General features: G+C 35.7%; 3 protein-coding genes across 4 annotated transcripts in view; 1 reads left to right on the forward strand and 2 right to left on the reverse strand.

The window, feature by feature from the left end:
• Positions 1-30,991: 30,991 nt before the first annotated feature.
• On the reverse strand, positions 30,992-32,615 carry LOC125683725 (uncharacterized). The gene is made up of 2 exons (XM_048925168.2): positions 32,538-32,615; positions 30,992-31,961 (listed from the first exon to the last, which is right to left on the reverse strand). Exon 2 carries the CDS (start codon positions 31,943-31,945, stop codon positions 31,340-31,342), a length of 606 nt encoding a protein of 201 aa, XP_048781125.1. The 5' UTR covers positions 31,946-31,961; positions 32,538-32,615; the 3' UTR covers positions 30,992-31,339.
• An 18,558-nt stretch (positions 32,616-51,173) lies between these two features.
• LOC125683730 (protein NCBP2AS2 homolog) lies at positions 51,174-59,621 on the forward strand. The gene is made up of 4 exons (XM_048925173.2): positions 51,174-51,307; positions 51,477-51,507; positions 51,589-51,661; positions 59,347-59,621. Exons 1-4 carry the CDS (start codon positions 51,285-51,287, stop codon positions 59,502-59,504), a joined length of 285 nt encoding a protein of 94 aa, XP_048781130.1. The 5' UTR covers positions 51,174-51,284; the 3' UTR covers positions 59,505-59,621.
• A 3,679-nt stretch (positions 59,622-63,300) lies between these two features.
• The window catches only part of LOC125683724 (uncharacterized), a 10,667-nt gene continuing 7,822 nt past the window's right edge, over positions 63,301-66,145 (reverse strand). For both annotated transcript variants that reach the window (XM_056140721.1, XM_048925165.2), the window contains one exon: positions 63,301-63,800. In XM_056140721.1, coding sequence (XP_055996696.1) covers positions 63,629-63,800 — 172 coding nt within the window. In that variant the 3' untranslated portion in view covers positions 63,301-63,628. The remainder of the gene's footprint in view (positions 63,801-66,145) is intronic.

Raw genomic sequence — 66,145 nt, forward strand, 5'->3', positions numbered from 1 at the left:
CTGTATGTATCTGTGACCTAGATATATAGTATACCAGTTACCTTAACCTTAGCCAAATCACCTTGGTTCAGGGTCATGACGTATTGCCTGCTGGCAACCTTTGTGCCAAATGCCCGTGTCTAATTATTAATGTCTTGGGGGGGGGGGGGTTACTAATTTATGATTTGGAATAAATACTTCTATTATTTACAGATAAATCTGGACGTAATCAAATAACCATATATAGTTCAATATCTTGATAAGCTGTGTAGTCATGACAAAATTTTGTCCTAAATGTCTTCCCTTTACAAAATAGTACATTCAATTATTTTCCAAAAATGATTTCAATGACCCACAGGGTTTTGACACAATGTGAGCAAACTGGTATATACATGTATAGTTAAATAAGGTTCCGTGGCAAGTAAGAATTTTACACATTTTCACAATGAAAAGGGTGAAGATAACGAACAGTGATCAATCTCGTAAATCTTATAAAGAAGCAGGGCAAATACGGATCCTTAAAAACTCCAGAGGTGGAATCAGGTGTCTAGGAGGAGTAAGCATCCCCTGATGACTGGTTACACTTGTTGTATATCTTGATCTAACAAACGGAGTAATCCGTAGTCAAAATCAGGATATAAAGAACGGCCTAACAATTGGTTTGTAATTGGTTTGAAATCATCTAAATGAGTTGTTAGTTTACGTCTACTTTCAGCAAGACGTCCAAATATGAATCAGATTTGGAAGACTCTGCGGTGTCTTTTATTTCGAGATCATCGGGATATATCGAATCGGCATATGATAAAACGTCGTCGATGTATCTAAAAGTTCAGTTGAAGGTCATAGCAAAAGATTTCATCTCTCCATGTTGAAGGGTTTGTTTGGGGTTTTTTGTTTTTGTTTTTATTTTATTTTATTATTATTATTTTTTGTGATAAATTCTGCTTCATGGAAATACAAAAGCCGGTCAGCTAATTAAGAAGCACAATTTGTACCCATGAGAATTTCAAGAGACTGTTGGAAGATCCAGGACCCTTATTAACAAAATATCTTACGATTATGCTGGGGAAAAAATAATATTGTCTGATAATCAAATACCGATCACAAGGTCATAAATATATATTCAAGTTTTATAAACCATGGATGTACTTAAAATATCAATTTAGAAAGTCTACAAGGAATAAAAAATAAGAAAATTACCGTGTTTGTAAATTTGTAAATTTTGATCTTAGTCATAAGATATTTTGTGAATCTCCAAAGACTACATATTGTCAATGAGAATCTCCAGCATATTTAATATCAATTCCATAGTACTTGCGCATGGAATCAGAATGGTGGTGAATAAAGTATTATTGGGGGGGGGATGACAGATCGCAAGATATGAATATTTCGGAGTTTCGTTTATATTGAAGAAACAGATGTCTATGATGTCAAATAGCCTAGTCCTCAAAACATATATTGTAAGGAATTGTGGTGTAAAGTATAGAAACGTTTTGATGCTGTTGATTTTTGGAAATGTATTGTGATTTCAAATTTAGAATTTTCGAGAATCCACACCTAATTTACATTGATTACTTCTCGCATATGTTGTGACACAATCCGTCTAAAGTTGCCTCTTCATTTCAATTAACATTTTCGCGAGGAATAAAGATAAGGGCTTGATCTAACAATTACTGGATCCTGCAATGTATCTTTGTTTGCCGGGTTTTTGTGAAGTTTAGGAATCCAGTATGGGTACGGTATACTCCTATTGACGGGTGGGGGGGGGGTATTGATTGTGTTTAAAACTAAAGGGCTATTTTGAAGATTTTCATCTATTGAAAGGAAACAAGTTCAATTGCCAAATTTGTAATTAAAGCCTAGTTCTCCTAGATATGCATCTTCGTTAGCCAAGGGTGACGTTGAAACACCGTGGAGCTTCACTCTCGGCTAGCGAAGATGCTAGATATGTAGTTGTAATAATGAATCGATGGCAGTGTTATCATAAGGTTTGTCACCTGGAATCAATATTCCTCATACATGTATAACTTATGTAATTCTTTCATCACTTCTAGTTTACTAAACACAGAAGGATAGATGATGTGCATTTTTAACATGTCTATTACGATATTTTACTATTCCTTTTATACCCGTAATCTATTCTGATAATTCCTCTTCATATTAAGTCCAGTCGACAGAATTCATAATAGAGTTCTGTCGCTAAACGAAAGACAGGGGATCCAGTAATTTTGGATCTTTTATAATGAGTGATTTTAGGTAGTTATTTTCAATTATATTTATATCACCAGTAATGACGTGTCCAGCTGGGCTATAGTTGAAGGAAGAACCCGAAGGAGGTGTTTAAGGTGATCTAGATCTACATCTAATCTAGACGCTCTAAAGTTTTTTTTAATTAGAAAATGTAGGTTTATTTGTAAGGACCCCGAACTTGAAATATGTGATGGAATGCAAGACTGACCTTTTTAATGACCAAGAATGTATATGATCCATTAAGCCACGACATGGGACCCGAATGCCTAAGCCTGGGGCCATGAATTTTACAGTTTTGGTACAGGCTACCGTGCTCATTACAATCAGGCAGCCCACCAGTCTTCCAACGGGGTCGGAAACCACTAGACGCACAATCGTCCTTAACCGATTTAGTTTTTAATAAAGACCAAGTATTATCCGAGAGGTTGAATTTTTTTTTTTAGATCTTAATGCACAACAACGGACAGATCACAACAGGCTAAATCATAAATAAAACAGCAATCATTCATAAATAAAACAGCAATCATTCTGTGTAAAAACTACATGTATATACATGTACGACGACATTAAACGATTTTCCCTGCTGAAAATAAATACGCGCACCTGATTAATTGATAGAGCATGGGTGCCTCAGTCTGCAACGAGTCGGCAATGGCGGATCTAGACCTTACTGTGTGATGGGGGGGGGGGGGGGTGAGGCCGAAGGGGGAGGGCATGTGGCGGGGTTAACCCCCTCCCATTGGATGGGTTGGTTCCGGGGGGCCTCCCCCGAGAATATTTTTAAAAGATTGATTTAAAATAGTGCATTTTCGACTGAAAATCTTGTTCCTTCTTCCTTTCATTTATAGTCACCACATCCTTTATTGGTTCGGGTGTGGTAAAAAAAAAAAAAGAGGGGCGGGGGGGGGTGTCCGAACCCAACCCCCCTAAATCCACCACTGGTCGGCAATATTTTAGCTTAGATTCAACAATTCATACATACTACATGTGGTATATACAGTTTATATGCTAATTCATCCTATACCAATTGAAATTTGTTTTAGTAGCAGTTAATAATTTAAGGATTGAATACGAGTTGTGTAGTATTGATTGCAACAGGTATTAGTTAAGACTAGTTCTTGAGTCATAATAAACCGACAGTTTTTGTCTCTCATTATCCGATTTTAAAAATCATTTCGATAACGCATTTTACGAAAAGCCTTCTGGCATTTTATTTTGAATCAAGAACTAGTGCACTCTTAATTAATACCTGTTGCAATACTAGAATTTGTGATCTCAATGTTTGTGCAAAGAAGATAAATGGGCATGAAATTAAACACAGTAGTATGCCGATGGTTATTTTAATATGCTTGAGGATATTACCCTATAGTTCGCTGCCTCTACTGCTGATATAGACAAAATTAATGAAAGATTTGTATCACTTAGCAAAACCTGACTGAGTAATATCCATAATCAAAAAATATATCTCCAAATAATGTCTAAATAAACAGGTTAGTCCATAAAAAATGAACCCTACTCTTCCCCCTTAATATTGTTATCCGAGGACTCTACAATATATGATTTGGACAATGAAAACCGTCACTGTGTGTAAGCATCCCGAAACGTGAACAAAGAGAGCACTTTAAGCAGCCATGACATGCCTTAATGAATATAAAGTAGCTGGCACTTTTAAGAAAATAGATTGATTTATTAACCACAAACAATCGTTTTTGTCTCTCATTATCCGATTTTAAAAATCATTTCGATAACGCATTTTACGAAAATACTTCTAGCATTTTATATTGATCCAAGAACTAATGTAGAGAGTGTAATATTGGTAAAGAGTATAATTGGTTTGTTATAGGTAACTGTAACTGAATGAATATAGGGAAACATGCAAGCCCATGGTCATTGCTTGCTGGAACGGACCGGCCTTGCGCGAGGTTCTTCCGCTCAACGACCAAGGGGAGGTATAATCCCCGATAACGTTTTTATTACATATGTTTCAAAGTTTATACATTTCTAATTCTTGAAGCAAACATTAGTTTATATTTGCGGATGCTGTTGAAGTAATGCGGCTCAACTATCGAGTTCTGTAAGCGGAGGTGGTGACATCACAACCGAGTTATATCTAATAAACTTTTCACAATGCCATATGATTTTTAAAAGGAAAAATTGGATCCTAAATGGACCTACGTAGGGTAAATGTTAAACAAGGGCAGACAAGGCAAATGGTATCATTACGTGAGTAACATTGTCAAACATGACCTTTAGATTCATATATTATTTTCATCATCAATAGGCATTTTGTCCCGCCTACCTACAATGTAGCAAGTATACTGATGAAAGATTTAAACAGGTCCCTATCTATTGTATCCACAATGTCTGCAATATCCAGTTACTGTTTGTAACCTTCATCCCGAAATCAATTGGCAGCTTCCTCTCCCCTCCTGTCACGATGAGAAAAAAAATTAGTACAAGGGCCACTGTAAAGTACCGATTCTCTAACCAGTTCCAGTTTGAATTAAACAGATATTCTGTACATATTGTCAACAAAACTTAAATTCAATCATTGTTTCTGAATTCCGACAACGGTTTAAATTCATGGAGATCTTTCTCTTCTATCTGATATCGTGATACAGAATACTGAAATAGTACTGATTCAATAACCTACTGTGCGACTTTTACTTGAGACCTTTTGACACAGAAAACAATAGGGATACTGATACATATATATTCTTTTCCCCATTGTGAGTGTTGTAGAAAGTATGAAACCAATACCTTTACATGTTTCCGGCCGCTTGCACACATGCATTCACACGATGAAATTTCTATGTTGCGAGGCTATAAAAATATCAAGTCCCGCTGTGTCTCGGAAAAGAGACTCAAATGACTTCCACGATTGTTGATGCATGTAGTATTAAAGAGATTTAAAATCTTAACTGCATGCATACAGCAAATCAATTAGACAAGCATTATCAGCCATACTTTACCTCATATTTCCCTTTTGAGTGTTTGCTGCCAGCAGATTTGAATGTCTGATGATATATGGAAAGTGATCTAATTAATTCCCAGAAATTAAATATTTCTTTCAATATGTAACCTATTCATCACAAAGAAAAACCCCAAATGATTGATTGCTGGTATATTGATCTGTTTGAACTTTTCCTCCATCGTATATCCCAGTTAACCTTACGATTGAGATTACTTTTAATTAATCTACTGTTACAAATCTCCGCCGGGATTGACACTGAAAGTAGAGCACATTCAACCGATGTCACCAATTTTCAAAGCTATTTTTAAAGCAGAGCTTTTTTTTTTATTAAACGACATTCAAACGACAAAAACGCATGCATGAACTTTGCTATTTAAGATAGACATGATATTTTGATTAATTTTTCATGAATACGTCGAGCTGGCAAGCTAGCTGTTGAGGATGTAACCTCATTTTATCGTTTGAATAGTCTACACATAAATACACATTATGAAATTGTGAGACTAACTTGTGATGGTAGTAAAATGTTGCACAATTGTATAGCCATTTTCTTTATAAACCTTCAATGCATCCTTAATGTGGCCCCTGTGCCTGGGGCGAGAAAAAAAATAATCTAGACTAGACGTAGGCACACATATCGTAAACTTGACGTCGTTCATCGATCTTCAGGCTGAACCTTCCTGCACCCCGCTCCACTTCCAATGGTCAAACCAGAATTGAACAAACTGAACACCACACACAACACGAGTATGCTTGCATATGGTTTTTATTAATTGCACTCTTTTAAGATCCTTGCGCAGAACTATGTTAAACATCTTTCTATCAAACATCTATCCGAGGTCGTGATTTTAACAAACCTAAATATGCACTGAATGAATATGCATGCATTTTGTTTTACTCTGACAAATCGCAGTTTTAAGTTTGATGCAGACGAGCTTTTTTTATCCATAGAGACATGAATACCTAGAATGATTTCATGCTGACTTCAAGGCCTTGAGTTGATTTGCTTGTCTGTTTTTCGACCCTATAAGATTTTTTTCACTTACATCTTGACGTCACCAGCTGTAGGTGAAGATGTAAAATTTTAGATCTGTGCATGGCATTCCGAGCCTAAACAGTGAGAGTTCTTTCACATACCAACACGAAACAGTGGTTTACATAAAGACGATTAAGGTATCATCTGGAAAACTCGCGACTGTCACTTCTAAATACCAAATAGTTGGCGAGGGAGCAGACACAACTTATTTTACTAACAGGTTTGACGAGGCCAAGGTACAAATGGCGCTCGGACCCTCACTCTCCCGGTCACGAAGCGAACGTTCTAACCACTGTGACACCACTACCGGTCGAAAAAAGCTATCCCACAAGTCTTCCCATATCTGACCCACTGGTTCTTAAGATTTTTAGGTCATCTGAGTCACTCAAGTGACCTACTGCTCTTGGTCGCCCTACGTTAACAATTGAACATTTCTAACTTCTTGATGGCATGATGCATCTGTGTGACAAGGAGGACATAAATTATAAATTCTAGGACTCCTACACCCCGCGACCTAAGGGGCGGAGGAAAAATTGACCAATTTTCAAAATTCTTTTCCACAACCGGACATCTGTAAAAATAATAATAATAATAATAATGATAATTAAATACATAGCCATGTAGAGCAGGAAAACCTTTACCACAATCATAGATTTCATGATCCCCGGGCCAGAGGTTTTGACCCTAGAGCGGGGCCAAACTTGGCAAATAGTATGTGTGAAACATCTAAATAACATCTTTAATGCTATTGAAACTAAGTAGATATTTAGAAAGACCAGGTAGTCTTTTACCAAAATTGTGAATTTCATGATCCCAGGGGTAGGGTTTGGTGCCAGGTTGGGACCAAATGGTAGTAGTGATTAAATGAGTGCGTTTACAATTGAAGATTTTTAACTTTTTGTTGATATCTCTCTTCCAATTCTTTGAATATTGGAATGAAGTATCTTGAGGACAAGGGTGTCATAAATTAAAATTTCAGGAGTCCTGCACCCCCGGGGCCTTAGGGGTGGGGTAAAATTGACAATTTTCAAATCTTTCTTACAATCGCACATCTTTAAGAAAAAGGAAATACTTAGTCAAGTAAAGTAGGAAGGCCTCTACCAAATTGTAAATTTCATGATCCCTCGGTATAGGTTGTGACTTGGCATATAGTGTTCACTTTAGACTTGCTCAAGTCTCTATGTTTGATAATCATTGCTCTCTTTAATACTTTTTAATAATGCCAAACATATGTTTGGTGACATTAAGTATGGTAGAGAGCAGATATTTAGACTTCTGAAACACAAAAAAATTTGAACGAAATGATAAAGTAATAAAAACAACATAGAGACTTGAGCAAGTCTATGTTCACTTATACAGTGTATTTTCGGGCGATTGGCAAAGACACAGTTACTACCGATATCATATGTCCTAGGTTTGACACTTTGCTGAGATCGAGAATCGCGCCCGAGACCTCTTTGTCTCGAAGCGAACCCCACTAGCCTACCGCGACCGGTAACCATCACAAGTAAACAGATGTACATCTCTCTGTGAATTTATCACTCATCTTGAGACATCAGGTGTAAGGAGGTGTCACATAGTTAGACGTATGCATGGTGCTCTTTGAACCAATGCAATGCCTATCGCGACACGAAACCTCAGTTTTTCTCACCCGAACGAAAGACTCGCGCTTCTAAATTTCTAAGCATTTGGCGAACGAACATCACTACCTATTTTTATGGCCCGTTATCGGAGATTCTGGGGGCATATCGTTTTTAGACTGTCTGTTTGTCCGCAAAAAACGTTCACCTTGGTCATACCCTTTCATTGGATGATAGGGCTTTCGTATTTCACATGTGTATTCCTTGTGACAAGACCTTTCTTTTGGTATCAACCCTTTGGACCTCATGACCTACACCTTGGAGTTTGACCATATCAGTGTTTCACAAATACACAGGTTGGGGACAGAAAAGGCAAGAGCCTTTAACTCACAACCTTCTGTTTACGAAGCGAACGCTCTTGCCACTGAGAAACTGTAGCAGGTGATACATGCATGGTTATCAAAGGCATACCGGTATAAGTAAAGCATAATACAATACGTGATTTTAAATTCCATCACAGAAAAAAATCACAATAATTAAATGACAAAACAAATGTCTAGGTAATAGGGCTCAAGGCAGATGTGATCGGTCAACAAGAGATGCTTACTGCTTTTAGATATTTGATCCCACTTCCGATATGTCCAAGGGTCTGTATTTGCCCTCCTCTTTATTTAAATACATGTAGTCTTTATAGAATTTAAAGGATTGCGGGTGTGACCGGTTGACAGGGGATGCTTACTCCTCCTAGGCACCTGATCGCACCTCTCGTATATCCAGAAGTCCGTGTTTGTCCCACTCTTTTTTTATATTCCTTACAGGAGTTATGAGATTGATCACTGTTCATTATCTTCATTTGTTCATCTACACAGTTTTGTGTTTAATAGTGACAATCTAGTTTCACAAATATGTATAAGACACCTGGTCTTCGTTTATTCATGGAGCTGTCAGACTGCTTCATATGGTTTTTATACTCTTGTATTCATTGTCTTTGTTATAATATGTAGATGTTGTCAAATTGAGGCAAATGGCCACACAACATGCAAGGTCACTGAATACACGCGTGGTATTATAAGTCGTGGGTCTTCCGGGTGATACTTTAAAACCGATGGTGTCCTGTTCCATGGTAGGCTTTGTCTAGTTTGAATAATCACTAGGATATGTATTTTTTTCTGCTATGAGATATTGAGAAGTATCGTAGTTCTAACACTGCAATGTATTTTGTTCATCGAAGTATGAAGAAGATAATCAAATAAAAACCTTATGACACCTTCGCAAGCCAAGGATTTTCATTCCACTCCGCTCCCCAAAAAACCCTTGGCAGAGTGTGCCACTTAAATTGTGGTTCAATTTTGATTGGTTGCAAGGTTTGACCTTACAACCGATGAAAAGAATTAGTTTTTATCCTGAAGAAATATGGATGACAACACGTGTGTTTATCGGCTGTTTATGTTATTATTCCCTATGATTGACCTATGTGAGGGTGAATTACGACCGAAAGATCGCAGGGTAATATTTTCACCTTCGTTCAAAGTTTCTAAACAACTGTCAGAAGTGCTGAATTACAGTCTAACCGGTATGTGTCTGTTATATGTGCTTTAACAAGTAATCAATACTATGGAACATAATAACATTTATGTGTCATTTACCCTATTGGGGACCTCGCAGAACGTTACCCCATTGGGGGCCTCAAGTTTTGGTAGCCAATCACTGGCTTGGTTGAGCACGCGATATCTTGTGTTTTGCACGCGTTAGCCTTTCCATATACATGGGATTTTATGACCACAATTTGTAGATTGGATCTAAGTTCTTTCAATTTGTTCAAAATTAACATCGACATATGCAATATGAAATGGAATACGTTTACATTTAAAAACTAATAGTATTACAAAAACTTAATCCAATTAGCTAGATTCAGAACATCCGCTAGGCGTGTCTACTGCAGAACATGGTTTTAGTGTCGTAATCTGACAAGGCTATGGTGGGGAGCGGAGTTATCAAAAAACCTTTGGTTTGCGAAAATTACTGTTTGAGAGCCGAATATAATTTATAGTACCAATGCTTATAATTCTAAACCATACACGTCATGATTGTATTGTAAACACATCATCACCCGATGTCCATCTTAAAATATACTAGGCAATTTCAAAATTCATTTAATCAGACGTCAGATAAAGTTAAGCGCGGGAGAAGTTATAGTATATTTGGATATATACGATATGAACTCATAACAACCTAGAGGTTGACCTTTCTACCAGTGAACATACCACAATAGAAGGATCGTCCACTGCAAACTTGACCCGCATTGAGACGAAGAAGTCGATCACAGAGCTATTTCATAAAAACTGTAATGAGATGGATATTAAACATTTCACTCTTAGTCTGGTCAGGCTTTAGCAGTCCTATTTAACAAAACTTATCTCCCTTATACAAAATACCCGGATGTTAAAGCAATTAGCAATTAAAATACATGTGCATTGCCAACAAATTTAATTAGCTTGTTTTGAGAAGTGTGTAGACTGACAGCTCATATGTGTAAATATTGAAAACTCAAAAAATTACGACACGTAGTAATTGACTTTATACAGTTTGTATACGTAATATATATGTGATTGGCGAAATGGATAAAGTAATACATACACTGAGGTAGTCAGGGGAAACTAACCGCCTATGAACATCATTTTGATTTGGAAGTAACTATATATAGTGAGAAAAGAGAAGAAAGAGAGGAAAACTGAATTTCATTATGACTTAAATCTTTCAATAGACATCACTGTACACAGTGGAAGCTCTAGACTTTGGCATACATCTTTCAAAATTAATACCTATCTTATTTTTTCCTGGACGGTTATATCGAACGGTACACGTGCGGACAGACGGGCGGACATGAGGATGAGGAATTTTCTGAAGAACGACACGTCTACAATACTTTACAAACTTCTTCAGACAAGCGTCCATGTAGTGTTGATCAATTTGTGTTTAAATCATGACCAGAGTGGTTCAAATAATAAGGTTTAAGTTTAATATAGAAATATATTAATGTGAGCATCTATTTAAAAAATAATATATAATATGCCCAAACAGTCTCCTTTAAAGCGACATGATTACGGTACTATTTGTCAAATTTTAAAATGTACGTCCACGGTTTTTTAAACATTGTCCTCAGCCCAGTGTGACGGCCTAGGGTTTTGCAGATTACCTTTTGTTAGGGGAATAGCCATGCATCCTCGGATAGTCTAAGTTCATTTTTCACATCACAGTCCTTACCTCAGATAGGGCTGACAACAACTGTTGATATAGTTTTATTTAAATCTCATTAAAAACTTGCACCTAATGTTTTGCGAAATGGTTGTATATAATTTAGTACAGCAAATTAAATTAATGAAATGATAGTATCGTAAACATTGCACTTTACTCACTTGTGACTAACTTGAATCTTAATACATTGAATTTTTTGTATCCATGATAACGGAATGATCAAAAGAGAAAGAAAAAGGGCAAAATATTAATTCATTCGAAGTAAACAAGATTATTTACAACCTAATTAATGCAGGGCAAATATCGTGGGAAGAAAACAATTAATTTTGTAAGTTTTAACATCATTACATATATTATGAATTTACATTCTTATGACTTTGAATTATAATTAGCATATATTAAATCACATTATAATCCTTGACACTAAGAGGGCGCAAAAGTATTGATAAACATGGGATTACACCTGTTCCATTCAGATGGTTAATTAGGGACTGTATTATAGAAAAATTAATTCATAAATTAATTATTCAAGGTTCTGACTTTCTTTATTAGGTACTTAAATGTCGTTAATTAGTTTTAAATCAACACGACAAGAATTGATAATTAAAGATCGACGTATTTTTATTTTTTTTATCATTTGAAATTTTTTTTTTTTTTTTTTTTTTTTTTTGATTTTCATAAAATTGACATTCTGACGGGATAAAAATACCCTAATTATGTATTGAGGTCAAGAAAAAGTGGAGACATTGTGCGGAGTTATCACATCGTGATTATATTAACCGTATACCACAGGATTACGAAATCCTGTCTGAAATTCATTCGTAAAAATCTGACCAATAATTTTGTCTTGTAAACATTCTTTAAAATGAGCAGCATACATGAACAGGCATTGCGAGACCTTGTGTTCATTGAGAAATGCATAAGAAATTCTCAGTTTTTAAGGCCGGTTTGGTTAGTAAATATTTTTAAAACCGTTTTGTTATCTCTTCATTTCACGTGGGGATCCGGGTTAGAATAGGTCCTCAGTACCCCTTGCTTGTAGCAAGAGGCGACTAAATGCGGCGGTCCTTCGGACAAGACAGCTAAAACCGAGGCCCCGTGTCACAGCAGGTGTGGCACGATAGATATCCTTCCCTGCTCAAAGGCTGTACGCGCAGAACATAGGCCTAACTTTTACAGCCCTTCACCGGCAATGGTGACGTTTCCATAAGAGTGAAAGATTCTCGAGAGGGACGTTTAAACAATAATCAATCATTTCTGGTAAGACTGTCACTCAATGTACCCTCCCCGACTTCATTAGGAAAGTATCGGTGGAATACAAATGCATCTGGAAAAATTTGGGACATTTTATTGCAAGATCGGCAAGCGCTGTTCATTCATACGCGAGAAGAAACATTTGCGTTCGATTTACGTAGTTTTATATGCAACAGAACACATTGCAAGACAATTTTCGCGATACTTATGCAAAATGGTAAAAAAAAAATGAATACATCGCGAATCTAAACTGATCTACAATATTCGCTACACAAAGTAGTGTCACAGTGTATATTTCGTCATGTGGTCATCGTATTAAACACGCGAATAATTCGGACCTTTTTGATTGGCTGAAATCAAACATTAGAAAACATAGAACGTGATGTGCACGTGCCTTCGAGGTGAATCAGAATGCAACACTTGATTTCTCCAACATTGGACCAAAATCAAATCGGGAATCTCAAAATTGATTCGGTTGCTTTTTTCCCCCCACAGACATAGCACTGTAATGTTAAGAAAGAGTTATTTCTATAACGAACTAGAAACAATTATTGAATTATAATAACATCGAACCCGATCTAAATTTGACTGATTAGGTATTGTTCTGTATGTTCTAGTAGCAAGTTTCGATGTTTTAAATTATCTAGTCATATGATAAACAAAACTCGCGTCTCTAATCACTTTTGATCATGTTTTACATTGTATCTACATACAAATCGCCTACCATGTATCTACATACAAATCGCCTACCATGTATCTACATACAAATCGCCTACCATGTACAATGTATCTACATACAAATCGCCTACCATGTATCTACATACAACATGTATCTACATACAAATCGCCTACCATGTATCTACATACAACATGTATCTACATACAAATCGCCTACCATGTATCTACATACAACATGTATCTACATACAAATCGCCTACCATGTATCGTTTCGTAGGCACCAGTTAACATACAGTACTTTCCATGTTTTAAAATTTTCAATCCTATGATAAAACAATCATTGACATTTTCTTGGTCATTGACCTCAAAAATATCAATTGTATAAGATAAACCGAAAATGATTCGGGAGAGAATCATTGCATAGACTTATTCCATTTAGTGAGCTTTGATTCTCATAATAACCAATCGCATTGCAAAGTGGTTTATCCTATTGCACTTCAACAAAGAAATATTTAAAGAATACCGTTTTAAAGCATCGATTTCTATTGTATTCGACTACTATAAATTTTACTAACATCTCTGTATTGTAACTTATCCATTGAATATACAAATGTTATGATTTTTATACGCCCGTCATTACGTCCCGTATTATGTTATGACGCTGTCCGTGCGTCTGTCCGTCCGTCGTCCCGGGTCATGTTTTCCTGACTTTTTTCCGTAACGGATGCATGTACAACTTTGAAAGGTCACACTATCTCCCTCAAGAATTGTAAGAGTGAGTTTCAGCTGGTTTGGTCCATCCTTGACCTATTTTAGGGCTATAAGTAGGTAAAACAGTTTTCCGGACTTTGTTTCGTTACAGATACAGATATTGCCCTGAAATTTACACATAAGCTTCCTTTCAGAGCAATACAAGTTCAGTTTGCATTTCAGCTGGATTGCTCCGTCCCTCCCTGACCTACATTAGGACTAAAAGTAGATCAAACAGTTTTCAGAGCTTTTTTTCATTATGGATGCAGATATTGCCCTGATATTAGTCCAAGGCTTCCTCTCAGAGGAATACAAGTTCAGTTTGCATTTCAGATGGTTTGGTCCATCCATGACCTACTTTTTAGAAAAATTAGGTCAAACAGTTTTTCGGGCTTTTTTTCATTATGGATACAGATATTGCCTGATATTTAGTCAAAGGCTTCCTCTTAGAGGTTCCTCTTAGAGGAATACAAGTTCAGTTAACATTTCAGCTGGATTGGTTCATCCTTGACCTACTTTTGGACTAAAAATAGGTCAAATAGTTTTCCGGGCTTTTTTTTCATTACGGATACAGATATTGCCCTTATATTTAGTCAAAGGCTTCCTCTCGGAGGAAGACAAGTGCAGTTAACATTTCAGCTGGATTGGCGCACAATGACCTACAGCACTTTAGGGGTTGAAGTAGGTCAAACAGTTTTCCAGATTTGTTTTTGGTATGGTCACAGGTATTGCTCTGAAATTTAGTCACAACCTTCCTTTTAAAAAATACATAATCAGTTCACATTTCAAACATTTCAACTTAATTGGTGCACCATGGCCTACTTTATGGCTAAAAGTAGATCAAATGGTTTCCTGGACTTTTTATCATCATAGATAGATATTGCACGAACATTTTTTTTCAACCTCACTCTCGGAGAAATAAACAATCAGTTCACATGTCAGATGGATTGGTGTACCATGACCCACTGTAAGGCTTTTCTATTCAGAATGTGTGTTGTATCAATTCAAAGTGCACAATATGCTTCCAGGTTGAATTTCACTGTCCGACGGGCGTATATTGTACCGTTTGCGGTACTCTTGTTCACTGGTGTTAGTATCACAATGTGGAAAAAATAAGAGCATCAGAACTACTTTTTATAAATCACTGCGATGCATGCAATCAGTTAGTAATGAACTTCAGTAGCTGTTTCATATTCAGTGTTTTGTTAATTGTTGCTTGATGATGTGTGGTTTTCGAGTCAAATAACAAACACGCATGGGAAACAATAGAACATGTAATGAAAAGGAAATGTAATAAATAGGAAATATAATAAATAGGAAATGCCAAGTTCTGCTATTGGATATGGAATTTATTTCATATGCGAGACTTTAAAAAAAACACCACACACCTTTTTTTAATATAACAAGCATCTTGTCCTACTTTGAAATAAATTTGACGTTGGATATCCTCTGTGCATTTAATCCCCCAAAGTTCCGACACGGTAGCGATAAGTAGTATTTACAATGTACTTTGTTTATAATAATTATTCTATACGTTTGTTTTTTGACCAATGCATCGTACTTTTTGCCCCCGCTACCTATAGGTCAATATACATGGATAACCTGTCCACACAATGGCACGTTATTGTACTTAATATTCGTACGGAAAACCAATAATATGGTCGGAACAAACACTGACAAGGGACAGCCCCCTCTGCAGCTGTGGCACGTGCCGTCACGTTTGAAAGGCGTTACACTGGACATGAATATTGGATGAGAACCAATCCAATTTGTCTTGGCTAGCTTTGACGTCATATAATAATGGACGGGCTCAAAGCAACTTCTGCGTTCTACACCGAAACATCATCGTGTTGTTGTTTTTTGCGCACGTGCTATCACTAGTGGTGAGAAAACAGTTACTCATGACTTGTACTTGAGAGTATAAACACCCTCAGGGTATCGGTAAATAACCAAAGATATAGATAGATAAATAAAAGAGAGGAGTGGATTTTCGCTATATTTGAGAGTGATATATCAAGTAACAACACTCCAAGGGGAAATGCCACTAAAAGAAATTTTAAAAGCAGTGTTGTATTTTTGCTAATTTGATAATCTATTGGAGCTGTCATAATGCATGTCACTTGAGACTCGTCTTCGATTATATGTATTGACTGTCTACTTCAGACAAAAATCATTTCAATCACTTTCGATATGAAGATTCTTTGATCGTCTGTATTTTACTTTTTGCTCGTTGAATTAATTTAAATTCCGTATACATGTATATCAATCCGGAGAAATAATTCATCAAATAATACAAACGAATATAACTTTTTTTTCTTTTTTAAACTATCGAGTCATGTGCAAATTATACAATTTTTTTTACACACATCCTGAAAAGTATTTATAGTATATTTTGAAAATTCAAAATAATTTTATTACTGAAAAGAGCAAGAAACCTTTCATGATATTATGTTGGTTTGGGGGTTGGTTGGGTTAAAATGTTCCAGACATGTTCTCGTTTGTTTGAAGGCTATATATTTTGGCCCGACGCATTCAGTGTGGTTTGGCCTGGCCATAGTAAGACATAATTGTCCAATATTTAATATGACATTGGTGTCGACTTGTCGTTAATCACTCCAAACTAAGGTAACTACTTTCATCCTAATATGTGTTGTACAATGCCATGAACCCTTTAAAGAGATTCCCAACCTGCCAAAGTACATGTAAATGCCCTCATCCAATATTTACATGTAGGCGGGCGGTACATCATACAAGTGACGGTTCTCTTTGAAGATTTGAGCAATAAATAAACTTATGGCCTATTCCAGATTACACATCCACATAAAATCAGCATAAAGAGGTTTTTTGTACTTATTCGTGCATCTCCATAGAAAAAAAGAGGCTATGACCTTATAAATAACCCGTGAACAGAGATGAACCAGAATATCGAACCCTATGTACACTTGTAGCCCCCCAGAAGCTATCGACATTTTAACAACGTAAAAGATGTTGTTTTTTTTTTTTACCGAGGCAGCTGCCTCGGTTGCCTCAATGGAAGCTACGCCACTGGACTGTTCCTTTACTAAGCGCCCGGCGTTAGAATGAAAGTCACGGCAGAACCTCACTGTTACGGTCGTGAACATCACTGATAGCTAGCATTTGTGGCATTTTCACTCAATGCTGCTGGTGATGTCTCTAAAGGACTCTAACATGAGTGGGGTTTTTTTTTCGAATGGGAAGAAACACAATATAGAAACGCTCTAGTGTCAAAGCTGCGTCTCTGACCTACGCAAACTGATTTTAGAATGTCTAAAAGCCGGATCGTAAATTTTCAATTTTAAAGCTTAATTTAAGAATATAATTTAGGTTAGATTAATTTTGTACCATGTCCATTTGTGGATCAAGGTAGTATATAATCGTTGACAGTTTTAAATGACTGACGATTTGGTTAACCCACTGTGGACCCGATGCGAGTTAGTTTCCCCGCAATGACGAGACTAATTCGGATTGACTTTGTACTGTGAACTAGTCCTAAATTGTATTGGTTTAGGTCATGATAAAAAGATCTTAGGAAGTGAGCTTTTGGGCACAACTGCGCAGGATGCTACAACTAAGTATCTACTAGTTCAATACTGATCCCATTGGTGCAAACATATAACACACTTATTGCTGAACCCTATCCAGTTGAACAAGTTGGTGTCAGTTCAAATTTTGAAAGGGTTTGACAGGGACTAAATTTTGAGGCGGAAGGATTCATTAATCAAAAAGTTCTAAATCTGCATGATATTACAGTTTCTGTTTCATCCAATGTATCGTCTCTTTTTATACTCCTATACGTGTATTTAAGTTTTATAATTTATGATACAGGTAGCTGAGACTTGGAACTAGTTCAAATGCTGTAATTTATTAACTTGGTTGATAAATTTTTCCAAACAGAATACCGATTCTTAAAAACGTTTTAATTTATTTAATCGAAATTTTGTATAAACATTCAGTATTTTCGCCAATAATTCAAACATTTAATCTCCAACCCCAACTTTTTTATTTCCATTTTGAATTTTAAGACCGGACCTTGAAAATTATGTGAAATTTTAGAAATTGACATTACTCTTAATATGTCCTTTTAAAACTCTCAATTTTGATATGAAGTTTTTCGTATATCAAGTGCAAGAAGGTCATTATTTATTTCCATTACTAGTATTAAATTTTTTTAACTGTAGTATTAGAAGACATGATTATGTATCTAATTTATGTAATGATTGATTTGTGCTGCTTATGTTGTGTTGACACCAACAGACATAGAGTTTAATTGAATAAATTTTAAGTGCGAAAAGGTCATGTTTAGGACACTATAGCTCAATAACAAACGTTGCGACCCCAGGTTTGTTTGTTTATATATATATATATATATATATATATATATATATATATATATATATATATATCCTAATTCTTCTTCAATATAGATATCAAAAATACACTTCTCAAGAAATTGACATTTCTCCAAATCTTAGTTATGAACCAGATGAAATGTTTTTCAAACAGTAACACTTAATTCAAATATCTCAATAAACTATGGTATCTTTTAAAGTGGAGGAACATTTTTCTCATTTATTTTTTCAGACAAATATAACATTTCCATTCTGCTTGCGTCATTTCAATCGCAACGATGTTTAAGGGATTTTTAAAAAATTGTAACAAACACGTTACAAGTCACACCTCTGTGTAATGGCTGAGCTTCAAAATGTTTTACACTTTCCAACCTAATCACCAAAATACCTGATAGAATTCCTAAGGAAGACTTGTGAAATAGGACAGAAGTTTTCTTATTTTCTTTTCAATCTGACCTCGATAATATTTGCTGTAATTCATTAAATTAGATAACGCTATTTATTCGATTATTATTGGACTAATCATAGTTATAGGTAACATTTTATGAATGTAGATAAGTAATTAATATTCCTGGATGTCCAAATAAAGATCACAGATATGTTGTTGTTTGGTTTGTCTTTTTATCTTCCGATCTGCAACTTTCATCTTTGTCATAATTTTGAATCACAGGTGTTACCGCTCGACTTGGGATGATTACTCCTCCTAGGCATCTGATCCCACCTCTGATGTGTCCGAGGAGTCCGCGTTTGTCCAACTCTTCATTTTGTATTGCTTATAGGAGTTATGAGATTGATCACTGGTCGTTATTCTCGCCTTTCATGTTAAAGACTACACACTTGGTGAACCTTTATCAAGGTCAAAGTCACTGACTGATAAATGTCGAATTTATTCATGAAGAGTATGGTCAAATGCCGCAATTAAATGTGGTCACACACGAAGGTATGATTTACACGTCTTGTTTGGGGTTGTGTTTGGCTATATCGTAAACTATAATCTGGGAAATACTCACTTTGCACAGAATACTCTTAAGTGACCGTGTAACTTTACAATCATTGAAATACTACACAAAAATTTATATGTATATGATATTTCAACAAATGAAATTTTTTTCCAAGTTAAAGAGATTTGCACCTGCGTTTTGTAATTTTGTCAATTTTTTTAGAAGTACATTACATTTTGAATTCTACATTGAAGAGGAATTGGGAAATCAAAAAGAAAAACTTATCACAATGCTTGCTATTAAACTATAGCGTTTTTAAGCATGGCCTTTCTCCACATAGAATATTTACTCAAGATTTATTCGTTCAATCTTGATTTGTCTGTTGATGTCAACACATCATAAGCAACACTAATGATGTTATGATCGGTGATATGACATTTTTAAAAACGGTTTCTATGCGAGATTTGTGTATTCCAATGAAATAGATAAACTCTGAAGTTACATATTTTATCAAAAATACGTCCGAAATACCCAAGGAATTGAACATTTAAAAATAAAAGAAGGGGGTACCGGAAGTCCTGTCCACAAGCAGGCTACTTGCCCATATTCGGACGACACAAAAATGTTGTTGTTGGGGATGAGCCCTGTTGTTCGGCGGCCCCACCGTTGTTGGTTGTAAATGTTGTTTCTGACCACTGGGGCCATTATCTGCCAAACAATAAATTGTTAAACGCTTATATATTGCGTTTCATCTCAAGAATCTATGAGGAAGTATATCGTATAAACAATTCCCAACATAAGCTTATGTTTTGGGAAAGCTGAACTTATGATTTAACGCAGTCTTAGATAATACTTGTGTCATAAATTACAAAAATTGAAATGCAAGTATAGGGGTGTAAATATTGACGATATATTGGATAAAACAGAAACTGTAAAATCATGCAGATAATAGAACTGCCGCCTCAACATGTAGTTCTTGTTAAACTTTTTCAACATTTGAATTTACGCAAATATTTTCCACTGGATAGGGTTAAGGGATATACACGTTTATATAATATGTTTGGACCAATGAAATCAGTACTGAAATAATATTTACAGTTATAGCATCCTGTGCAGTTGTGTTCATAAGCCGAGGAGCTAACTTCATTAAGGATTCTCTATGTTTTATGAGAAACTTGCATAGATACGAAATCTAAATTGAACAAGAGATGATTGTAAAACACATATGTCCCCCATGGTGCAAACTTGAAAAGGGTTATACACACGCATCATTTAATTGATAACAGTATCATCTATTCAAAATATTGAGCAGACAGTATAATCCTATGTCCAGTTTGACCCTTGACCAGGTTACCTCAAAATCAATAGGGGTTATCTTCTCCTGAAGATGTACCAAGTTTGATGTCTGTCAAGCAAAGGGTTCTCTAGACATTGAGTGGTCGGTATATTCCTATGTCCAGTTTGACCATGTGACCTCAAAATCAATAAGGGTTATCTACTCCTTGGGATGTACCAGTGTGCCAAGTTTGATGTCTGTCAAGCAAAGGGTTCTCAAGATATTGAGCGGACAAGGTCTTCTTATGTCCAGAGTAGTTTGTCCTGAAAAATAATAGGGGTCCTCTTCCTCTCATAACAAACCCACATATGAAATATCATTACGATCAAGTGATTGGTTCTTGAGATATTGAGCGGACAACATGTGGTCGACCGACCGACAGGTGCAAACCAATATGCCATTCTTCTTCGAAGGGGGGCATAGAAATGAGGAATGGCGAAAACCTGAGTGCGAGATCCTGAAAACATGTTAGTTGTTGCCGACTCAGACTGCATCAAAATGTCATAAGTTGTACTCCCATGTAATAAGAATCATAATTACTAATCAAGCGTATCCAGAAAATAGTTGGCGAACAATGTGGGGACTGTTACCAGAAACTTATGAAATTTTTCCTGAAAGTGTTACTATAAACCCTGATATAACAATATTCGATTCTGGTTAGTTACATCAAAAGTATCAATCAATCTGGAAAGAGTTGATTTTATAGTTCATTGTTCTGCGATGTTAGGTAACTGGAGAAACAAACATAAGTATGCTTAGCACTTTGCAAATATCGCTGTTCTTGTCTCTTAACTAATGTATAGGAACAAGTAGATATCGTAGACCCATCAGTCCTAGAGAATAATACATGTAGTTGATTTTGTTATCATTAATATTCTTGAAGATGGAATGTATTTTTATTTGAATGTCCTGTATACGATTAAGACCACATTAGTCAAATGTACGGGTATTTTCTTTACAATGAACAAGTGAAGATAACGAACAGTGACCAATCAAAAAAGACCTATAAAAAAGAGTGAGAAAAACACGGATTTCGTAACATACCAGGGGTGGGGTGGATGCCTAGGAGGAGTAAGCTACCCCTGTTGACCGGTCATACCCGCCGTGAGTCCTATATCTTGATCTGGTAAACGGAGTAATCCGTAGCCAAAATTAGAATGTAAAGTGGTATGAAACACCTCAGACAGCATTTGACCCAGTGATAGCTTGTATTAGCAAATTATATCATTATAACGACCATAGAATTTTGCGAAATGCTGACTTTAAACGAGACTGTTGAAACCCCTGTAACATCAACTTACTTGTCAGTAGCCTGCTTCGATTGTTTTTAAAAATTATCATACGCAGAACATGCCCTAGCGTATTGAATCATTTGAGACATAAACATCATGTCCAGGTAATGATGGAATATTGCAACACAAGTGTGGGAAGTTAACAATGGAGAAGCTGAATTCATCTAGTTCCTAAGATTAGATGCTTTAAAAATGCACTTGGAACTTAAATGGGTCCCAAGTGTATCTTAAAACGTTTCTTAGACCTAAGAAAGCTTCATAAACATTCCTGCTGGATTTCAAATTAGCACTGCATTTTGCTGTAACTATATTGCAGCAGTGACTTCCCTTGTCTGTTTCTTTGCTTCATGTGCTAAAGTTGTTTTATTCTAATCAAATTCCAAATAGGAGATAATGGTTTATTTACATGAGTACCAAAACATCCATCATTTTCTAAGGATATGTTAATTCATTTCCCATATAAGGAAAACATTCCAAACAACGACCTTGACATTCGACAGAAAGTTTAATCAGACTGAAAAATATGTTTTTCACTAGCGTATTGAGCACCAGTAATCTTTCACATTTGACAAATACACTGCAAACCACAAGACTGTTACGTAAGTTCTGAACTATTTCTTTTACATTCAAAAAACGTTTGTTCGACTTTTAACTCCTTTCAATAACTCAAATATTGATTTTGGACCGATTTCGTAAAATACACTTTAAATAATCAAAGTATAGCAGGTTTAGAAAGTCTTGCTGTTTGAATACAGATGCACAATCACAAAGAAATTTATAACCTGAGTCATATTTTGTGAAGAAACTATGTTATAACTATATCGGATACTAGATGATCTTTAATATTTTTATGTGTATCCCCTTCTTTGATTTACACGTCATTTGAAGCAAATTGAATTCCGTGACTTTTACTTTATCATAAAAGACAACAATAAGCGGTAATTGTTACATTAGATCCAGTCAAAACTTATATTCAACCCAAACTATATATATTTCATCTACATTTTCACATCCGGGTCTTTCTGGTGTCATTCCATGAACAGCGTATTAATCAGTCTAGATGTCAACGAATTCCAGTCTTATCTGTGTTCCTTGGCAGGCCAGAAGTTACCCAAAGCTTCAGGTCTAGAGCATATTCAAGGATGGAAAAAAAGGAAGTTATTGGTCAACATATCAGCGGGACTTCTAATCTACATGTATACTGTCATAACAAGATTACAAACGTACCCGTTCTGAATTTCGCTAGCGGAGGATGGATAAAGAGATTTAAGTATGTCTTTTGAAAATAAAGTTGTTACACCCTCTTTCAAAATAAAGATATAAAATGAAAAGATACATCCATTGTATGCAACAAAAACTGAAACTAGAGGCCCATGGACCACAACGCTCACCTGAGTCAACCTGGTCTTGCTGTTCTACAGAAGATTTTTTTAAAAATATATCCTCTCTATTCCCACGAAGATATAGTGACCCATTTTCTGACCCAACTAAACCAAACGGGGTCAAGGCTTATTCCAACTTGAATCCACACCACCCAGGGATGTCCTATAATCGTGTAAAATTTTATCCCCGATTTTAGCCCCACCCTAACCCCATGGTCTATATTTTTTAATGAACTTTTTTAATACCCCCTACATTGTCATGTAAAACTTTGAATCCGTATTGTGGCCCAAACTTACCACAGGGCATTGATTTGATGAATCTTGATCTGCATTACCCAAGGATGCTTGCATATTGATATGACTAATATTAACCCTGCTGCTCTTGAAAATAGCTTTTTGTTCTTATGTAAAAATTTTATCCTTTATTCAGACCCCTCCTACCACCCTCATTGATTTGATTACATAAGGATGCGTGCATGCTCTAATCACTAATCGTGGCTCTGCTGCTCTTCAAAAGTTTTTTAAAAAAAATTTCTATATATTGCCATGTAAAACTTTCAATGTAGCTCCTAATGTGGCCCAACCCAGTCCTATGGGCATTCATTTTTTTTTTTTTAATCTGCGCTACCGGAGTGTGTATGGGTAATAACATGACTATTCGTTTATTACTTAATTGTTTCAGAAGATTTTGTATATAGTATATTCTCATGTAAAATTGTGGTCTCATTCAACCTCCGGAAGCCACGATTTGAACAATTTCAAATCTGTATTCTTTAAGGAAGCTTTCATTCAAGTTGTGACATTTCTGGTCCTGTGGTTCTTGAAAAAAATATTTTAAAAGATGCCACCATCTTTAAACTATAGTATTTCTTTATTATCTACCCTTTAAAGGGGTTTGTCCCTTCATTTGAACAATTGTAAATCCCCTTTACCTACTCATGAGTTGTGGCAAGGTTGCTTGAAATTTGCCCAGCGGTTTTGGAGTATTCAAAAATGTGTAACGTTTACGGACAGACGGACAGCGGGTGATCAGAAAATGTTCACTTGAGCTTCTAGCTGAGGTGAGCTAGAACTGTTACATGTATTAAGAAAATAAAACTTTAAATTAGTAACATATATATATTTTTAAAAAGAAGGTACGGAGTAGATGATTGTAACGTCTAAAAAGAAGAATATAGAAGAACATGTCTTGTGCATTAACAGACTCAAATGCTGTACAGTATACAGATGAAATTGCGACAGCGTGAAGTTTTTTTTTTTATACTCATTCATGTAGAGAAACTTGTTCAATGTTGTTTTATCTATAATTTACTCGTATAGATTTAAATACAGTCATTTGTACTGATGTAAGCAAAGGAATCCAAACAAGTTCTAACGACAGACAAGAACAACCGGACACAGAAAAATATTGTCATGAATCATTGTTTGAAATACCAAGTGGACAGTTGCACACAAAAACAAATTACGTAATACATATCACAGAACCGATCGATCTTTTGGGAAACTCCACCCCAAAACAAACTACGTGCTGTGCCACTCTAAAGCAACATGTGGTGAAAATTCCTTTTGCAAAAATTAAAACACCTGTTTTTGGTAAACATGTTCGCATTTCGACTCATTCATCATCGGGTTATCGGGGTACAAATCTTGTCCGCATATTACATAATCTACATATAAATTAATATCTATATATGCATGCATTTATATATGATTCATCTAACAGTCGAATCGTGAAGAAAAGGTTCATTTGGAACCAGACCGTTTACGATAGCATTCTCCTTATCTAAACCTTAAAAGGAAATTAATTAACAGTACTGGATGTAATCCCATGTTACCAATATTTTATATCCAGATAGTATTGAGTTCTTATATTAAAATTTCCAAAGCAAACTGCAAAATTCTTACTACGGCTCGGTTGACAATGATTTTCTCGGGGTGAAAATTTTTAATGTTACCCTCAACTACATGCAATATTTATATAATAACACTGTATGTAATATTTACAGTTATTATTATTAACACTGTATGCATTAGTCACCGTTAATTGTGACTGTATGTAGTATATAATTTCAATCCCTAGTATTTATGATTGATTGATTGAATATTGTTTAATGTCCCTCTCGAGAATATTTCACTCACATGGGGATGTCACCATTGCCGGTGAAGGGCTGCAAAATTTAGGCCTATGCTCTGCGCTTACGGCCTTTGAGCAGGTAGGGATCTTTATCGTGCCACACCTGCTGTGACACGGGACCTCGGTATTTGCCGTCTCATAAGAAGGGCCACCCCTTTAGTCGGCTCTTACGACAAGCAAGGGGTACCGAGGACCTATTCTGGTATTCATGCTACATGTAAGTCTGTATTACTTAAAATCATTATTAACACTGATGCATTAGTCATCGTTATTTGTATCACTGTGGACGTATATATTAGTTACATGTGCAATTTGTTTACATGACTATTGCTATATTTAAGGAGAGTAACCTTAAAGTTATCAATGAAACACTGTATATTCAAAACAAACAACCCTCTAATCTGACTGACTTATCCGAGTGACCTGCTTAAAGTGTAGACAGTGTTTATCCGAATTATCGAATTTATCTATCGTACGATGGGTCAAATTGCATGGAAAGCCAAACGGGCTCATTTGTGAAAAAAGTAAAAAAAAAAAATACTACTCATAACAACTTAGTATTTCCATCTAACGAGTTAATGAATTCGTTATAACGAGTTAATGATATCGTTATATCGAGTTAACGATTTTGTTATAACGCGTTAATGGTTTCGTTATAAAGAGTTAATGGTTTCGTTATAAAGAGTTAATGGTTTCGTTATAACGAGTTAGTGAATTCGTTATAACGAGTTAGTGAATTCGTTATAACGAGTTAGCGATTTCGTTATAACGAGTTAGTGAATTCGTTATAACGAGTTAATGATTTCGTAATAACGAGTTAGTGTCACGTTTTATATGAGTATCTCGTTTTAACGAGTAAGTTATCTCGTTATTATGAATTGTTAGAGTGTATCTATGGAAACGTTAAAGGGACTCTTCTGAATATATCTTCGTTATAACGAGATCATTGTTTCGTTGTATCAAATAACTATCTCGTTATAGTTAGACCTATGTTTAGCGCTCAAGGTCGTAAACTGTTTCACTCATATTAGGACGTTAATTACCAGTTGTAGATGAAGCAGCACAAATTTAGACCTATGTTTAGCGCTCAATGTCGTAACAGTGAAGGTTCTTTAACATGGCAACGCCTGCCGCTCCATTATCCGAAAATCCGTGATTCTCACTTCTTAAATGCCCATCGTTTGGCGAAGGAACAATCACTACCTATCTTTACGTCTTCAGTTTGACGCGGCCATGACACAAGCGTGGCTCGAACTCACGACCTCCCGGTTACGAAGCAAATGTTCTACATTTTAGTTACCCCAACCGGTCGCTTTACATTGTAATATTTGATATAACGCTAGAGAAAACTGATACGCATCCTCTTTTCTTCCATGTGTACAGATTTTATTTTCAAGTTTACATACATGTATTATATTCTGTGTAATACACGTCATAACTGCATGAAAAATAACCTTGATTATAGATAGAAGACTTGTAATTCTACTCGCACCACCAAAGTGCTTTTCTAAAAAAAAAAAATTCCACTTCTAGTCACAGGAAACCGTTCAATACAACAGAATCATATCCGAAGACAGATATTATAAAATGAACAAACATTTTAAGGATTGTATGCCTATACTTTCTACAATCTTGAGTTTTTCTTCGGCCCCAGCTTTTGTGTATTCATATTCAGACTAGTTTAGGTTTCGAGAAAAAAGGAAAACATATTTGTGTAGAGATGTACTTTATGACTGGCATTGCTAGGGATGTAGTGTTAAAAAGATCAACTTAGTTTTTAATGTAATACTCGGCAAAATCAATGACAGAATATAAATAAAAGATGCGTAAACACTGATCATTGATGTAAACCTGTATCATTGATGTAAACCTGTATCATTGATGTAAACTTGTATCATTGATGTAAACCTGTATCATTGATGTAAACCTGTATCATTGATGTAAACCTGTATCATTGCATTTACTAGTCGATGACAGATCTTACATCGCGTTTTGTTACCAATTGTTTAAGATCTAACAAATCATTGATGAAGCTCCACAGAAAACAACTGATTGTGCCAAACTTGGCCAAATGCCTTTAATAAATCACAGAAAACAATGTAAAATATGCTTTACCTTTTGAATAGCGTGCATACAGGTTTTTTTGAAATAGTATTTATAGGTGACATTCACAACTTGTAACGAATACAGACTGGTTCAATGGTTTTGTTTACTGGAATAGTAAAATTATCAATAATTTCCTGTTCTACAGGACAATTCCGATGTTATCTAAACTGTTAGTACATAAAAGGAGTATACGTCAACATTGATCTCATTCTTATCCTGGTTATCAGTTATTTTAAAAAGACGAGATGATTATCGCGCGACTCGCAAATATAATTAGGTGGAGGTATGTTGTTTGGAGCTTTTAATCGAAAAATGCAATGTATCCCGAATAAGCTTGCAATGTGATTTGTTATTTTTTTCTTTGAGAATCATTAAAGAGGTCTGGATATTGACATAACACATCGCGTGCTCTTTCATATTCTTTACGTGTACTTTATTATGAATCTTTCGTTAGTTATGTTTGATTAGTCTAGTGTAATTAAAGACTTTAATGTTCTATAATCGATTACGTCATCATATTCCTATTATTAATGCCAAATCAAACCAAGGTTTGTCCTTGATCAACTCGTACCTGTTTATGTAAATTGATATGTAGAGAATTTTATAGCAATTTCTATGTTCTGAATTGGTAAAATCTAAGAGTGGTAAAGAATGGGACAACGATTGTGTTATGAAGTTATTGAGACGAGTTCGTTACATCATGTTAGAACTATCTTATACAATTCATGTGTGTTTGAAATCTGACCAAGCAATAACAATAGCCGTTGTGATAATTGTGTGTGATAAAGAATGATTTTGTAATCAAGCAAATCAAAATACAAGGATTTGTATCTTAATTTCAATATCCCAACAGAATGTTTACTGTATGCAGATTTTATAGCAGATCATAATATGCAATCTTGTTCACGAAAGCCCATTAATAATGCATTTAAGAAATGTATTTTAGGAATGGTGGCATTTCATGAAGAAATCAGATAATTATAACAAGACTTCATAGAAGGTCAAGATTATGTTTTGTATGTTCGCAATGAAAAAAAAAGATAAATTTCATTGTTTTTGTGTGTTCAGTTTATCATAATTTTCGTAAAAACTACAAACAATACTTCTTGGTGGAGGGGGGGGGGGTGTCATTCTGAATGTAGAGAATGCGATTTATCTAGGAAAGTTTATCTTCTACAGTCTGACGATAAAGAGTATATGATTGGTTAATCTGTATCTACATAAAATATATTTCTTTTCTCTCCTGTAAATTCTATCCATCTTTATGGTTTACAACAGGCCCAAAGGTTGTAAAATATGATGTGATGATTTACATAATTCTAACATCTCCACATGATTTTATAGAAGAGAAAGCTCTACATACTGAGCGTTTGGCAAACTGGGCAGTCATTGCGTTTACATTAATCAAGTTGTGTCTGCCTCTGTGGTGTTGGTGATAAGCGAACTACAGAAAACTCTATGATGTGATGTCAAGGTCGTAAGCATTCAAGAATTAAATTTCAATGCGTGCAATTTTTCATGCTTTGTGGAAACTCACTGTGAACATAGCCAAAACAAAGGTATTAATATTTTCAAAAGATTCTATGACAAAAACGTTTTTCTACAATGGTATTGCTGTTGAAATTGTGAAAGAGTTTTTGTTATTTGGGTATATTCCTATCAAGAAGTGGAAAGTTTAATGATGCAAAGAAACATTTCACAGAACAAGCACCAAAAGCTCACCCAACTTTACTTTATTCATGTAAAATTTGGGGATATGAAAATATGGATATTATTGAAAAAGTACACCTTAAATTTTTTTAATTTATCCTGAATCTTAAGTCAAGTACACCAAATCGTATGGTGTATGGAGAAAGTGGTAGGTTTCCATCGTAAAATAAGAAGGTTATCTACTAGGCAAAAATTGTCACAGCCCATGAGAATCAACTTACAAATGTAATGTATTGCTATTTCTAAAAGTATTTTATGGAGGGGTCATATATACGCCCATGGATAAAATATATACAAGATATACTTAATGCTTGTGGATTGCCATATATTTGGATAAATCATTCATTTCATTTCATAGCCTTAACTGGCTATGTCTTGTGTTAAAGAAGCGCTAAAAAACCAATGTACAAGAATAGAATAGTGTTATTAACGACCCACCTTAATGTATGTATTAACTATAGAAATTTTTTTTAAACTTTTGGTATATAAAATTATCTGTTGAACTTGCCTAGAGATTTAAGGATCACATTAACTAAATTGCGAACTTGTAATCATCACCTTCCTATAGAAACTGGTAGATGGAATAATATTGAAAGACATTTACGGACGTGTACAATGTGTAATTGCAATAGTATTGGTGATGAATTTCATTATGTCATGGAATGTAATTTTTTTTTTCAAACGACAGAAAAATATACCTTAACAAAAGATTTTCTAAAAAAAAAACCAACAATATAAATTTAACGAATTAATGAATACAAACAATGTGACATCTTTGAAATCACTGGCAAAGTTTGTTAAAAGAATGTTTAGTGCTGCCTGCTCTTCCTAAACTAATTTACTTACATCTAACCATATGTTTATTTACATTTTTCAATATCTATTTTTTGTGACCCTTACCTATAATCATAGTTTATATATGTATATATTTGTTTGTACCTCATGTACCAGTGGTCTGGTTTGGAGTGAATAAATGAATTGAATTGAATTGTGTATATGATGTCTCTGTGTGGAGTTTAATAAAGGCATCATTCAACGTTCTCAGGGCCGAAAATTACATGGAGGCGGAGGAGGCAGCTGCCTCCTCCAACTTTTGAGCCAAAAAAAAATTAAAATTTAAAGTTCATTAGAATTTATGTTGTTTCCAATAACTAAGAACATGATACCTCCCTTAAAAAGCATTCCAAATCTTTCTTTTAGAATGAGTTAGTCAAGTAACATCTTAGAAGGCCCTAGAATCAAGGATTTTGCACGAAACGTGTTCAGTGTGCACAAAATGTGCTCAGCGTCTGGGGGCCTGGGCGGCCCCCAGACCCCCGCCTAATTTCCTGCCTCCTCCTCATTGAAGGTTAATTTACGGCCCTGCGTTCTTATCGAAGACAAAAACGAACGAGGTTGTACGCCTCCATCGTTTACATGCCAGGGCATACTTGAATTGCAGCGGAGCATAAATAATGTGCTATGACCTTAACAATAGTGGAAGACATGCGAATAAATCAAGAGAAGCTTGCCGTGTGATACATCTACCCATTTTTGCTGATTTGCAGTTCAGCTTATCCTGTCGTCAAAGAAGACATCATAATTTTCCTTGAGAAGTTAATGGGGCAGCTTTATTATGCATGAGTGATTTAAAGATATGCATATAGACTTAAAGAAAACGTTTGCTTTAATGTGCCGTTAAATGAATATTAGTTCACTTCACATTTACTATCCTCTTGCCATATATCAAAAAAAGTATTTTAAATACGGATTATAACACGTGCATGTACCTGCTGTGTATTCATGATAATTAAAAGGTCACCTACATGTTCCGCTCGTATAATTAGTGAATTTATTCTCAGGTATAATGCTTTAGTTTCAGGTAAATGTTTTATGAAGTCGTTAGTAGCTGATAGCACTTACTGTAAAAAAAAAAAACACAAAAAAAACCCTTAATTCTTGTACAAAATGACAAAACTCTAAAATTCTATACTATGACTTTTAATGATATTGATGTAAAATACATATAAATCATACACAACTACAGATAATGTTGTAGGTAAATGTCTTTATCACAGCATACATATCACGATATGTAATTATTCAGTATATGTGGTCGTTGTAGACAGTCGGAATGTGAGTAGTTTTCAGTGGAATATAAGGCACAATATTGTCCTGTACTGGAGCACCACTGGAGTGGGGACCAACTCTAAATGTCCGTCTTGCAATTCTGTTACAAAAGCGGGCAAAAACTGGTCACTGGTCACAAAAGGCTCTTCCACCTACTGACCTAATTGGACATCAGATCGTATGAAGAATATAAGAAAAGGGATTCACGTATCGTTTGTTGAATTCGTTTGTAGATTCCGGTAGTATATAACTGAACCTACTAACTGTCCATTGTAAAGTTTGCCACCCAAAGGAAGGAATCCCACTTTCTGAAAATCTCCGATCTTCTCAATAATTTTCTGCACGGCTACGTTGTTGGAAAATGTATCCACATACATCCCGATATATCCAAGGTTCTTAGAAAAGTCAATAGCCTTTCTCATACAAAATTCACCTAGTTTCTGTTTCCTTTCAGAACGCTTCACCATAATAAACGGATCGACCACTGCACTTACTCCCCGATAGAACTTACTCACGGCCAATATGAAACCAGCTAATAGTTCACCATTTTCTTTGCATGTCACTGCAAAACAGTCACTTCCCTCTATGTCGCGGCGGAAGTCTTTTTCAGAATCGAATTCGTCGATGCCATATCCGTCCCCATGTTGGGCGGCCTCTTGTATCATACAGTAGGTTTCTGTAAGCTGCTGTTCTGTCATGTAGTCGATAATGACATGGCGACCGTTAATCAGCGTGGTCACCATCGGGAGACAACTTATCCATGGCATTTCTTTAGCGATGAAATTACCGACTTCCTCGTTAAGCAACATTTTGGCAATCTCCGCACTGTAAGACAAAAGAAACTACAGGCGAAACTTGATAAGTTTACTTCAGGTGTATGTTGTGGGTGTAAATATGTTCTAGATAAATGCTTACATTCTTTAAAAGAAGCCGAGAATAAGAGAGTACTTTGTTTTGTGGTGTATTTATACGTCGGTGTGGCACGAGCGTTCGTGTTCACTTAATTAATTATAAGTGCGTGTGTTGGTCGTCACAAAGCCAAACCATGACGATAATCGAAGAGAGCAATACACAGAAACATCCGAAGAGCCGTTAGCTCGGCAACCCTCTTACATTATAGTGCAATGTATTACTCTCCAATCCTACATGCAAGTCTTTTCAATTTGTTGTTTAATTACTGACATTATAAATTACTTCGCAATTAATGAAGTAACTTTAAGAGTACATGAAATAATGGAAATTCATCAATTTTTAATGACACCATCGTTATTTACCACAATTCTCAGATAAAGAGATCAATGATTTATGATTTTAGAAACACCGAATGGTCATAACGTTAAACCACACAATGAAGTACGTCATTCACTGTTAGAACAATGAGACGACGAAATGTGGACTTACCTTCCTATAATTCAGAAGTGGTTTATGCAAGTGATGAATTCAATAAGCTGTGAACTTAATGTGTGGTCAATTACGGTTACATTGCTTAATTATATGCAGTATATTTAGGGGCGGGGGCAGTCACAAGTATTCACACTGGAAATTGGAAGAAAGCCAGTGTGAGCGATTGCAAATAAATCACATGGTTAGGAAATTGCATCACAACTACAGTGGAAAACATTCTAACAAGTCTGAAGAAAAAATAGGTTTCTTCGAAATCGAACATAAATGAAATATTCTCCCTTTTATCTCATGACAGCTGTTTTTCACTTTGATCTTTATGAAGTTGTTTATATTGTATACAACCAAAAGTATGGCGATAGAATTTATCTCATATAAGACAGCTACAGTGACCTGACTATTTTAAGAAATACATGTACAACATATGTAAATTAGATAAAACACGATAATTTCTTCATTTTTTTTATTTTACCGTAAATAGGGTTAAAAAGAGAGTAGGGCGAACGTGGACTTCCGGAGACACCAGAGGTGGGGTTAGGTGCTGGGATCGGATGAGACACCAGAGGTGGGATTAGGTGCCTGGAGATTATATTTGTCTGGGATCGGGTGAGACACTAGAGGTGGGATTAGGTGCCTGGAGACTATATTTGTCTGGGATCGGGTGAGACACTAGAGGTGGGGTTAGGTGCTGATTTCGGGTGAGACACCAGAGGTGGGTTATGTGCTGGGATCGGGTGAGACACCAGAGGTGGGGTTAGGTGCTGGGATCGGGTGAGACACTAGAGGTGGGGTTAGGTGCTGGGATAGGGTGCGACACCAGAGGTGGGGTTAGGTGCTGGGATCGGGTGCGACACCAGAGGTGGGATTAGGTACTTGGAGACTATATTTGTCTGGGATCATGTGCTATAGAGACTATATTTTCTCATTGTAAGATCGCAAGTCATATTAACGCATTTCTTGTACACTTTATAATGAGTGTGGAAATCCCAAAGAAAATACATAAACAAACTCGGAGCATAAATTTAAAATTATTATGCTCACCTACCCATTTTGGCCTTGGTTAAGAAACCTGGCCATTACTTTATCTCCTACAGGGAAGTTCAGATTTTTGTAAATAGCGGGTTCTCCCTCTACCTAGCGTCCTCGCAATGTAAGTGACGTGTAATTAAACTCAAATAAAATATTTATACTAGCCTTCCATTTCTTAAAAGTTTGAATGTAAAAGTGCTCTCAAGAAAACACATCCTGGACTTTCTCCTTGGCACTCATTCAAACAGATCAAAGTTGGGTCAACATTAATCCATAACAGGGTCCTTGACAGACTTTTGACGGAGAATGGGTTATCAATTTCTCAGTTATCTTGAACCTTATAAGGTAAACATGACCTAGACAGCAAAGATGGAAGGAACTTTCAATGGCTTATTTAACAGATGACTCATGTCAGTGTCAGGAATCCCCGAGATTAATTATCACAGTGTTTAACTTCCTAATCCGTGTTGTCCCGGGGAATCAGAGATCGAGCGTTATACAAAAAAAACCCTTAAAAATGATATCTCTATTGGGATATCGATGTTTATGATTGAGTAGAGGTGGGCGCAACACATGTTGCGTTGCGGTCATTTCGATGTTTATGATTGAGTAGAGTTGTGTGTAACACAGGTTGCGTTGTGGTCTTTTGGCACCAAATTAACATAAACTCAAACGATTGAAGATATTTTTGATTATTTAAAGATATCATCAATTCAATTATTGCGTGCATCAAATCAATTATTGCTTTCATCCATTGAATTGATGCGCGAAACAATTCAATTACTGCTCTCATGAATTGAATTAATGCGCGCATCAATTTGATTAATGAGAGCAATAATTGATTTCATGCACCCATTTTTTAAATTTGATCATGTTATGAGAGCAATAATTGAGTTGATACGCGCATTAATTCAATTGATGAGAACAATAAATGGTTTGATGCCCGCATCAATTCAATATATTGCTTTCATCAATTCAATTGATGCGCGCATTAATGTGGTGGAATTATGGCCAACAAAAGTTTATTTGAAGCTCGGTATAAATAATTTGATGATCTCTTTAATTCAACTGAGGATATCTTTAATCATTTACTATGCTTTTGTATAAGGAATTAATGCGCGCATCAATTCTTTTACAGAGAGAAACAATTCAATGAAAGAAATCATTAATTCAGTTGTTGATATGTTGAATAGAAGAAATCTCTAATTATACAGTTACTCTCTCTAAAAGAATTATTGCGAGCATCAATTGAATTAATGATATCATTAATTCAATTAAAGAGAACACTAATTCAATTATTGCGAGCAGTATTTGAATTGATGCGCGCATAAATTGAATTAAAGCTCTCTTCAATTGAATTTTGCGCGCATCAATTCAATTATTGATATCATCAATTCATTTGAAGAGAGCAACATTTCAATTATATCGCGCATCTCTTCAGCAAAATAATAAATGTTTTCACCAATGCAATTAATGCGAGCAATAATTCAGAATTGAAGATATCATTAATTATTTGAAGAGGTTTTTAATTGAATTGTTGCGCGCATTAAATATATCTTCAAATTATTAACGATATCTTCAATTTAATATTTGAGTTTATGTTAATTTGGCGCTCCATATACTCAAGGCCGCAGTAAATTGCATAAAACCAAGGTCGTGGAAATTGTTAACCAATTTTATTTTGATAAAGCATTATTTATTTTAAATGAGCTACCTGTAATTGTGGAGAAATGAAGATTGAAAAGAACGTTTAAGGATGAGCGATTTTGATCACGAAGCATACATTACTCACTTCTCTCACATTCCACGTGATTACGTAATATACATTTATAAACAATGATACAGGATCGTCAATCTGAATGAGCCAGATAGTTATTGGGGGATTCATTCGGACAAACGTGTGGTTGTAAGCCAAGTACATAGAACACGTGACTTACTACTCCATACACTGATCATCGCATAGAAAAACGGAAAACAGATTTCTTTTCCAAAATGATGCTTTGTGTTGATACAGTGAATCTGTGACACGCTCTGGATGCATATAATATATCTTATGTGCAGGTTGTAATTTTATCTTTTCTATCCTGGAATCATGTGACTATTTGTATGATTAGCTGTTCCATATCAAAACAGCATATTGCACAGATCACACGTGTTGTCAGACAGTGCATAAATATCACGTGTTCCCTATACTAACATAAACAGCCTGGTACGAAAAATTGTATTTTTCGTTTAATTTTTCATAAGCAAGTTGTAATACATATGTATTTTGGATTAACGATATAACAATTGCCGTCTTTAGATTCAATACAATACGGACAAATATTAAGCTGATAATACAACATGCAGCCATATTGACCTCGTTATATAATACATTTGTAAATCAATTTGATTGAGGGTTAACCATTAACTCCAGAGTTGCAAGATAGTTCAAACCAAGAAATTCTGTCAGATAAGGCTGTTTTGAGGCTGTCGTTGAGCATTATATCTATGTAATTTATAGACAATGACTGAATTATCTCTTATGTAAGGAGAGGGCTGAAATAGGTTGTGTCTGCCGCCCAATCCCATTCACTTCACGATTAATGTTATGGTTTTAAAAAGACGACGATTATTAACTGTGGACCTATGTTACACACACAGATATGCAATGTGTGTATATATATGTTACACACCCACACACACCCACACATATATACATGTATATATATATATATATATATATATATATATATATAAAGTCAAAAAATAAAATCCAATACTCAAACTTTTATCTATATAAAGTCAAAAAATAAAATCCCGATACCAAGAAAAAAGAATATATTCTAAAGTGTGCACAATGTCAGAATGAACTGAATAGCGAAGGATTGACTGCAGGAGAAACATATAAACTTCAATATAAAATCATGAAAGTTTCTAAAGTTTGCTTTACATAGTATTTGTTTAATGGAAACCTCTTTTAGATCTCTTATGCCTCCAAAATAGTATTTGATGGTTACCAAGATATAGCGGCCGAATTTGACGTTTGCGTCAATGAATTTTCTTGTTTGCAATGTTCGAAATATATTGCATTTCATGCAGTATAAACCCTTGAATTGTTCTGAAATCTATTTCGGAGATCGGAAGTTGATTTTTAACAGTAAATCAATATCAACACTAAATATAGATCTCCACTGAATATTTGATTAAAGAATTGGAGTATATTGTCAATTCTATTGAGCAGACAAGAAATCGGTCGCAATGGGCGTAAAGAATGAATGCAAACAAAATACGACAAGGGTCAATAGAAGGTTCCCTATTCAAAGCTTACTGGGTATCTTTCAATTAAAGTGGTTTGTAATGAATTTTTTCTCAATTGATTAATTTAATCGATGCCCTTTTGGTTTGAACCTTTGATGCACAAAACATTGATTACATGTAGAGGAGTCCTTTTCCATAGGTGAATTATTGCAACTAATTTGTGTGTTATATACTCAATGCAAACAAGAGGATCAGTTCGTACGTGTCGTATGGACAGTGGAAAATTTTTCTGAATTTGATCGCTGTATGATGCTTATGATAGCGGTGGATCCGCATTTCTTTTTTCTTTTCTTTTTTTGGCCGCTTTTTCGCCGTTTGTTGGTGGTTTCTGGGAAGGAGGGTGACTGTTGTAAAGCCGGACAAAGCTAGTTTTAGAGATTGACATTATTATCAATTTTTCATTGTTCAGTAACATTATTAGAATATCATTGAACACAGTGAGACATACTAGCGTATCGTGGGAGAAAAAAACCCACTTCTACATGTACCTACAATAATCATTGATGAAAAGTTATATGAAACATTCAAATATAAATCAAAGTGGCTAAATTATTCTAAAGAATAAAATACAGATTCTTATTATTACTTAGTATTTTGTTAAAGAGAGGGGGGTATTGGGTGAATTCAAAACGTTGTACAAGAAATGGAAAAATCTTAATACATAAAGGGTTAAACGATCAAAGTCAGTGAATGCCTTGAGCGAAGGTGAATATAAATAACATTTTGACTTTTATGACTAATAAATCGCTTTAATGGTGGACAAACAACTGAATCATGTATCTTGGGACTTTGAGACAACTACGCAAATAAAAAAACAACAACCAAACCTATATCTATTAATTAGGTGTCTTGATTGTAATTAGACTATGGTGAAAAAAAGGTGACGTCGTCATATCGTGATATTTCGGCATGTCAAATCCCACAGGCAAGGCCACGCTAGCGAGGAGTCCTAATTACAGGTCGAGACAGGTAGACCGTATCATCTCTTTTTACATCATCTCTAGCACGCAGTCATCCGCTATGTGAAGATGTTCGCATTCCTTAGGACACTTCCGGCCAGTTTTGAAATGCATGCTTACTAGAAACTTTTTGTAAAAAATTCAGTTTTCATTTTTCGTTACTAGTGATAAATCACATATAAATCACATATAACTTGTGCAATCTTGGGATTAAGCTGTTTTATGAATTCAGCACAACCGACACAAACGTGGTGAATTATCCAAATCATGTCAGATCCACTCCCAAAATATTTGTATCAGCATCATAGAGAAATCAGAACGGGGAAGGAGTGTCCTCGTCATGGTTATTTATCTTATGACACAAGTAACGGCCAATCTATTTTGTGATTTTAGAATAATTTTGTCCATAAAGCAACATTATACATACATACAGATTTCGTCCCCTCTAGATCCGCCACTGAACGATTTTATAAGCTTCATTACAAAACTTTGATTGCTGCAATGCATCTCTATGAACCAGTCATATATCTATACTTGTAGATTTCTTCAACATGATTTTACTGCAACGGTCTTTCTTTGTGATTTTTGATATGCATCTTAATTGTTCATGCACGATGTCACGTGGTCTTTCTCGACAAAAGTCGAGTGTTCACAGACCCGTAAATGGGGGGTGGGGATCGCACCTCTAAAGGTCTTAAACACTGTTTTACCTCTAATTTTCACTATTAGAATGTTATTTGGGACATTTTGTTTTACTCTGAATCTGTTCTCTAAACTTCTTAGTCTGATCTCTCACATTGTTGAACACTTTGCTCTATAAAGAATGGCCAAAAAAAAAAAAAAACTTCTCTAAACTCAGTTTCGTGTGTTTATCAACATGTTTGTCGATGATTTCACACACCACACCACCGCCCTTTCCTCCTGTCATATCACCGATCATAATATATGAACTATTATGATCGGTGATATGACATTTTTCAAAACGGTTTCTATGCGAGATTTGTGTATTCCATTGAAATACATAAACTCTGAAGTTACATATTTTATCAAAAATACGTCCGGAATACCCAAGGAATTGAACATTTAAAAATACAAGAAAGGGGGTACCGGAAGTCCTGTCCACAAGCACCTGTGTTCAGTGGTACATCTAGACGGGGTCGCTTAGGTATTCCCATCCGCTGTAACATCACTCGGCCTATTCCAGATTATTCTCCGGAATAGGCCGATTGATGTTCCGATTGGCTGTGGTACATATAGACAGGGTCGCTTAGGTATTCACACCCGCTGTGGTACATCTAGACGCGGTCGCTTAGGTATTCACATCCTCAGTGGTAAATCTAGACAGGGTCGCTTAGGTATTCACACCCGCTGTGGTACATCTAGACAGGGTCGCTTAGGTATTCACATCCGCTGTGGTACATCTAGACAGGGTCGCTTAGGTATTCACATCCGCTGTGGTACATCTAGACGCGGTCGCTTAGGTATTCACATCCTCAGTGGTAAATCTAGACAGGGTCGCTTAGGTATTCACACCCGCTGTGGTACATCTAGACAGGGTCGCTTAGGTATTCACATCCGCTGTGGTACATCTAGACAGGGTCGCTTAGGTATTCACATCCGCTGTGGTACATCTAGACAGGGTTGCAAACCCCGTTTGGTTGAACATGTTAAACAAAAATGGTAGATTTTGCCATTTTGAGGTCTTCATCCTTCCCCATCTGGGGCGGGAAAGGCACAAACTTGGGTCGAACACCCCTTTAAAGATTTTTGTATCCGCCCCAGTATCCCTGTGAAAATTCTGATTATGGAGTTGGTTAAAGAAAATTGACTCCTGTCGTAGAATTAATCTGGTGCTTCCCTATTTGGAAGATTGTGGGTACTAGTATTTATATATGTATCTTTTAAAATATATCCTGTTCAGGGATCTAGGAGTTTATATTTCCAATGCTGTCATTATAAAATAGTGCGCCCAAATGGGCATAGTGACGAAATGGATTATACTTCTTTTATGTTTCTGATACAGAAGAGTTCTACAATCTCCCTCCGGTATTTGAATAATTCTTCCAGCACATTGCAAGTTTATTGATTTTCGACTTGGAATCCATGAGGGTTTCCTTTCCGTGTGAATACATGTAACACACGAAACTCGAAGTTTTCAGTGATTATAAACTGAATGATAAGATGAATTATTTTCATTCTACAGAAAAGTTAAAAGCCTACTATCCCAGATTAAAGAAATAAGAGTTCGCCTTTTTTACCTTGAGTGTGAACAATTACAAATTTCTGTTGAAAATCGTTCATTTCTGTGATGACTTTGTTTTATTCAACGAAAAGATAAACATAAAATTAATTAAAATCATTCCCCTTACCAAATTTAGTTAAAAGTACGTAAGCAGTAGTACATATACCTATGATTCAGTTCGTATATTTCATTGATACGGTAATATTGAATCAGAAGAGAAATAATTGTGGTGGCATTATTTTCATAAGTGATCAATAAAACAACACATACACACGTTTTTGGTGTTTCAGGAAGTGGGTGAAAAAGGAACAAATATTCTTTTTGTTTTATTTAGGCGGGAGAGTATTCCACACGGAAGTTCAATACGAGGTTGATTAGGCACTGCCTCCTTCGTTTTGGGTGAAGATTTTTTCTTTATTTGGTGATATTCAGCTGTGTCACATCCTCCTATTGGATAACAGTGTCGTGTTTATGTTGACATATTTCCCGGATAGTGATTATGCATCTCATTACACAAATAAAAAAATCTTTCGATTTTCCAATGACGTATGTAATATTTTGTGGACAGTATGGGCTGGAAAGTAAAGTAAATGTTAAACATATATCTTCTTATAGAAACTTTTAAAATAGACGAAAAAATGCTCAAATAGGGCTATATAATTTTCGTCATATCTCATAATTCAAAAAACACATTACCTTGCGTAAAGATTACCCCCCCCCCCTTTTTTTTTTAAAGTTGCATAAATAAGTTATATGTATGTATGAAGGAATCGCTCTTATCTTAATGAATATTTGAGGCAAAATGGAAAATTTATAATTTTCGTAATTCCACACCAGCCTCCCCTTCCCCACGTCTTATAACAATAGAAATAGATCCGCGCCAAAAACAAAAAGGTTTGGAATAGTTTGCCACGATGAAAGTGATTACACTCCTGTTAATCCACGATTTACTTTTTGAATGAAATAGGAAAATCAAATACGAAAATTTATTAATTGTTGATTGCTCAAATAGGTACAAATTAACTTTCTATTAGCGAGCAGTTAAAATAACAACAAGTTTAAGAAGAACTTGTCTTTGCATGCACTCGCTGAATTTGTTAATTTATTATTAGATTGAAATGTTCGGTAGTCTTTCCCACTAGGTAATAAAGCACGATTTCATCCAGTCAAGAAACTGACCACCAGCAGCCTATTGATGAAGCAGTAGCAATTTATTAGACGCCACAAATCATATGAACATGATTCTAGTCCATGGTAACGATAAATAATGAGTATTTTATGCAGCGTACAAAGCCACAAAGTTATATTGGAAATAGATAGACAAGAATTCTAATTAATTACTTGAGAATAATTGGAAGAGGCTACCACCCTCACCTCATGTATATTTCATAAGGTGCGCTCCTCCCTCGATTGGATGGGCAGTACACAATTATCCAACCATTTAAGATATTTCATTAGAATCATGTCCGTGAGGAAGATTCAGAATGGAATCTAAAGAATGTATCAAAATCTCTTTGATCTCATTAAACATGCCATTGAATAGAAATTAGAAGTCTTCATAAAATTAGAATAGTACTTAGTTCATTTTTTAGGAAAGCGCCTAATATACATTGCAATACTATTATCCTTTAACGGACACCATCTGGGAAGTGTTTGTAGGATCACCCACACGGGCTAAGCCCATTTTGGGCCTTAACTCTGTGTTACCATCAATATACTTATAGTATCACAGAGTTTGGGCCTAAAACGGGCTTAGCCCCTGTGGGATCACGGTCGGTGTTCATGAAAGCCATTCTAAATTATAGTTCAAAACAATGAAATAACGTACCCTGAATTAAGTAGGACAATAGTAAACCAGAAACGTGCTTGTTTTGCTGCAAAATATTCTTTTTAAAATCATAATCAGCTGAAATGGTTCAGCTAAGGTTTTATCAATTGATAAAGAGATTATCATAAATATTTACATGGAATACATCAAATTTCAATTCTTAATAACTCTTAAGGATAGATTTGGCATTTCAAAAAAGAAACTGTTCCCGAAAATTTGGGGCTACGATGCACAGAACCCTTTAAAGGTCCCATCTCATATGGCTATGCATTAGAAGACGTTGATCCTTGGGTTTTGCATATTGATTACAGACTTCATGTGCGGTGACTTCACTGTGCCTTCAAAGGGCCGTTAAAGACAATAGCGATTTTGTACTTATGGTCGAAAATATGTTAATCCGAAGTTGCGGTATATCTTATTAATCAAAATGTATAAATTAATTTAGATTAACCACGAAAAAGCCATTTAAAACATGTGTTTATGAAAGTAATGATAAATAGTGATAAACGATCTCTCAGAACACGAGAGTTCAGAATCACCAAGGCGCCAAATCATGGAAAAAAGGTTTTAATTGACAGGTTGCAGGTAAAATGAAAGATTTGAAACAATCATTACAAACAAATGAAGAGTTATGTCGGTGATCGCTCAGATAACGATGAGTGGAATACTGGGCCGCCGCACAAGGCCGCCACTTTCCACTTAAAGAAGCGAAGTATTCATCTTCTCCTGATTTTTAAAAGTTTATAGAACTGCAATTAATAGATTATACATATGTATGATTTGTCAAGAATGGGTTGCTGTATTTCGTTCGGGATTGAACAGATATTAGGATGGCATTCTATCTATTCCTCCTCCTCTTGCCTTACACACACGTGTGCACAACAATTCACGAACGTGTAAAAGTAAACGTTTGTATCAGTGAATTTAAATGGATTTCATGCAACTGGGTGCTGTAATTTTATTTCCTCCTATTTTGGGGGGCGCACCTGAGTTTGTAGTAAACAACGCTATATATATATTACTGAATTAAACTTTCTGTATTTTTTCCCCTTTACCATAGTATATCTCTAGTATTCAGACCGAGGAAAATATCAGAGCAATTTCTCTATTCTTGTCACAAAATGGCGCTTGTTCTGTGACGGAGAGCCGTTGATTATTTGTATGAATTAAATGTAGTTCTGTTCCGTGACAAAGATGACGCAATTTTGTCAACTGCACTTAATTTCAGAATGTCCAGAATGTAAACAAGGCGAAGTAATGGACCAATACATTTTTTTGTCAACAGTCATGCAGTTCGACAATACAGTAACGATATAAACTTTGTATGTTCAACACGACAACAGCACTGCCTTTATTTACTTGTGTTTTGTACCTGTAACCGAGAATTTGGTTGGACCTAACGACTCTACAAACGATGCAACGGAGTTTGTTTCTACTTTAGAAATTGACAAAAACGTGATGGCATACCAGTTAGTACAGAATTGTACAGAGTGGAGATGGGAACCCTTTCCCTTACACATATTTTGGGGGATTTTCTTTAACTCAAGCATGGTCAAATTATCTAAAACGGTACTAAATCATTAATTTCGTCATAAAACGTGTTGTGTGTGTGGTTTTTGTTGTTGCAATTAAACACGTCTCTTGACTAAATTCCTGCTTATTTCGAAGACCCCACCTTGTTGAATATCATTTCATATGTGCAAAACCGACAATTTATTTTCAATTTTGACGTACGAATCGATATGTAGAGTTCCGAATGTCTCGAATGATCGTTATTTCGCGCCGTTTTTGCATTCATGAATAAAAGATAGAGCTTGGAAGGCTGCTGACCGCTGCTCGTCGCAGTTCACACACGTGCACACACTGAATCTCGGTCGAGTGAACAGGTTAAACCTTGGATGTAAGAACATCAACAGTTAAATACTGTCCATAATGATGATTGACTGGTCATGGTATCAATATACGACCACCAAAAGACGCATAATCGGTTGGAAAAAATGGTCAATTATTTGAAGATATCACCAATTCAATTATTGCTCTTGTCAATTGAATTGATGCGTATATAAATTCAATTATTAAGCGCAATAATAGAATTGATGCACGCATCAATTGAATTGATGAGAGCAATAATTGATTAGATGCGCGCATCAAATGAATTGAAGAGAAAATAATTGATATTGAATTGAATTCAATTCAATTATTGATCTCATCAATTTAGTTGATGAGCGCAACAATGTGGTAGAATTATTGCTTGCAAATTTAATTTGGCGCTTTGTTTACATGATTTGATGATCTCTTTAATTTATTTGAAGAAACATGTGTATCTTTTAATTATTTACAATGATTTTGTATAAGAAATTAATGCGCGCATCGATTCTTTTAAAGATAGCAACAATTCAATGAAAGAGATCATTATATTGAACTGAAGATATATGTATCTCTAATTATATAGTTGTCCTCTCTCTCTCTCTTTAACAATTCAATTGTTGATATCAATTCATTTGAAGAGAGCAACAATTCAATTATAGCGCACATCAATTCATCATAAGAATTAATGCTATCACCAATTCGGACAATAATTCCAAATTGAAGATATTAACTATTTGAAGATCGAAATATCTAATTGAATTGTTGCGCACATAAAACGAATTGATATCTTCAAATAATTAAAGATATTTTCAATTATTTGACTTTATGGTAATCTGGCGCTACATATCTTTCAGTCATTAAACAATGTTATCGCAGTAACATTTCCCGTTGTTGTTAGATACACCGTTGAGTGCGAGAGTTCATGCATTGTTCAGAAGCAGATTTGACGAACTCTAATATGATAAATTTGAAATTTATATACACAAATATGTCTGTACCCCCACTTTGACATTTTGTCAAAAATTCAATTTCTAGTACCCACCCTCAATCGCAAAGGAAACTGTGATAACTGATGAATTTTTGTAAAATGGATATTTTTCTGTAAAATCTATAGATCGGCGCGGCTTAATCTGTCATATACACGTGAAAGTCGAAGTAGATCCTAAATAGCTTTTCGAGTATCGACTGGGCGGTTTTTACTTTTTTCAAAACAAATTCTTGATTTTCTTACATTAACTGTAGCCTTTGCTTTAAACCTACAGATATATTTCATAGTTCACAGAAATATCAGCTGTGAAAGGATCAGAGAACGAAGCCCCGACAGCAGCTGAATGGATATGCAATCTCCCTGTAGGCCTCTACGTTTGTTTCAAATCGATAGAAAATGTGTTGGAGTATGTTTACCTACCCACCCCTGAAATAGCGTAAGGATTGTGGAATAGGGAGGATCGAGATCTTTTGGTGAAAACTACATTAGATTTTTAGGGTCATGAAAGAACCATCATTCCAAGCCTGTGCAGTGATGCTCTTTTACGCAAACATCTGTGAACAAAGAGAGACAACTCATTTCCTTGGATAGTCACTATCATGAATGGCCAGACTTCCAGTGTCATAAGGACCCCCCCCCCCCCCCCCCCCCCCCCAAGCTTTGGTTTTATTCATAACCAAAAAGTGGTAGATTTGAAGAAAAAAAAACCTAGTACACATTTTCATTTCTCTCTATTCCATTTGTTGCAAACCATAGGTTTTCATGACACAGATCTGATACAAATTACTGGGCCAAGGCCCTGACAAATGTTTAATTATAATAGACATGTCATACGGTAGTTTATACAATCCAAGTATTTCGTACATGAAGCAGACCAGTCCACCAGTGTGACATTGGCGCACTAAAACTTCTGAGTGGGTTTTACTACTTCTTGTTTATCAACTGATGTCTGTAAATAATTCAATTCACAATATTTGAAAAAAACACATCGAATTCTTTATATCAAATATCCCTCTTTGATGAATTTTCGTATCTATAAATGGAATCCTTGATACTTAAAGCCCTTAGTATTTAATGAGCTGCAAAACTGTAGCTCTCTGTAGAAAAACAATATTGGGGCCTAACAGAGAGATTTGTTCCATTTTTCCCTAGTGAGAAACAGTTCTGCAGTCATAGCATCTCCTGATATCAAAAATTAATAAAGGTCCGGGGGTCGATATTGGTTGAGGGTAGCTGCAGAATTGTAGCTCTCTGATGAAATATTCGTTCTGATCTGTCCCATTATTTTTTTTCAGAGAGCTACAGTTCTGCAGCTAGGTTGAGGGTTGGCATGAAAAAGGGTATGTTTATTATGCACACATCTAGTGCCGGCCGCGATATCGTCGTGATTAGGGCATTCGCGTCGCAACTGGAAGTCCTGATTTCGATTAACATAGGTAGTAACTGTTCCTTCGCCAAGCACCCTGCATCAGAAAATCACGGGTCATTCAGATGCGAGTTAAAAAAAAACCACGGCTGGTGTTGTCATGATACATGTAAAGAACCCTCACTGCCCTGAGTGGTTTTGAGCTATGTCAGTATGGATCAGTATTTGTGGCTCTTCACCTACAGCTAGCAACGTCTCTCTATGAGTGAACAATTCAATGGAAGGGAGGTTAAACAACATACACATTTTAAAAAATACTTCAAAATCAAATACACAAAAAAAAATCACAAATATTATTTCACATATATCACCCCCGCCCCTTACATTACATCTACCACCTCTACGAAAAAGAAAAGCAAACGAAACATTTATATTGCTCGAAAATATTAAAAGGGGAAATTTTCCAATCCACTGACATTTACTCCGTTCAATGCTGCCGTGTGGTTATCCACTTCTGCGCATATAGTTTCCCATAAAATTGTTTTTTTTTTCAGGGCCCCTTAATGTAAATGAATCACTTTCTGTTTACACCATAATTATAGGCTTTTTATCCATGTTATGTGTATATAAATGTCTTGGCTGACCATCCAGTTGTTGTTGTTTAATGTTATCCTCTATAGTATCCCCCCTCCCTAATAGAAGATTCCTTGCTACGGGCCTAGTTAACCAATAATTTGGGCATGCGTCTTTCTGAGAGAGAGAGAGAGAGAGAGAGAGAGAGAGAGAGAGAGAGCAGATGAAAACTGACTTCCACGGGTTTCAGCAAATGTCAGAATTGTCTGGTTTGCCATTTTTACGAGATTGACATATATGTATCACAAGCATATGCGATATTGCAACCGCAAAAATCAAATGTTGACTCTACACCTTTAGTATAAAATATGTGATCCATAATGTCAAAATATTTTGTAACCCTTTGTTTTTTGTCCAGAAAACTGAAAATAAATTCACCTCATAGTTTAAATTTTGTCAAGGAATGTTGAACAATATCACATTCCCAGAATTCTTTTGGTTATTTAGTTTAAAAATTTGAAAAAATAGGCTGTTTATTACTTTGTTCAAGAGCAAGCATTACCGCGCATTATTGTGCACTGTCACAAGAAGATACCGTTACACAAGTCTTACATGCATACATGCCATGATGATAACCAAAAGTTCTTTGGAAAATATTTTTTAAAGAGCCAAATTCCTTTGAATATATCAGACAATATCACTGTTCTTATTCCTGCTCAAGTTGTGATGCAGGATTTTTGTTCCAGTAACATGTTCTTCAAACTTTGATCTTGTCGTTTGAGTGACAGAGAATTTGTAATTTTCCGAAAACATGGAAGAATATAGTTTTCGCTCTCGCCCAAAGACAGTCGTAGTGTCGCGAGTTTGCCCTTTACACGAGGATGCAAGTATAAACACAAAAACCACCCCAAGTATATAACAAAAATATATCATACCTGCCTAACGGTGTAACAACTTTACCCCAAATAAATATATTAATATTGTGATCGGAATAGATTGAAATATACAATGTGTTTTAGAATAGGATCTACATGAAGGTAATCTTTATGAATTACATACAAATCAAAACATAGTTTAATGGTATGACAGGCACTTGTTTCTGTACAAATACAGTTATGACGTCTGTAGTATACTAAGAATTAACACACGATACGTAAGGTGCTTGGATAACGGTAACTCTTCCATAACGGAATCAAGCATCACGATAACGGTGATCTTGTAAACAATCAATAAAATGATCTAAGTAACTTGATATTTGGTTTTGTTTCTAAAGTTGAAAAGATGTTTACAAAATCTAAGTTCTATATAGAAGGTGAAGATAGCGAACAGTGATCAATCTCATAACTCCTATAAGGAATACAAAATAGAGAGTTGGGCAAACACGGACCCCAGAATATACCAGAGGTGGGATAAGTTGCCTTGGAGGAGTAAGCATCTCCTGTCAACCGGTCACACCCGCCATGAGTCCTATATCTTGATCAGGTAAACGGAGTAATCCGTAGTTATCAGTATGCCAAGAGTGGTCTAACAATCGGTATAAAACACGTCAGACAACATTCGACACAAAGATAGGTTATATTGGCAAATTAGATCATTATAACGACCATGGAATTTGCTAAATGTTTAATCTAGACTGTAGCCCCTGTAGCATCAACTTGTTTGTCAGTAGCCTGCCCCAGTTTAAAAACTAGTAATACACAGAACAAGCTCTTGCGTATCGAATCAGTTGAGATAATGAAATATGGGAAGTTGACGATGGAGAAACTGAAATCATCCCGTTTGTCATAAAGTTGAGTTGTTAGTTTGTATATCTAGGTACGAAGCAGATGTGGAGGACTCTGTGGTATCTTTTATTCAGGGATATATCAAATCAACATATGAATGAAATAGTTCTAAATTGAATTAATGAACTCATACTTTTAATAAAACAGGAACAAACTGCAATAGAATCTTTATAAGCTAATCTATTTATACTCATACCGTGTCCCTCTGCCATATCCACTGTTAACAAGCAAGTCCTGGGGAGGGGGGGGGGGGTTCTTATTGATCTTAACAGTGAATCTATTTTCTGATTGGTTTGTAAGGAATTACCTTTAGTGACCTTCGTCCGAAAAACTCTTTAATAATTATGTGACGCAAGGTCAAATTATGATGAACAGTTTCCAATAGACTGAAACACCAAACATCACTGAACATGCATGTATTCAATTCTAATCGCAGACGAAAACAGCGTATACATCATTTGCTCTCTCTCTCTCTCTCTCTCTCTCTCTCTCTCTCTCTCTAATATATATATATATATATATATAAAGTTATTAGTTTGTATATACTTTTGTTTAAAAGTTTTTAAAACTTTGTACTGTTTTTGTTTATATATAATGATTTCATCAACATCATAATGTCCATTCGACCAAAAGAGTCCTTGTTTGAATTTCAAATTATCAACATCCTGTCGAATATCATTTAACTATGGTGTATCACTATGGATCTCACGCCAACAAGCAACGCGCCTTCGCGCTCTCACGCCAACAAGCAACGCGCCTTAGCGCCAACAAGCAACGCGCCTTCGCGCAGACAAGCAATGCGCCTTCGCGCTCTCACGACAACAAGCAACGCGCCTTCGCGCTCTCACGCCAACAAGCAACGCGCCTTAGCGCCAACAAGCAACGCGCCTTCGCGCAGACAAGCAATGCGCCTTCGCGCTCTCACGACAACAAGCAACGCGCCTTCGCGCCGTCACGCCAACAAGTAATACGCCTTCGCGCAGTGTTGCTTGTTGGCGTGAGAGCGCGTTGCTTGTCTGCGCGAAGGCGCGCTGCTTGTTGGCGTGAGAACGCGAAGGAGCGTTGCTTGTTGGCGTGACGGCGTGCTGTGACTAACGCGCAGTCATGCTTTTGCAAATGGCCCTATCCGGACACCATATAAAACATCCACCGTTAATATAAAACAAATTAGAAAATAATTTTGTGGATTTATTTAATTTCGAAATTGACAAGAAACCCTGTTTATGCACGAAAAATAGGTGATTGTGTGTGTGTGTGTGTGTGTGTGTGTGTGTGTAAAACAGGAGCTTCCTCACGGCGGCCCGGGGTCGTGCTTTACTACACTTCGTGTTCTTGCTGGTTACGCGCCTGGATATGAATTCGAATGCCGTATTAGCATTTTTGGTATTAAAGTTCTTCTAGGTGATATTGAACTTTAGGAAATGTTCTTTGTTCGAAAGACTTTATCTCTAGTGAAAACTGTATTAAAAAATGAATAACTTTTTATGAATACTTCTGGGTATATAAAATCGGACAGAGCATAGAGGGTATTTCTTACAGGAAGTCGTAGTAACGGAAAGGGAGGGTGTGTGCATGATTATATCGTTTCTGATTATCCAATATTCGTCAATATAATACCCTAGACATGTATTTCAATTTTGCAATTTTTTTTAAACAAATAGTACTTAGATATTTTGAAATGATTCAAATGTTGTAAATTCATGAATTTGGTTGATAGTGTGGTAGTATCGGTATATATTGTCTCTATTTTAACATATCTAACTTCATTTAGAACTACTTCACTTGTTTACGTAAATTTCTATCTCTTCGTATTTGATTTGTTTATTTCATGAAACCGGAAGAGAGTTATCTTTTATTTTCAAACGCTCCTTGAATGTCTCGCGCACTCGACATAGATCTCGGATGTAATACGGTGGCATCCATGAGTGAATTTGATGCATTGCCAAATCCGAGATCTATGTCGAGTGCGCGAGACATTCGAGGAGTTCCGATTGAAGTTAGCTCCTGAGCTTTTGAGCACAACTACGCAGGATACTACAACTAAGTATATACTGGTTCAATACTGATCCCATTGGTGCAAACATATTACACATCTATTAATGAACCCTATCCAGTTAAAAAAGAATTTGTATCAATTCAAATTTTGAAAGGTTTTGCAGGGACTATATTTTGTGGCGGAAGAAATGATTAAGTTATAAATCTGCGTGATATTACAGTTTCTGGTTCATCTAATATATCTATAATATATCTTCAATTTTTATACTCCTATACGTGTATTTCAGTTTCATGATTTATGATACAAGTAGTTGAGACATGGAACTAGATCAAATGTTGTAATTTTGCATATTAATTGTGACGTCAAACAGCGCGAATATATCAAGAGTTATTTCCCTGTTGTTGCAAACTTTACCTTAAAGATTGAAAACTTTATTTATCATTTAATTACTAGACTCATTCTAGGCGGACATAAACTTACCTGCTTACCTGAAAAATATCTAAAAAGTTAAATACTTTACATAATACATAGTCTACATTAAAAAAAACTCAACGCGAAGTAAAAAACATTCTAATAGTGGTGGCTGAATTTGCCAACTTAGTTGACATATTTGCTATCTGCAATCTGGAAAAAAAAAATAAAATGATATATCATAATATTCTCAGAAATAGTTCTCGAACAGAACCGGAACCCACTTTTACACGTTTCCCGATTTATCATCGGGATCGACATCTTGTACTTTATAAGATTTCGTAAGGTAAAGTTACCGTAAACAAGGAATTTTATGGACTTCAATATTAATTCTAAAACCCAATGGTCCTTAAATTTCTTTTGAGGTAAGACAGTAAATTGAAATAAGTAATTCCTTATAAGGAACAAAGGAAAGTATTGTTTTTATGTACGCCACTAGGTCATTTCTACACTCCGACCTGTGAATGAGTATTTGTAAGAATGCTAGAATCAGTACTAGTGTTAGTGTATGACGTAACATTTTTCTTTTTCCAGGCTTCTGCACCACGAAAATGTTATTCAAAAGGTAAGCTAAGTACGTGATTTTGTACATTTGTCTTGGGACTATTTCTGAGAATATTATAATGTATCTTTTTTTTGTTTCCAGATTGCAGATAGCCCTCCCATCAGACAAGCAGCAAGATATGTAGTGACAATCTACCACAGGTTTCATGCTGGAGGTAACCGCAGTGCATGTTCAATGTTACATTATTTTAGTGCAAACATGCATGATAGACTGTAGATTATGAGTCCACACAGGCAATCCCCTATTAATCTCCGTTGAGATTCGGGTGGGCTGAATATTTGGACTGACGTCTTCACCGAATCTCGGAGCAGTCCTTCATAATTCATGTCTGGAAATTTACTTTCAGCTTCGGCCAGTTCTAGCAATTAATGTGCACTTAGGTGAAACTGCTGTTCACTTCAAATAAGTGATTTGACTATCAAACTAACTCTCCATCACTATTGATTTTGCATTGCTTACCGTCTAGGTATGAAAATTCCAAAATGAAAATAGACAATAAATTTTCCGTTCAAATAAAAACTTCCAGGACACAACAGTTTATCTCCTGGGATTGAAGAGTTCCTATTGTCTACTTTATCTAGTTACTGATACATTGTATCTCTACATACCTACTTCCATTTCGCTAATTTAAAAAACAAACAATAGGAACTCTTCAATTTTGGGAGATAAAATATTGTGCCATAGAAGTCTTCATTTGAATGGAAAAATAAGTGATGGTTTATTTTATGGAATTTACATACTTAGACGGTAAGTAATACAGCACTAATAATGATACAGATTTGGTTTAATAGTCAACTAACTGATTTGAAGCGAACAGCAGTGTCACCTAAGTGCACATTAATTGCTAGAACTGGTCAAAACTGAAAGTAAATTTCCAGATATAAATTATGAAGGACTGCTCCGAGATTTGGTGAAGGCGTCAGTCCAAATATTCAATCGAGCCGAATCTCAACGAAGATTAACAATCCCCCAGATTATTCTGAAGGAAATAATTTTAAGACAAACTAAAAAAGAATAAGTGAAACTACTGCATCTATGGAGACAAATAAGTTTTTGAGATCGTCCATATTAAGCTAAGAAAAGACCAGTCGAAGTTCATCTTACTATAAATGCAAAACATTGCTATAGTAACAGTTTTAGTAGTAGTAGTAGTTTTATTCAGGCAGAACAATCATTTTGTATAAAACATCAGAATATAAATAAATAAATACACATGTCAATTGAATAACACTTAGCCTACTAGATGTTATCACAGTCATTTTATCACAGTATTGTCACCACATACAAAATATTATCACTGCTGCATTATGTACATATATCACAGTCTACCTAGGATAACCCATTAAAGCAAAAGTATTATTGCTTATTTCCAATGGGGTCCTTGAGAAATTAAAAATATATCTATGTCAATAAATAAATAAATTATAATTGGATGGCATGGACAACAATGTGTAAAATATTTTGGTAAATAAATGATATAGTGTGGCCTGAATAGAGTAAGATCAATGTACAATTAAAAACTTAAATAATAAAACGTGAATGAGGTTCAATTTCTATATACAAACTCCCTATTCTCCTTCTGGCGGGCTTCTTGTGCAAGGTGTGTTTTAACTAATGATTTGAAATTTACTTTATTATTAACTGACTTAAGGTAGACCTATACTCGGCCTTAAATGGACTCAATCATGAAAAAATTGCCTTTATAAGATAGATAGATATTCCAGTAATAGATAAACATTGAAAAATATATATGTCAACATGCTAATTTCATTGTCATTGCTTCTCAAAAGTAAGTACCCCATCCACATATAATCAGCATTAATGAAAATGTATTCCTCCTTCTTATTTTTCTTAATAATTATTATTTTTCCAAAACAAATGGGCTGTAATAAGCAACATCGACTTTATACCCATTATTTAATGATATGTAATCATTTATTTTAATAAATTTGAATAACTATTTTCATAATGTACACTTTGTGAGTCCACACATGTTAAAAGAAATATTGTTGAAAATGCCATTTGATGTCAATATTGGTCTTTTCCCCCAATTTTTATGGACTAAACCTTGAATAAATTGTTTCTAATTTACAGATTATTATCTCAGAAAAAGGATTTGCGTAAGAAAATCATATGTTGACGTATCATTTTAAAAGCTATAAGCTCTATAACAAGTACACCCCCCCCCCCCCCCCCAAAAAAATCTTGAATTATACATTATCATATTTTCATACGACATGTGAAATTTGAGTATATTTACAACCTTGGATAATAATTTGAACTATGTTAAACTATAAGTATTATAGATATATGTGGTTTGCAATTAGATTTTCACATTTTATCTGAAAACAAATCATTCTAGAAGAGGGTATTCACAATGTGAATGTAAAACGAAAGTAACAAACTGAATTTTGATAGTTTTGCTTATATGATTAATGCATGTGTGTAATGTGTTATATCTTTTATCATGGAATCATTTGCATGTACATAAATTGGATATACGTACATGTACACCACTTACGCTGATCTATGTAGATGCAATCTCAATAAGAAACTATAGTTGTAATCGGGTTATACAGATGCCGCCCCAATAATTTTGAAAAAAAAAGGAGAGAGGGTGAGGAAAAAATGACAGATGGTTGGTGAAATAAAACAAATTATTTGCAGCCGTTCTTTGAAGCATGCGTCAATATATGCAACATTGGAGCAGTGAACACAACTACGATATCTGTGGTCACTGGAGCAGCTAAGTGTGAACTTTTATTTTTACACAAGCTTACCATGTGTTTGTTATTGATAATTTGGATTCAACAGCTGCGTAGTTTTGAATTAGCAATTTTTACACTCGAGAATTTTTTGCTCGTATGGAGACGTCACCATTGCCGGTGAAGGGCTGCAAAACTTAGGCCTATGCTCGACGCCAACGGTCTTTGAGTAGGGATTTTTAGCGTGCCACACCTGCTGTGACACGGGGCCTCTGTTTTTGTTGTCTCATCCGAAGGACCGTCCCATTTAGTCGCCTCTTGCGACAAGCATGGGGTACTGAGGACCTACTTTAACCCGGATCCTCACAAAAGAAATAATATTATTATTATGATGATGCTGGTGAATTGGCCCCCCTTTCCCATCCGTCTCTCCAACTTTCTGATGCCCGCGTAATTCCATATGTTGAACATGGATCATTGTAAAACTTTTACATACATGAATAGTCAATGTATCTCACGGACGCCCTCATCCGCCAAAATGTTGTCTGTTCTCCAACCGATTTTTATCTAAAGCTTGAATCATCTTTAGCCCCCCCTCCCTTTTTTTAAAATACAAAATTTGACCACAGCTGATAAGAACGCCTTGGAAGGAATCAATATCGGACAATCATATCGCCATGTAAAAATCAAACTGATATCTTTAAATACCACATTTCGGAAAACGGACGCATGGTTCCGCATTTACATTTGATTGTGACGTAGGCCGTGTATAGGTCTACTTTAACTTCAAATGGTAAAGAATTCCAGTCTATAGTAGCATGGTAGTTAAAATTGGAACTATTATAAGGCCCCACCCTTGGAACCATGAAATTGAAATTGGAGTCCGCTCTAGTAACATTGTTGTTTCTGACAAAATGCTCGTGCAAGTATCTTGGTGCAAGGTCATGAAAAATATTAAAAACATGATTAAGACGTAGTTGTCTAACTCTATCAGCTACACAGAGTGTGTTAACTGAGTCAAAGATTCCACAATTTATTGTGGCTCTAGGGCCTAGATTTTGGATGAACCTGATTGTTTTGTTTTGAAGCACCTGTAATTTCTTTTGCAAGGATTTAGATAAACCTGCATACTATGCAGACGAGCAATAATCAAAGTAGCATTGAATAAGTGCAGATGCTAACGTTGACCTTGACCTTCTATTTAGCTAAGCCCCATTTCTGTACAGGAATTTTAACCATGAGTTGACCTTGGTTATAAACTCATTCACAATGACATTACATTTTAAAAACTTATCAATAGATAACCCTAAATATTTGACATGATCACTTGCTTTGATGACATGATTATGACACTTGACTTCAAACTGATCTTCATTAGAAAGCTTGCGACTAGAGCCGAACAGGATACATTCAGTTTTTCAGAGGTGAAGTGACAATTTGTTGTCTACTAGCCAATCAGAGCAATTTTCTAGGACTTTGCCAAGTTTCATTGAAATGACCTTTGGATCTTTGTGTGAATACAGGATTGCACTGTCGTCTGCATTTAAGATCAGAGATTTTCATTAGGCAGTATATATATGCAGAATATCAATATTGATACCAACATAGTCTTGTGACAAAATTTAGACCCCAGAGAAAATTTTCCCTATATATTTCATGGAAAACCATCTGTATTTCAAAGCTTCTCTTGAGCTAATTTCTCCACAATTTTGATGAAGTAAACACCATAGAGTTTAGAAATATCAGAACTTGCATAGTTTTTTCAAAAAAGTTCTTACGATATCATGAAATATACATTTATTCACAATGTTAAACTTTTATTTAAAAAAATACACAACCATATAAAGAATAGGTTCTCTTAAGGTTGCTCATTACACTAATTTTAAGCAACTGCTTGTTTAATCACCTAGTATGAAGCATGATTACATTATCAAACAAGAGGCCCAAGGGCCTAGAATCGCTCTTCTGATAAATTGTACAACCCCACCATTTCTATTCTTAGCCTCTTAGTATTCTAAATCTTTAGTTAAATCCTAAGAATTCAAAAAAGTAGGTCAAAGTGACCTACTTTTTGGTTTACACATTTTGAGAACCCAAGAAATATCAACTGACAAAGTTTGATGATTTTAAGCCAATTAGTATCTGATTATTGAAATATAGCTGTCAAATTCCAATCGTAGGTCATGGTGACCTACTTTTTGGTCAGTGAACTCCGAACATGCAAGACCCATCAACTGACAAAATTTGATGACTGTAGGTCAAATAGTATCTGAAATATATAAATATAGCCGTCCAATTCCAAAAGTAGGTCAAGGTGACCTACTTTTTCGTCAATACCCTTCAAACATGCAAGACCCAACAACTGACAAAGTTTGATGACTGTAGGTCAAATAGTATCTGAATTATATAAATATAGCCGTCCAATTCCAAAAGTAGGTCAAGGTGACCTACTTTTTGGTCAACACCCTTCGAACATGCAAGACCCAACAACTGACAAAGTTTGATGACTGTAGGTCAAATAGTATCTGAAATATATAAATATACCCGTCAAATTCCAAAAGTAGGTCAAGGTGACCTACTTTTTGGTCGACACCCTTCGAACATGCAAGACCCAACAACTGACAAAGTTTGATGACTGTAGGTCAAATAGTATCTGAAATATATAAATATACCCGTCAAATTCCAAAAGTAGGTCAAGGTGACCTACTTTTTGGTCGACACACTCCGTAGACTCAAGATGCATCAACTGTCAAAGTTTGATGATTGTAGGTCAATTAGTGACTGAAATATATAAATATAACTGTCAAATGCCAAAAGTAGGTCACAGTGACCTACTTTTTGGTCGATACACTCCGAAGACTCAAGATGCATCAACTGACAAAGTTTGATGATTGTAGGTCAAATAGTGTCTGAAATATAGTAATTTAGCTGTCAAATACCAAAAGTAGGTCACGGTGACCTACTTTTTGGTCGACACAAACCGAAGACTGAAGACGCATCAACTGACAAAGTTTGATGATCCTAGGTTTTACAGTGCCCAAAATATGCATCTAAAATTGAAAATGTGAAATTTGAATATCTGCAAAATTTAAAAAGTAGGTCACTGTGACCTACTTTTTTATAAATGTTTCAAGGCCTCAAGATGCATCATCTTACAAGATTTGATGATTCAGTATTTGAAATAACAACTTAAAATATATCTATAAATGATAAGCCATAAAATTCAGAAAGTAGGTCATGGTGACCTATTTTTCAGTTGACGCATTTCAAGGTCCCATGATCCACCAACTGACAAGTTTTGATGATCATAGGCTTCAAAGTGTCCAAGATATGCATCAAAATTAATTTTAAAATAAATACCTGCAAAATTCAAAAAGTAGGTCACCGTGACCTACTTTTGAGACAACATGACACAAGGTCCTAAGATGCATCAACTGTCAAAATTTGATGATCCTAGTTCTTATAATGACTAAAATATCAAAGATTTAAGGAAATATAAATTTAGGTCAACTTTGAAGTGACCTTGAGACCACGCCTTTTTGCCCCAGGGTAATGCCTTGAACAATTTTTAATCTACAACATATCCTCATCCTTATGTGTAAGTTTGGTGATAGTCTGCCCAGTGGTTCTTGAGAAGAAGATTTTTTAGCAACCACTACTTTTGTTTGTATTTTCCTGATTATCTCCCCTTGTTAAAGGGTCACATCCCTCTATTTAGTATGTATGAAAGCCCTTGGGCCAATGATACCCTGTAACAAATTTGAAAAAAATTGGCCAATGGGTTCTTGAGTTATAGCCCTTTTTCTAAAAAGTTTACGCACACCGCACAAATGGCCATAGCATTAGCTCTTTGAGCCTTCGGCTCAGAAGAGCTAAAAAGTAATACAAGCTCTCAATTATTTTATGTGATTTTTTTTTTTGAAACAAAAATATAATTTATGAAGATTGAAAACATAATTTGTAATATTTTTTTAATATGGATAAAATCTTCAAATAATATGTCAATTAGAAAAGATATATTAAACAAATATATTTTAAAAACAAATCTATAGAAATGAAATTACCAAATTTCAGATATATATATATATATATATATATATATATGAAATTTACAAAAATAATCATATTGTTGCTAACTGCATTCACTTTTCATCTGAAGAAATTAGTTTCCTTTTTAAATTCAAGTAATTGGTTAACTATTTTACATCAAGGGAATGTAGTTTTTTTATTACAATCTTTTCTATGAGCTTTTCTGATCACCCGTATTCCGGTGTCCGTCTGTAAACTTTTAACATTTTTGTCTTCTTCTCAAAAAGCATTGGGCCAATTTCAACCAAAGTTGGCACATAGCATCCTTAGGTAAAGGGAATTCTAAATTGTTAAAATAAAGGGCCAGGCCACCTTCCAAGGGGAGATAATCAAGAAAAGGTAAAAATAGAGTAGGGTCATTAAAAAATCTTCTAAAGAACCACTGAGCCAGAAAAGATGAAATTTATGGATAAGTTTCATTAGGTAGTGCAGATTCTAAATTGTTAAAATTGTTTTACATACAAATATATAGGGACAATCTTTAAAAATCTTCTTCTCAAGAACCACTGAGCCAGAAAAGCTGATATTTACATGAAAGCTTTCTGACATAGTGCAGATTTAAGTTTGTTCAAATCATGGCCCCTGGGGGTAGGATGGGGCCACAAGGGGTGGATCAAAGTTTTACATACAAATATATAGGAAAAATCTTTAAATCTTCTTCTCAAGAACCATTGGGCCAAAGAAGTTCACATTTACATGAAAGCTTTCTGACATAGTGTAGATTCAAGTTTGCAAAAACCATGGCCTCCAGGGGTAGGTTGGGGCCATAATAGGGACTACGGTTTTACATGCAAATATATATGGAAAGTCTTCTGATATGGACCAAGGTGACGCAGGTGAGCGATGTGGCCCATGGGCCTCTTGTTATTTCACCAATTTAAATTGGACTAGAAATGAGATCAGGAGAATTTTTTGAAAAAATATGGTTTTGTATCTTTGGGAACAAACTTTTTGCCAAGGAGTGTATATGCTAGTGTGTTATGAATAGTATTAATCATGTTTTAATACAGTACATTATAATGTTGTAATAATCATGTCATTTCAGAAATGGGAGATTTAATGAAAAAATTTGAGAAGATGGCTACCAAAGACACCCCCAAGTCCACTAATGCACCACCTAAACAAATTGGATTCACAGAGACATTTAAGAGAGAACTGAGAGAAGGATTTAAAGACCTTGAACAAAAGTCTAAGAAACAATAGTCCAGCACATTGTTATTACTTAAGTTATTAAGTGTGGTGTGCTTGTATGTGTAGTTGTATAGAGTGAGGAATATGTATGTGTCAAGATTTTTAATAAATTATTAATCTAGTCTTCCATCCATCTGTTTGTAGTTGGTTAGTATGCCCAAATGCATTTTATTGTCTCCCATTTTGTTCTCATCCTTTGTGGGTGAATTTCACAAAGAGCATACAAATTGTTTTAGAATTCGATTTTTTTTTTTTAAATGTACTTGGATGAATATTTTATGGGTAACTCCTCAGCAATAATCCTAGGATACTTTTTATGCCCCCCTTTGAAAAAGAGGGGGCATATTGTTTTGCGACTGTCAGTCGGTCTGTAGACCATGTGTTGTCCGCTCAATATCTTTCGACCCCTTTGCTTGATAACAATTAAACTTGGTACAGGGGTTGCCCCTGGAGAGTAGATGATCCTTATTGATTTTCAGGTCAAAGGTCAAGGTCAAACTGCTGGTCTTTACCCCATGTGGTAGACCATGTGTTGTCCACTCAATAACTACCAAACTTGGTACAAGGGTTGCTTTTGGAGAGTAGATGACCCCTATTGACCTTCAGGTCACATGGTTAAACCTCTGGTCTTAAGCCCATGAGTTGTCTGCTCAATATCTTGAGAACCACTTGATTGCAATAATATTTCATATGTGGGTTGGTTATAAAAAGAAGAGGACCCTTATTGTTTTTCAGGTTAAAGGTCAAGGGTCAATCTACTCTGGACATAGGAATATACTCTCCACTCAATATCTTGAGAACCCTTTGCTTGACAGACATTGAACTTGGTACACTGGTACATCTTCAGGAAAAGATTACCCCTAATGATTTTGAGGTCACATGGTCAAGGGTCAAACTGGACATACTATATACTGTCCGGTCAATATCTTGAGAACCCTTTGCTTGACAGACATCGAACTTGGTACACTGGTACCGGTACATCTTCAGGAAAAGATGACCCCTATTGAATTTGAGGTCAAAGGTCAAACTGGACATAGGAATACACTGTCTGTTCAATATCTTGAGAACCCTTTGCTGGACAAACATCAAACTTGGTACACCATCAGGAAAAAATGACTACTAATGAATTTGAGGTCATATGGTCAAACTGGACATAGGAATATACTGTCTGTTCAATATCTTGAGAACCCTTTGCTTGACAGACATCAAACTTGGTACACTGGTACATCTTAAGGAGTTGATGACCCCTATTGATTTTTAGGTCACATGGTCAAACCACTCTTGACATAGGAAAATATTGTCTGCTCAATATTTTGAATTGATGATACTACTCTTAATTAAATGATGTGTGTGTGTATAACCCTTTTCAATTTTGCACCATGGGGGGCATGTGTTTTACAAACATCTCTTGTTTATTATATAATTATTTTCATACCAAATTCTATACTTAGCAGATACATCAGTATTGACATAATCCTTAACGAATTTTGAATAGCAGGCAATGTAGAGAGTCCAATGAAAGAATAAAAAACACCTCAAGATTTAACAATTTTTAAAGCTTTCCCTAAGGAAATTGTGTATACTGGTATTTGTTGGACAAGATGTGAAAGATGTAATAAGTAGGTAGCATGACTGCAGATAAATGTACTATGTTTTACTTACCAATTTTCAAAATAATTGATAAATGCATACTTGAACTTACATGTGTTGCGGTCAGACGGGTATGATCGCTGGTAGCCAAATAGCTCAGTTGGTACAGCATCTGACTAGAGATTCAGGCCTGAGGGGGCCCAGGTCCCTCTGATCTGTTACATTTACTCCTTTCATGTAACACTGGGTGCCTAATAGACCAGCCCCAGGAACTGACTGGTGCCCGAAGATAAAGATGGTGGTTTGGTGTATTCAAAATGTGAAGATATTTTTATAAAAGAAGGGAGGAATGTTTCAGTCAGACAGGTTCAATCATCGGTGGCCAGAGAGAGCTCAGTTGGTAGAGCACCTAGAGATTCAGGGGGTCCAGGTTTGAATCCTGGTCCGGTCCATTGCATTTTCCCCTTCTGATTACATTTGGTACCATGACCAGGATTCGAATCTGTGTTGTAGTGGCCACAACGCAAAGTACTATTACCACTATATACAGTTATGGCCAAATAGCTACGTTGGTAGAGCACCTGAATATAGATTCAGGTCCCCTTGGTTTTGGTCTGTAGCAATTTCTTTCTTCTTGTTACATGTTTCATATTGTTAATTCACAACTAAATAGGCATTTAATTTTGACTATTTTTCCACTGAATATTTGAAATTGAAGAAGTGTTAAATTCTAACATGTTAAGCTTTATATAAAATGTACCTTCTCATGACTTGATAAGATTACCGATTCGCATTACCAGACTGTACAGGAATTGTTTGGTATCAAAATCACTTACAAGTCTTAATCACTTACAGAACTTTTGGGTAAATCAAACACTAAGCAAAGTTGTCATACTATATACTGGAAAATTTTCTTATTTTATTCCACCCTCATCCTAAATGGGAAATTGGAAAAGTGAACGAATTTGAATTCACTCATTAATTACCCTTGGCTATAGTTTAAATAAATGAATTTGGGCAAATTTAGAATGGGACAATATATTTTATAATGTGTCTGAGTGACAACTGTATACAGTAATGTATACATTTTTACCTCATCTGAGCTGAAAGTTCAAGTGAGCTACTCTGATCACCTTAGGTCTGCCCATTAACTTTTCACATTTTCTTGTCCAGAACCACTTGGTCAATTACAATCAAACTTGGTAAAAATTAATCCTTGGGTAAAGGGGGATCCAAGTTTGTTGAAAGGGCCATGCATCCTTTAAAGGAGAGATAATCACAAAATAGGGTGGGGTCATTTAAAAATTGCTAATACGCATCAAAGATGCGTATGGCCGAGTTGCAGTTTGGGAAATTATGCATGCTTGCAATCACGAAGTAAAAACATGCACGTATTTAATATAGTTTATAAGTAAGAAGCTTTGAATGGCCACAATAGGTATTTAGTGTGATAATGACTTTGACCTTTGGATTTCAAAAGCAACATGAATCTTGAATGTCATCAGGATTTGAAGTCTGATAAACATGCACCAGCAAGTACATGTATAAAAGTTAGAGGCATGCTCAAATCTACAGTATATAGTGAAAAAGAGACCTTGGCCTTTGACCTCAAAATAAATACGAACCTTCCTCTTTTGGATGTGATCAAAATATGCAAGTCTGACAAAGACGCACCAAGTAGTATGGAAGTTGGAGACCGGACAAGGTAATTGTGGACACTGGACGGCCATCCTTTGCCAACTTAAAAGCCGAGATTTGCTACACAACTCCGCTAAAAATCTAATCAAGAACCACTGGGCCAGGAAAGTTCAAATTTACATGCCAGCTTTCTGACATAGTGCAGATTCAAGTTAATTAAAATCATGGCCCCCGGGGATAAAGTGGAGCCACAAAAGGGAATCAAAGTCTTACCTACAAATATATAAGAAAAATCTTTTTAATAATTCTTCTCAAGAACCACTGGGCCAGAAAAGTTTAAATATACATGAAAGCTTCCTGACATAGTGCAGATTCAAGTTTGTAAAATTCGTTGGGGGGGGATTGGGGCCACAACAGGGATCAAAGATTTACATGTAAATATAGAGGGATTGGGGAAAATATGGTCGAGATGACTCGGGTGTCAGAGCAATGCGGCCCATGGGCCTCTTGTTTTGTACTGTAACAGTGTATAGAAATTGCTTGAGCTCTGATCATTCCATGAAGAAATAAAACGGCATTCTATGGTGTATGCAAAATCTATATTTGTATAAACCAAAAACAATATATATACACAAGTACATGTAGCAGAAGAGTGATCAGTTTTCAACAACAAAAAAGTTTTCAAAAGAAATATGATTAATATATATTTTGTACAAAAATATTTTGAATATATACCAGTTGCCTGCAAACAAGAATACTTGACAAGGAAGAAAATCATCAACATGAAAAAAATATGATTCTGGACGACAATCACGTAACAAATATTGCAGGTGAAGTGAATTCACTGAAACAATTGAAAACATAATTAAATGTGAAATAACATCTTCATTGCACACTGTCCATTATCCTTAAAAGTCAATTTCCCCATTGAGATAAGCTAGAGCCATTCCCGCTTCGGGATCCCAGGGTTTGATCCCTTGACAAGCCAACTCAAACATATCATCCTCGTCATATCCCCAGGGATTACACATATAGTCCAAGTCATCCGAATCACACAGGTGCTTTTTCAGAGTCAGCATTCTTGAAAAACATTTATATAGGCAATATATAGTTTATTACATCAAGTACTTTTTAACACTTCAACATTATACAAATATGCCTCCATATCTATAAGCAATGGTTTAAGAAATTTCTGTAAATAAGATAGATCAACACTTTATCAACTACTGCTATCACTTTTTCCGATGTAATTGGTTTGTAATCTGCATTTTGATTTGCTAATGCACTAAAGTTTGAGACAAACAAGCATTAACGAGACTGAAAGCTTTCGAATGTGACAACATAGAGTGATACAGAGACATACTGTAAAACAAGAGGCCAACAGGCCTTATCCATCACCTGACTAGTAGTTAACAGTATCACTGGTCCCAAGGGCTACGAAATCTAGAAAAAAAATTCCTGTTCTGCATACTAATATTCAGCAACAGTATGAAACGTGATATATTCTTAAAACTTAATCCCCCCGCCCCCTTCAAAAGCCTGAACAGATGAAATAATTTTTCATCATGCATTAAATATATGTTTGTTGCAAACTAGTTTGATCCGGTTTTCTAGTACCCACCTGTCTGCAAAATCATTACCAAATATGGAGTGTCATCAAGGTCAAAAGGTGCATTGGCTGTTCCATTTAACGTAACAAATGGGTCAACCATACGATATTTTAGATCTTAATTCTAGTTTATATTTTTAGATAATACATAAAAATATAAATAAAATGTCTTTCTTTGTTGTTTCATCGGGTGATGAGGGTAGCAATCATTGCAGAACAAATTTGCATAAATTGCTTACGTGGGTTATGCTTTTGTTCTGCAATGCTAGCTACCCTCATCACCCGATGAAACAACAAAAAAAGTAGTTGTTTAAATGTAATGAGAAAAGTGGTCTATCAATAACATGAGAGCAGATAGAAGTTCATGACAGTATTAGAAGACTTGGATTTTGTGGATGACCTGGCACTTATATCATCAAGGTTCGAACACAAAGACAACAAGAGTAAAGGAGGAAGCAGGATTGAGATCAATAGTAAGACAATGTCCAGAGGATGAATGGGAAGAGGTGAAGGTAGGGAAGACAAAGTGGAAGATGCAGAAGAGTTTGTTTACCTGGGAGCAATAGTGGCAACATCAGGAGGAGGATTCAAAACATCAAGAGCAGGACAAGAACAGCATAGGAGAAAGTATGGAATACAGTGAACAAAGGAGTTAGAATGAAGGTCAAGCTACTCAAGTCGCTAGTGAGATCAGTAAATGTGGAAGGTGACAAAGACAGAGGAGAGAAACTAGATGCATTCCAGTTCAGATGATCCAAAGGATAAGGTGGCAGCAGGGAAGTGGCAGACAGGGCTGACATGAATGCAATAAGTGATGAGCTGAGGAGATGGGAATGGAACTGGATAGGACACATGATAAGAGCTGAGGAGACGGGGGTGGAACTGGATAGGACACGTGATAAGAGCTGAGGAGACGGGGGTGGAACTGGATAGGACACGTGCTAAGAGCTGAGGAGACGGGGGTGGAACTGGATAGGACACGTGCTATGGAGGGAAGATGACAATGACTGCGAGACGGGGCTAGTGTGGACATCAGATCAGGAAAGGGAACAACGGAGACCAAAAACAACCTGGAGAAGGACAGTACTGAGTAGAAGCAAAAAGAAGGAGTGCAGGATGGAGAAGGATGAACTACAGGCTGTTTTCATGAAAAACAAATGTCTCCCCTGCTCCCCAAATTGGAAGTGCTCCAAATGAAACCTCCTCGCTTTAATGTACTGCATGGTATGGAGGAGAAAGCATGAGCAGGAACATAAAACATTATAAACTCCAATAAGCCATATAGGAGAAGTGTTCACAAACTATTTTATGCCCTCCATCTCTCAGATCTACTATAACTTTAAGGACAACATGGATTCTTTTGTCCCTATAATATGCACATCTGCAAATGGCATTGAAATATTGTATAAAAAAGTTTAAAGTCAGATAAGCTATATAGGAGAAGTGTTCACAAGCTATTTTAACATCCTCCACCCCACTTGGATCCACTATAACTTTCAGGAAAATAATTGGATCATCCTGTCCCAACAATATGCACATCTACAAATGGCAATGAAGCATTGTACAAAATTTCAAATCTATCAGATAAGCTATATAGGAGAAGTGTTTCCAAGCTATTGTACATCCTCCACCCCTCTTAGATCCACTATAACTTTAGGGAAAAAATTGGATCCTCCTATCCCAACAATATGCACATCTACAAATGGTAATGAAGCACTATACAAAGTTTCAAATCAATCAAATAAGCCATATAGGAGGAGAAGCATTCACAACACTTTGTGACAGACAAACGGACAGAAAGTACACAAACAATGTC

The sequence above is a fragment of the Ostrea edulis genome, chromosome 6 (genome assembly GCF_947568905.1).
Source record: "Ostrea edulis chromosome 6, xbOstEdul1.1, whole genome shotgun sequence".
NCBI lineage: Eukaryota > Metazoa > Mollusca > Bivalvia > Ostreida > Ostreidae > Ostrea > Ostrea edulis.

Excerpts from the sequence above, each read along its gene's own strand:
- LOC125683730 (XM_048925173.2), top strand. The coding sequence starts at position 51,285 with ATGGTCCTTAAATTTCTTTTGAG. Across the intron at positions 51,308-51,476 it reads GTCCTTAAATTTCTTTTGAG|GCTTCTGCACCACGAAAATG; the intron begins GTAAGACAGTAA and ends TTCTTTTTCCAG. Across the intron at positions 51,508-51,588 it reads ACGAAAATGTTATTCAAAAG|ATTGCAGATAGCCCTCCCAT; the intron begins GTAAGCTAAGTA and ends TTTTGTTTCCAG.
- LOC125683725 (XM_048925168.2), bottom strand. The coding sequence starts at position 31,945 with ATGTTGCTTAACGAGGAAGTCGGTAATTTCATCGCTAAAGAAATGCCA.